We start from the raw sequence: 62,218 nt of genomic DNA, 5'->3' as shown, positions 1-62,218 counted from the left end.
CACACACACAGACAGACACACACGCTCTTTCTGAACAGAAACACAAGATGAAGGTAGACTGATTCCATCCCATAATGACCTTGTGCTCTGTCTTCCCCTGACACTGATCAGGCGTCATCAGAGTGAATGAGTGAGTGACAGCAAACAGGAAACACCAGGTGATGAAGCAAACAAAGACCACCTGTTTCCTCCTCCTACACGCTGCTTGTTGAGGCATCCAGCAGCTCCTTAGTGCCGCCTCAGCTTTAATAAGCAGTTTCTCTGGGGTTCCATGGCAACGCACGGCAGCAGGATGTGCAGCGCCCCCTGTGTGTGGTGAGAGGAACATAACTCATGAATCCAGCAGATGTTTGTTTGGAGAATGAAGCCTGTCAGAGGGTCATGTGATCACCTCAGCTCTGTGACCATGACGAGGTCAGTGACAGCTGAGTTGACCTCCTCGCTCATTAAAGCCAAACGTTTATTAAGCTTTTCTTTGTTTTCATTTGGTCTGGATTCTCTCAGAGGAGCTGTGACATCATCAGATCACATGGAGCTACAGGAACATGAACACAGAGAGGAGAACGTCCTGAGGAGCACACAGGAACACGCTGACCAGCCTCTGATGCTGAGCTGTTAACAGCTGTTTCCTCTGCCTGTCCACAGATCCCTTCACCTCAGGCAGGCCGATGCTTATTGATCCGCCTCTTTGTTTGGTTTGCCAAGGATCAGATCAAATGTCTGCCCAAATTTGTCTCGTGTCACTGACCACACTCACTTCCAAAGCAATTACAAATCCATGCGACCATTGAGCCCAGAAGAGGAGGAGGAGGAGGAGGAGGAGGAGGAGGAGGAGGAGAAGCAGAGCCTCTGTGCTGACAATAGAGCAGCAGAGGCTCTGGCTCATTATCTGAAGCCTCCAGAGCTTCCAGGTCTGACTGAACATGAACCTGATCTGCTTAATGACCAGAGGAGCAGATGAAGAGCAGATGAAGAGCAGATGAGCCTCTAAATGTCACAGCACAGAAGTCCACATACAGAAAAGTGACAAAGCCTTCACAGCAATAATGAAATGTGTGTGTGTGTGTGTGTGTGTGTGTGTGTGTGTGTGTGTGTGTGTGTGTGTGTGTGTGTGTGTGTTTATGAAGAATGAAACACTGGACATACAAAACACATGACATCATGATATACAGTACCCTGTGTGTGTGTGTGTGTGTGTGTGTGTGTGTGTGTGTGTGTGTGTGTGTGTGTGTGTGTGTGTGTATGTGTGTGTGTGTGTCCAGTTGCATTTTTTATCTCTCAGCCTCTATAGAAATGTCCTCACCGTGAAGGTCTGAAACTTTCTCACTCTCACTCTCACACACTGTGTCTCTCTCTCTCACACACACACACACACACACACACACACCTCACCTTGGTGTCACCTCCGTACGGCAGCCGTAGCTCTGAACCCTTATGATGGCCTTGTAATTGGTTTCCATTAATGCAGCGCCTCATCCTTCCCATCATGCCGTGCAGGAAGGGGGCGTGCCCTCAATTCTCTGCAACCTGGACACACACACACACACGCTGGTGGTCAGGTGACCTCTCACAAAGAAGAGGGCAGACAGATAATGAAGAGCAAGAGCATCGGTCATGGAGAGAGGACGCCGAGCTCGTTCTGCTTCAGTGCTGCTCTGAAACCTGAGACTGGAGCTACAGAGAGCAGGGACAACTCAGCCCTCTATGAGCCCCTCTATGAGCCCACCTGAGCCCCTCTATGAGCTCACCTGAGCCCCTCTATGAGCCCACCTGATCCCTAATGCCCAAATGAGAGAAATGAGAGATGAACACAGAAAAAGTTTACAGCAAAAATCCTCCATCACAGAGAGAGAGAGAGAGTTGTCATTCAGCAGAAAGAGAGAGAGAGAGAGTGTGTGTGTGTGTGTGTGTGTGTGTGTGGTGTGTGTGGTATGTGTGTGTGTGTGTGTGTGTGTGTGTGTGTGTGTGTGTGTGTGTGTGTGTGTGTGTGTGTGTAGATCAAACTGTGGACGTGGTGAATAGCAGGATATCCTGGACTGTAAATAAGATTCACTCTGTGCTGTCTGTGTCTTCCTGAATCAATCTGCTCACTCATGACTTTCAGACACTGATAACACACACACACACACACACACACACACACACACACACACACACACACACACACACACACAGTAAATGTGCTGACAGTGGTATTCGCTGTGGGACAAAGAATTGTGTGAAGTTCTGTTAAAAGTTTATATTTTTCATTGTTTTATGGAAACAGGAGAACATATTCTGTAATCTCTATAATAATTTGTGTGTTTTAACAGTCAAATATTTATGAACAAATTAAACCAGTCAGAAATTAAGATTGGAATTTGAGTATTTTCCAGCTTTACTAAGCTGACAGAGCAGCAGAACAGTGACTGACGTGTGAAGGAAACAGAGAGACGGCTTCACTTTGATTCATTTGTTAGACATTTCTTATATCAGATAAGAGAATTTTGTAGAAATTAGTATTTTTCAGAGTTTTTAATTTAAAGGTTGTTCTACAAGTGGAGACTGAAAAGCGTGTTGTGGTTTGTGCTTTCATGTTTAAAAGAGAGATTTGATCTGAGGAAGCCTGATGGTTCAATCAAAACAAGAAAAGACAAAGTGTGTGACGTTTTGTGGAGTTTAATTAGAGGAAGAGGGACATTTGAGAGGCGGGCAGAGCAACAGATAAGAGGAGGAGTGAGGGTGAGGAGAGGGAGAGAACCGGAGCGAGCCTCTCCACTCATCTGCTGAGGAGAAGAAGACAGGACACATGGAGGGTTTGGCTGTGGTCACTGTGTGCTCACTGTGGCTGCTGCAGAGCTCAGCCTGGGCCACCGCAGAGCAGGTCAGACTCTCACTCACTCACTCACTCACTCACTCACTCACTCACTCACACTCACACTCTCACTAACTCTAACTTTCACTCACTCACTCACTCACTCACTCACTCACTCACTCACTCACTCACTCACTCACTCACTCACTCACTCACTCACTCACTCACTCACTCACTCACACTCTCACACTAACTCTAACTCTCACTCACTCACTCACTCACTCACTCTCACACTCTCACACTCTCACTCACTCTCACTCACTCTCACTCACTCTCACTCACTCTCACTCACTCACTCTCACTCACTCTCACTCACTCACTCACTCACACTCTCACACTCTCACACTCACTCTCACTCACTCACTCACTCACTCACTCTCACACTCTCACACTCACTGACACTCACTGACACTCACTGACACTCACTCTCACTCACTCACTCACTCACTCACTCACTCACTCTCACTCAGTGTCACTCAGCTGGCAAAGTGACCTGCTACATTCATGGACACTCTAACTACAAACTAACATTGTGGCGTTCAGGAAGTGGCTGCAGCCTTCAGCATTTCCTGCTGTCATGATTCATCCTGAAGGTGTGAAGCGTTGTGAAGCTGAGGGAGCAGAACACTTTGAACATTTTGAAATCTGCACTTTGTTTGTTTTGATGCTCGTTCCACCTCTGTGTCGTTCCACACCAAGAACTGCATTGTGGGTAAAACAGCACCCACAATGCTGTTTTCTGTCCCATTGCCTTTTCCTGTTTCCCAGTTTTCCAGGTGTGTGTGTGTGTGTGTGTGTGTGTGTGTGTGTGTGTGTGTGTGTGTGTGTGTGAGATTAGTGGGTGTGGAGCTGAGATGGAGCAGATAGAGCAGCCATTACAGCCACTTCCTGCCACTTCCTGCCACTTCCTGCCACTCTGAATCAACAAAACATTTTGCTGCATCATCTTCTGTGATTGTAAACAAACTGTGTGTGTGGAGCAGCGTTACTCTGACCAACACAAACGGGTTCATGTTTGGTGTCACTGTGTCTTTACCTGACAGAACTTCTGCTCCAACATGACGACGCTCCGGACCCGGACGGCGTGTCACTCCTGCAGCATCAGCCAGCTGATCCCGTGTCCGTCCACCTTCAAGCAGAGCCCAGGGTCCAACGCAAAGGACTGCAAGTGAGGAGAGAGCTCTGATCACACACACACACACACACACACACACCAGTGTCCATGATCACAGACAGCGTGTGTGTGTGTGTGTGTGTGTGTAGGTACTACATCAGGACAGCCACGCTGCAGCTCGCCATTGGCGGCTGCTCCTTCGAGTGCTACAAGGAGGTGGAGGAGAGAAGGTGCTGTCCAGGTTACTGGGGTCCAGACTGCATGGGTGAGACACACACACACACACACACACACAGACACACAACTTATCAGTCATCCCAGTGCAGCAGTGAGGAGTGAAAGAAGAGCTGAAGATGAAAGGGTGTGGGGGTGTAACGTGGGTCAGGAGAGTGTGTGTGTGTGTGTGTGTGTGTGTGTGTGTGTGTGTGTGTGTGTGTGTGTGGACCTCGCAGGGTCCAGGATGCAGCAGGGTCCTGCAGGACTTCCAAACTTCCTTCCTGTGTGTGTTTGTGTGTGTGTGTGTGTGTGTGTGTGTGTGTGTGTGTGTGTGTGTGTGTGGGTGGGTGGGTGGGTGGGTGGGGGGATATTTTATTATTATTTATTCAGGGAGAGTTACAGAGACACAGAATCACACCGTCTGAATTTTCTGAATGGAAAAATACAATAAAATGTTCAAAACATCAACAAACTTTCACATCGTTTTAAAATAACATTTATTTATTTTGTGCCTGAAAAGTGCAAACTTCAGCGTCCAATCACATTCAGTCCTTCTGTCACATGACACACACACATCTTTATGAGGCCACAGGAGGGGCGGAGCTTCAGTCACTAAGACTTTAAAGGGTCTCAGGGAAGCAATTATGGATTATTGATTAAAACTGTGTTCAGATGCTGTCGCTCTCATTTCCCTTTGAGTGTGTGTGTGTGTGTGTGTGTGTGTGTGTGCGTGCGTGCGTGCATGTGCGCGTGTGTGTGCGTGTGTGCGTGTGTATGTTTGCGTGTGTGTGTGTGTGAGAGGCTTCATAAACAAACACACACATGCTTTGCTGTCACTGACTGAGTTGAAAATGATGGAAAGGTCCTTCAAAGTGAAGTGATGACACAGCAGTTTGTGAGATAAGAGGGAGAGAGGAAGAGGACAGATAAGGGGGGAGGAAGGAAGTCAAAGGTTGTGTTTGTGTGTGTGTGTGTGTGCGTGAATACTCACATCCTCTGAGAGGCCCAACAACAGAACCAAACGTCCCTCTGTTCTCCAGACTGTCCAGAGCATCCAAACACCCCGTGCAGCAGCAACGGAGTGTGTTCAGACGGACTGGGAGGGAACGGAACCTGCAGCTGTAAGGTAACAGACTCCAGCGTCACACACAGAGTGACACACAGCATCACACACAGAGTGACACACAGCATCAGAAATGTAGAAAAAATGTAGAATAATACAAAAGTACAACTTCACAAAACTGTGTGTGTGTGTTTGTGTGTGTGTGTGTGTGTGTGAAGGTGGGCTTTGCAGGAACAGCATGCGAGGACTGTGAGCCAAACAGATTTGGCTCCACCTGCAGCTCAGGTGAGATCAGGCTCAGCTCTCAGGCTCAGCGCTGAGTCCTACAGCATCAGAAGAACCTCACTAAGTGTTACCCCCCCCCCTCTCTCCCCCTCAGTGTGTTCCTGTGTGCACGGTGTGTGTAACGCAGGGTTACATGGTGACGGCAGATGTACCTGCTTCTCTGGATATAAAGGACCAAACTGTGATCAGGGTGGGCGACCGTCTTCAGCCAAACTCTGACACTCGGCTATTCATTTTGTTTCTCAAGTCTAAAACAACTTCAAATATCTAAATGATCACAATGGCAGGGAATGACCGCTGCAAATAGGAAACATGGAGTGACTTTGTGACACAGAGCTCCTTATCAACATAAACCTCATTATCTAATCACTATTTGTACCGATCAATACCTCATAAACGTGTCAAAGGGCTTTACAGTCCCAGAGCAGCAGAAGGTTCCTCTGGAGGTTCTGAGGTCTGAGGTGATCCCATGGAGCAGGAGGCTGTGGTCCTGTCTGTCTGCGTGGATGTGACTTCTTCCTGCTCTGACCTTTGCTGTGGTCCTCAGAGATGCCAGAGTGCGCCGCCCTGGGCTGCCAGCAGAACGCTCGCTGTATGGAGGAAGCTCTCACGGGCCAGCTGGTGTGCAGATGTCTGCCCGGTTACCAAAGCTCCGGCTCACAATGCACCTGTGAGTGTCATCGCAACAACCACACCGTACATGGAGGGTCAGACCTCCACCCTCAGCCCAGCGCTGCTCTGGTCTCTCCTACTGACCGCTCTCCCTCTCCTCAGCGAGGAACCCCTGTCTGCAGCAGGTGTGCCACGCCCACGCCACCTGCATCCACACGGGCCCCGACAAACACCTGTGCGTCTGTGGCGAGGGCTACAGTGGAGACGGGCTGGTCTGCATGGCCGTCGATCCCTGCCAGAGCAAAGGAGGCGGCTGCTCTCCGCTCACCGCCCGCTGTGTGTACGACGGGCCTGGGAAGGTTGGTTTACACACTGCAGGGACACTCACACCCTCACACACTCTTACACACTCTTACACACTTACACAGTCACTGAATACTAATACAATAATAATAATACAATTTTTCACTCTCATCTGTGTGTGTATGTGTGTGCGTGCGTGCGTGTGTCTTTGTGCGCATGTGTGTGTGTGCCCTTGCATGTGTGTGTGTGTGCTTGCACGTGCGTGTCTATGTGTGTGTGTGTGTGTGTGTGTGTGTGTGTGTGTGTGTGTGTGTGTGTGTGTGTGTGTGTGTGTCTGCAGGCTCACTGTGAGTGTCTCCCTGGGTTGGATCATCTGCAGAAGGATGGAAGCTGCAGCCTGAAGGATTCCTGTAAACCAGATTCCTGCCACAGGAACGCCAACTGTTCCACTGTGGGACCTGGAGCGGTGGAGTCAGTCCTTAACTTTACAAAGAAACACAATGCTGTCTTCTTTCTCTTGTATATTACTCTCTTAAAGTTTACACACATACTCGATGCTCAAATAGTTTCATTTTGGTTTTAACATTTTTATTCTTTTTGTTTTTATGTACCTGCACCAACCTTTCATTTCTTTATTTGACCTTTTTAGTATTTTTGTTTATCTCTCATTTATTTCCTTTCTCTCTCCTGTTGTGTAGTTGTAGTTGTAGTGTTTGTGTGCGTCAGTGTTGTGCACATTCACACAGACTCTCCTCTCGATCTTTCTCCAGGTGCACATGTCACCAGGGTTACCTCGGCAACGGTAAAGTCTGCTATGGCAACATCATGCAGCGCCTGAACGATCTGAACACGGAGCCCGGCGGCCAGTGGACGGGTCAGCTCAGCAACGCCATCGCTCTGTTCGGTACGATGACGCAATCTTTCTTCTGTTTACCTTCAGAGAGGTTCTGTTCCTCGTGTGGCGTTCTGCTTCCATGTCCATAACATCTGGCAACAACAGCCTTCACTCTGATCCACATGTATGTAACGTGTCTCTGTAAGGACGACTCCTCTCTGTGTCTTTCAGGTTCTCTTTCTTGGCCTTTGAGCAACCTGGGCCCCTTCACTGTGTTTGTCCCGATCAACAAAGGCTTCAGAGGAACCTCAGTGAGAAGAACCTTCATATGAGACCTGAGGCTGTCTGCATGTTAACCTGTGGGACTAAAGGCAGACAATATGGGGCAATAGAATACTAATAAATATGATTGATGGTTGTAGAGGTGGGGGTGTTTACAGCACCACCATCAGGCAGAGAGGGAGCAGCGTGTGATTACAGGTCCAACGGCTTCATACTGAGGCATGAAATGTGTTTCTGCTCGTTTTCCAGGTAAAGACTCTGACGGCAGACGCCTCCAAGGCCAGATACCTCTGTAAGCTGCACATGGTTGCCGGGGTGATGCCCTTTGACACGCTGAAGAAAACGGACATCTATTACACTCTGAGCGGAAAATCTGGAGAGACAGACACGTCAGAGGTGGTGAGACACGTCTCTGTGGTGAACATCTCTCTTACCCTCTGAGGACGGAGACTCTGTTACATTTGTGTTTTTAATTGTTGATGTGGAAACAATAAGTTCTATGATGATGTCACTCCAAATACAAAATGTATCATGTTTCCCTTCTTTCATGGCCGCTCTCTGGAGCCCCTCATGCTGCTTTGTTGTTTCTCTGATCCTGTTAATGAGCTTCACCCTGCGCTACCCCCGTGCTGCTGACCGTGTGTGTGTGTGTGTGTGTGTGTGTGTGTGTGTGTGTGTGTGTGTGTGTGTGTGTGTGTGTGCAGGAAACACATGGCTGTGTGTGTCCCCACACTCCCCCGTTTCCTCTCCCAGCTCCACTCTTTGTGCGTTTGTCTGAGGAAGGTCACTCGGAGGTTTTGGGCTTTTCAGCAGTCGTCGTCTTGAGGACGGTCGTCCTGGTGACGCTGGCCCTCAGGCGACTGACAGTTTGGGAAACATGCTCATCGTATTCTTTCAAAACCGCTCTGGAGTTAGTGGAAAGTGTGTTTTTCAAACGTTCAGCTGTGAGCCTCACAGTTTCTCTCTGACTCCATAGGGAACCAAACCGTGCAGCTTCTATCATCTATGTGTGTGTTGTGTGTTGTGTGGGTGTGTGTGTGTGTGTGTGTGTTGTGCTGTAGCAGGTTGGATCCACAGCATGCCACTGATGTTTGACGCTGATATGAGCATCATTACTTTCTTCTGGAACGCTTCTGCCGTATGACATCAGTGTGGCATTTGGCATTTACAAGAGAGAAATAAGCCGGGGGTCAAAGGGCAAAATGGCTCCTTTAGTCTGAAGTAAAAACTGAAATCAGGGGCAAAAGACGTAAAAATGTTTATGATGTTACAATTTAAAGTGAACGAATGACCCAAGCTGATTCATATCTCAGATGATGACTGTGTGTGTCAGTGCTTCGATATGCCCCATAAACTAGATGACTTCCTGTGCATCATGTCAGAATGAAGAGCGTCTCAGAGGCGCTAATGAAAGCAGAGAGCGGCTCTGTCGTGTTTATGACCTCATCAGGACCGTTCTCCTGCTCTTCATGGTGGAACACATGAGCTTCTCGTTTTGTGAATTTCCCCGTTGTGGGACGAATAAAGGTTTATCTTATCTTCATTGCATGTCTGTGTTTTTACCTTGTAGGACGCGCAGATAAAAATCCGTATCCATGGCAGCAGGAAAAAGGGTGCAATCATCCAGTCTGATGTCATCGCATCCAATGGGATGATCCACATCCTCAACAAGCTGATGGACAGCGTCTCTCCCACTGTGGAAAGTGACAAACAGGTCAGACCATCATTTATGAACAATCATTCACTTACTGATTCATTTAACTGTTAAACTATTCAGCCCAGTTTGATTTATTGACCTTTTTTACACAGGAAAACCTGATGAAGATCATTTCTGAATACGGAAAATTTGACACCTTCAAGTCTTTACTAGAGGTATTTATGTTTTAGATATGGGTCTACCCTCTGGGGAGCAGGAATGTGACACTGAGCAGTTTGGGCTCAGAAATCTCATTATGGATCAAATTACCAGAGGATACACTTTGCTGACACCTTCACCTTCCTCTAGTGAAGCTTTAGTGTCCTTGGTTTGAGAATAAAGTGACATGAATAGAAGGTGGATTGTGGGAAATTGAGCAGAAAGGTGAAATGAAGAAGGTGGTGTGTGTGTGAGGTCTGAGACACACACACACACACACACACACACACACACACACACACACACACACACACACACACACACACACACACACACACTGTAGTGCTGCAGCCTCTAAGGGGCACTGTTGTGTATTTCCCTGATCTTTTGGTGACCTTCAGAAAACCGACCTGGCCTCGGTGATGGACATGCCTGGTCCCTACACCGTCTTCGCTCCTACCAGTTCAGCCTTTGACGTCATGAAGGAAGGACACCTGCAGTACCTGAGCAGCCTTGAGGTGAGAGCCTCAAACTAGAGCAGCATGAAGCCAGGACCTGGTTACCAGACCCCTCAGGAGACTTCAGACTCTGGTCCGGCTGCAGACCCTGGAACAGACACATTCAGAGATGTATCACTGCTTGATGTATGTGACGCCTCTTCTGAATCCTCAGGGCAGCAGCAAACTGGTGGGGTTTCTCAGGAACCACATAGTTCCGTCCATTGCAGTGAGTACGAGTGTGTGCTGAGTGTGTGTGAGAGCTCAAACTGCTTTAGTGGTGCCGTGATCTGATGATGATTTACTTTCCTGAAGCTGGAGGCCGTGAACGCAGCGTCCAGCCCCAGACTTGTGACCATGGCCAATCAGGTTTTAACATTTAACGTGACAGAGAAAGTAAGTGTGGACCTCCAAGAGCAGCTGAGTCTCAGTAACATGTCTTAGTCTGACTATTTTACTATAGTAGCATGATTTCAATGTCCAACACAACTGCTGAATGCAACTCAGGGTCAGATTCTGGTGAATGGAATGGCGGTTCTGGAGACGGAGGTGGAAGCAATGAATGGACGTCTCTACCTGATGGAGGGAGTATTGACTCCAGCTTCCATCGAGCCGATGCTGCCCCACAGGTGTGACCTCACTGAGACCAGGACGGTGAAGGTGAGACGTGTGGGAGTGCAGTGAGGAACATCCTGCCCCCTGAACCCTTCACAAGATCTCCATGTGGAACATTCACGGCACAAAATATACTTTACCTGTTCAATATCATTCAGAAAAATCATTTAATCATTTACAATTCATGAAATTTAAAGGAGAAGTACAGCAGGTAAGATGTTTGAGAAAGAACAGCAGCACATCATGAAACTAAAACGGATCAAACAAATCAGACACAGTAGAGAGACAAAGAGCAGAGAGACAGGCAAACAGAGAGAGCAGACAGACGGAGAGAGCAGACAGACAGAGCAGACACCCGCCCCATAGAGACAGACAAACTCCAAAATGCAACGTTTAAGTTAATGAGCAGATAAAGTCCTAACTGCTGCCGCTCTGTCGCTCTCTTCTTCTGCAGGGCGACTGTGTCAGCTGCTCCAAAACTAAACTCTACAAATGTCAGTCTGGAGTTTTCACAGTAAGAATGATTCTACCTTTCCACATATTCCATCTCCCTGCTTGGTGTTGGTTTGTGCTGAGCGGTCCCCTCTGGCTCCGTGTCCAACAGGGCGTGTCCATATTCGGCTGCGTGTACAGGCTCTCCGTCAGCCTCCCTGCTGTCAGCGTCCCGGCCGCCGGCTGCTCCCCTATGTGCAACACGACCGTCACGGTACAGTCGCTCCTTAGGAACAGGATTCAAACACTGAGCACATAAATATAACGTATATGTTCCTGTTCCTGTTCTCAGACTCCAGGCTGCTGTAGAGGCTTCTACGGTCCAGACTGCATGCCCTGCCCAGGGGGATTCACTGACCCCTGCCTGGGCCACGGCCAGGTCAGAGCTTCACACTGACTTAGATCACCTATAGACTCGTTTAACAAGGCCCCTTCCACTGGAGTACAGCTTTAAAAACTGCTCTCACATTTGTGGGGGATTAAAGCCTCATGTGGTTTAAAGGGCGGTGGAGATGATGCTAATGGTTATGTGTCTGTGACTCAGTGTGTGGACGGGATTGAAGGAAACGGAACTTGTATCTGTGAGCCAAACTTCAGAGGCTCTCGGTGCCAATACTGCTCCAGCCCCAACAAGCACGGAGCCGACTGTGACCAAGGCAAGTTACATTTCAAGCTGCTTGTGAAAATAAGCGGTATAAGGTTAAGGTCGCTGCTCACAGCCGTGTGCTCGTCTGTCCCCAGCCTGCGCCTGCATCCATGGCCAATGCGACAACCGTCCAGACTCAGACGGACGCTGCAAAGTGGACTCCTGCCTCCTGGGTTACACGGGACGATACTGCGAGCGGCACACGCAGGCCTGCGGAGTCCAGCCTCATTTCTGTCACGCAAACGCAGACTGTGACTTCAACCAAGGAACCACAATGTGAGTCCTGCTGCTGGCGTCTGCCCCACTTCCTCTTCACGAGTCCTATTCGCCCTCTGAATTCCACTTCCTTCCATATCAACATATGACATCACTCAACGTAACTCTGCTCAACTCTGTCTGCTTTTAAAGTCACAACACAGATCTATTGATGACTCAGTGTTCCTGCGGTGTGTTTAGGTGTGTATGTAAGCCTGGATACCAAGGTGATGGCATCACCTGCGTGGAGACAGACCCCTGTGCTCCGCCACATCGGGGCGGCTGCAGTGTAAATGTAAGTCTCATATGAATGCTTGAGCTCACATGAGCTGATGGGCTGAGGATGATGAGTGTGTGTATTCTGCCACCTGCAGGCCAAGTGTATAAAGACAGGACCGGGCACACACTCCTGTCAGTGTCTGGCAGGCTGGAGGGAGGACGGGGACGAGTGTCAGCCCATCAACAACTGTAACAGTGCTGGCCGCGGGGGCTGCCAACCCAACGCCACCTGCGTCTACATAGGACCGGGACAGGTACAGACCAGCAGTGAGGGGGGTTAGGGTGAGCAGGGGCCAGCAGCAGGGGACCATCGGAGGCAAACACACATCTGCTAGAAACGGGCCAGAAGCATCGTGCTCTGTTTTTCCAATAGGATCAGTCGAAAAACTTGAGAATCCAGGATCTTTAGCAGTTTGAGAAGACTCAAGACAATCCTTTTGGGACATACTCACCAAGTTTGGGATGTTGGCATGAGCTTTCTAGTAAAGTTCAGCGCTGACCAGATGCCAAATTCCCCAATGTCCCTGTGGTTCTTTAACAAAGACGAACCTAAACACGTCGTAACGTTTTTTTGTTTCACCAACAGAGTGTCTGTGTGTGTAAAATCGGCTACACAGGTAACGGGAGAGACTGTGACCCTGTTAACCAGTGTGTGGCCCAGAGCAGAGGCTGCCACTACATGGTGAGTAGGTTCACCAACTGATACCTTCAACCACTCTTTGTTAAAGTCATATACTATAACTATAGAAACGTGCTGTGGAAGAAAGAACAACATGGCTCAAAGACCTACAGACCTGAAGAGAAGCACACACAGAGTTCAAACATGAAGCAGCCGTTGTCCTCCTCAGAACCTTATATGAGTCGTGCCACAATAACGACACACACATTGTGTTGTTCTGTTGCCACAGGCCAGATGCCGGTTGCTGTCTGGTCAGTGGACGTGTGTGTGTGAGGAGGGATATGCAGGAGATGGTAAAGTGTGTTACGGCACAGTTGAACAGGTGAGTGTCTTTGTGTTTCCATGTTTCTGCCTCTACCAAAGTCAGTGTGTGTGTAAGTCGACTTTGTGTCTGCAGGAGCTGATGGCGCTGCCCCAGGCCACAGACTTCCTCACCTGGGTCACTGTGAGTAACAAGACCTGAACCATCTGTAGATCCAGTGTTCTCGTCTCATTTGATTGCTGCTGACGAGGAGGCTAGTCAGTCCTTCTTGCTCCGGCTTGGTCTTTACTCTGTGTGCATGCATGTTGTTGTTTAGGATTCGGGATTGTCTGGATTTCTATCGGAGCAGAACGTCACGCTGCTGGTGCCGTCAGCAGATGCCATCGCTCAAATGTCTGCAGAAGACAAGACCTTCTGGACCACGAAGGGCAACCTGCCCAGCATCGTGAGGTTAACATCAGCAAGACCGGAACTACTCCCTCATTTTAATGTGGCGTTTGCATCAATTAGTAGTAAAACCAGTCCAAACATTTTCACTACATAAAGAAATCCATTTTACCAAATTATTTCATCTCAGATTTGAAAAGATTTACTTTCCAAAACAATTTAAAGTGAAAGACTCAAGCATTATTTGATGCTAGCAGTGAGTCGTTCTTAACTAGATGACTTGTTAAGATGGATCTTGAGTTGTTTTCACATGTCAGAATAACCAAAGGTTTCTGCACCTGACAGGAATCACCTGATCCAGGGCAGCTATCCTCTCTCTGTCCTGCGCACCGTCTCCTCCGTCACCTCTCTGCTCAAGACAACATTTCCTGTCTCCACCACCAACGAGGTAAAGTTTGGTTTGGAATGTGAACCTTTTTGGGCCACGAGTGCTCAGTGGATATCTGATTCTGAGAAGAATTAAGTAATCAGTAAATCAGCACAATGGTTTTGTTTTGGGAGGATGGTTTTACTGACATCAAAGTGTTGGAGAACCTTTGTACGAACCCGGCTTCAATAACCCAGAAATACAATCTAGTTCAGACAAAATGGCACTGGAGGAAGGGTTGGTCCTGCCCTGTCCTGTCCGTCCTGTAAAGGACAAACGGCATCATATCCTATTGCGTTGACAAGTTTATGAAATGGGTCTTGTTTATCATTGAAGAATGTTAGTTTCAGAGTCAGAGATCCAGAAGCTAAACGGGCCTCAGCTTAACAAGTAGGGACACAATATGTTGTTTTCTATGAATGACCAGAGCGACGATGTGTTGTTCCCTCAGTCCACAGTGATCGGGGGGGCGACCAGCATCAGACCAAACATAGCTGCAACCAACGGACTGATACACATCATCGATAAGGTACAACGCCAAGGGGGCTGCAAACACACCTACAGTGATCTATACGTGTGCCAAGGTCATGATTCCACAACTCTGTGTGTGTGTGTATGTTTGCAAGATAATCGCAAGATAACTGAAAAGGTTATTGATGGTTTTTCAAACAATTGTACGCTACGGATCAGGGAACATCATAGCAGGACAAGCTGTTAAATTCTTTAGTTCATAGACAACCATTCAGACTGCAGCAATCACTACCTTTGGATCTGGATCTGGATCAGTAGGATCTGGGTCAGTAGGATCTAGATCTGGATCAGTAGGATCTGAATCAGTAGGACCTGGATCAGCAGGATCTGGGTCAGTAGGATCTAGATCTGGATCAGTAGGATCTGAATCAGTAGGACCTGGATCAGCAGGATCTGGGTCAGTAGGATCTGGATCTGGCTCAGTGGGATCTGAATCAGTAGGACCTGGATCTGCAGGATCTGAATCTGGATCAGTAGGATCTGGTTCAGTGGGATCTGGATCTGGTGGTCATCTTCAGATAGGAGCTCTAGCCTACCATCATCATCATGTAGCTGAGATGGATCTGATTGTGTGTCTCCATCTTCAGGTTCTGGTTCCTGAGAGGAAGCTGAGTGAGGGTCTGCTGGCGTCGCTCACTCTGAGGCCGGAGTTTTCTCTGTTCAGATCGTACCTCATCGTACGTATAGACAGTGATCAAGAGTTATCACTTCACTAACAACAAAGAAATCCTCTCCTTTCTGTGTAGATTGTGGCAGTTCAGCATTTTGGACTTTGCGTTCATCTCCTTGCTTTTTCCCAGGAATACAACCTGGCAGATGAGATCGAACAGGCAGAAGAATACACAGTGTTTGCTCCAACTGACAGCGCCGTCAGTGATTACATCCAGAAAACATCTGCCGCTGCAATGGTACGTTTCCTTGGTTACAAGAGGGGAACCCAGAATAATGCACACTCCTGAAGTGGAATGATGACAAAAGGAGAAGTGAAGTGCTCCATGTCTGCTCTCATGTCACCAAATGAAGCCTTCAACAGCTCAACTTTGCTTTGACAGGATGTGAACACGACACGCTACCATGTGGTCCTGTCAGAGCGTCTCCTGAAGACCGACCTGCAGGTTGGAGGCTATAAGGAGACCATGCTGGGCTTCTCCTACCAGCTAGGGGTTTTCCCCAGAGATGGAAAGGTAAAGGAACGTTTCCCCATCAAAATGTCGTTTGGATGTTAATTATACATGTACAACAATGCTCATTTAAACCAAACAGGTTTGTTTTTGGTTATGAAGAGTCCAAAACATGTTCACATGTTTCTGCTCCAACTCATTGCTGCAGAACATTTTGGCTGTGGTTTAATATGACTACCGATGATGCAGATGTTTTCAAACGTTGTCCTCTCCAGCTGTTTGTGAACGAGGCTCAGATAAACGTCTCTAACATCATGAGCGGTAAAGGAGTGATCCACGGCCTCTCAGCCGTCCTGCCCATCAACAGAAACCGCTGTGATGGAGCAGAACATGAGAAAGTTCTGGTAAAGTAGCAAAACCTCCCCAAATACAAACGTACTTAAACTAACATGGCGTTAAATGATGAAATCTTCTCCTCTGTCCACAGGGAAGCTGTCAGGATTGCATCTTCCCACGTGGAAAGATTTGCCCCAATGGGACGACCCCAGAGGTTAGTACACTCAGAGAAGCTGAGCTGAAGCAAAGGGGATGGAGGTTTTGTTGTCGGTCCGCTTCAATGCTTTGTGTTTCTGCAGAAATCCGTCAGGAAGAGGAAATGTATGTTCACTCAGATGTACGACGGGGAACGACTGCTCACCATTGGCTGCAAGGCTTCCTGTCGCAAAACCAAAATAGTACGTGAAAGCAGTGACACGGAAACAAAACGGGACAATCTGCTTCCATATGACTGAAAATGAATCTTCTTCCAGTTTCGCAGATGCTGCAGCGGGTTCTTTGGGGAGCACTGTGAGCCGTGTCCCGGGCCACAGGGCCAGGCCTGCTCTGGGAACGGAGCCTGCGCCGACGGGGTCAACGGGACCGGAGTCTGCCAGTGCAACCAGTGCTTCAATGGAACGGCCTGTGAAACCTGCCAGAGCGGGAGATACGGCGTCCACTGTGACCAAGGTAACCACCCAGTCTCACACTTACCTCAGTGTAGAGAGATGAGAAGAGAAATCTCCAGGGCAATGTAGTGAACTTTGACCCCAAAGTGGACACCTCCAGCAAAAAGTTAGAGGATGAGGCTCAATGAGTTTATTAAGAGAACATCTTTGATTTGACTCTTTGTTCTCCGTAGCGTGTTTGTGTAGAAACGGTCAATGTAACGACGGCCTGAAGGGCGACGGGACGTGCCAGTGTGACGTGGGCTGGAAAGGCATCCTGTGTGACGAAGGTATGTCCTACACTTGGCTCAGAACACATCAATCAACCCCAGCACTGACAGGCAGACTGAGCTGTGTTTGTTTCTCCTCACGCAGAGATCCAATCCACAGCTGATGAACTGTGTGGCTCTGTGAAATGCCACACCAGTGCAAAGTAAGTCACCTGTGTGTGTGTGTGTGTGTGTGTGTGTGAGGTGTGTGTGAGTAGCAGACATGATGGGTGTGTGTGTGTGTGTGTCTTTACCTGTTGGTGTTCTTCCTCCTGCACAGCTGCGTCATTCAGCCGTCCGGCCTGCAGTGTCTCTGTGCATCCGGCTTTGAGGGAAACGGCACCGACTGCAGCGGTGAGAGCAGGACACAGATGTGGAGCTGTGATGTGATGAAGATGAAGATGTAGTCATGTTTCTGTACTGTGTGTGTGTGTGTGTGTGTGTGTTTGCAGCTAAAGACCCGTGCACAGTGGATCATGGAGGCTGTAGTGTCCATGCAGTGTGTAAGAGGACGCGGCCCGGCCGGCGTGAGTGTGTGTGTGACCGCGGCTATGCTGGTGACGGCCTGGTGTGTGTGGGTAGGTGCACCTTTACTCCTTTAGTTACTTTTAAGAAAGTTACATTTAAAATGAATAGAATACAAATCATCTATTCTGTGTACATATTATACCATAATTACTTATTTGAAGTAATCAATATTCCATTGATCGGATTCTGCAAAAAATCAGAAAGATAAACTCTGAATATTGAGACAAAAGTCTAAAAGTTATAAATGAGCATAAAGGGTTAATGCTCATACCTGCTGCACATTTGATTATAGCTTAGATCTGCTAGCAGCGCCTCCACATCCTCTACCCACAATGCACTGCTCTCAACACATTCAGACTCTCCTCTCCAGCTCATCCAGATGTTCTTTCTCAATTAGAGAAGTGGAAACTCTTCTTCTATAGATTCATAAACTGGAGGACTTTTTCCCCGCAGAGATAAATCCCTGTCTCCATGGAAACGGAGGCTGCCATGCCAACGCAGACTGCATCCATGTTGGACCCAACAAAGTAAACCTGGTTTGACTAGGCAGCACGAAGTGACTCCATACAAACAAACATGTGGTGAGACGCTCTTCTTCTTCTTCTTCTACTTCTTCTCTCTGCAGACTTCCTGCTCCTGCGCTCAAGGCTACACAGGAGACGGACAGAACTGCAAAATGATGGACATGTGTCGCCTGGTAAGATTGACCTGAAACCACTTTAAAGCTAAGAATCAAACATTTAGGAACACACACACACACACACACACACACACACACACTGGTGTCATGAATGTAACTGGGGTGTGATGTGGTCAGAAAAACGGGGAGTGTCACAGGTTTGCCAAGTGCAACATGACGGGCCCGGGCGTCCGGAGCTGCACGTGTCTGAAGGACTACATAGGCGACGGGCTGACCTGCAGAGGCACCGTGTGGAAGGTGAGGAGCCGCTCACACACTCGCTCACACACTCGCTCACACACTCGCTCACACACTCACCTCATTCTGTATCGCCCAACTGCTCTTTGCTCCCCACAGGAACTGCTCACCAGGAAGTTACACGACTTCTACCTCATCTTGATGGTAAGCGATCTTCGTCACAGTCGCACCAGGGTCAGTCTGGAAAACCGACTCGCTGAGCTGGGTTCTCGTTTCAGATGGCAGAGATCCCCCTGAAAGGCAGAGGACCCTTCACCGTCTTTGCGCCAACTGCAGAAGCGTTTGCCAAAGAAAAAAATGCAAGGGTGAACAACTGAACGCACACACACACAAACACACACACACACATACAGTAAGCTGCCCTTGATCCTGATTGGCTGTTAGAGTTACAGCTTTATTGTGTTTGTTGCAGATCAGAGGGTCCCAGAACAAAGACAGATACATCAGCGTCGTGCGTAACCACATCGTGATGTGTCACACTCTGCTGCCCGGCGACCTGGGCCGACCCCGGAACCTCACCAGCCTGACCGGAGAGGTCCTGACCACATCCTTCTCTCAGGTGACCAGAGTCAGAGCCTAAGGAGTTGGGGTTTAATTCTTTTTAAAACTGTTTAGAAGATCATCTGACCAACCCTGACAAAGTAAGTTCAGGTCCAAACAAGCTCACTTTGTAACTTTGTGAAGTGAAAGGTGTAAATCCAGAGAATGAAGTCGTCTGCCCTCCCTGTGATTCCTGCGAAACTGTGATGGTCTGACCGTCGTCCTCTGTGCCGATCCTTTCAGGGCCACATCCTCATCAACCAGGCCAACGTGACGTACAGCGGCGACGTCAGCGTCAACGGGATCATCCACGAGATCGACACCATTCTGTTCCCAGCCAACATGGAGAGGTTGAAGGAGCAAGACAGACCTGTGAGTGCAGAGTTCATATGTTAGTCTGTGCAGTCTTTACATGTGAAGAGGAAAGAGCCTTGAACACCGTCACATCATGTCACCATGTCATGTCTGCCCTCTGCTGGACAGGCCTGCTCACTGCACCCTGCTCCCAACCCAAAGCTGTCAAAGCACAATAATAGATGAAGAGCATCATTACACTCTGTCAACTGATTAATCAATCAAGTGTTTCCTGATGCATCACAGCTCAACCTGACAGACATCGCAGCTCTTCATGGCTATAAGACGTTCTTCAAACTGCTGGAGGTAAAACCATCAGCTCCACTCTGAGACCACCACATCTCCATCCATTCATCTGGATAAAGGAGTGATGACCCTGTGTGTGTGTGTGTGTGTGTGTGTGTGTGTGTGTGTGTGTGTGTGTGTCAGGACACGGGTGTGATGGACCTGATGAATGACAGGATGAACCAGCCGGTGACGGTGTTCCTGCCCTCAGATGGCGCCATGGCATCTCTCCCACAGGAGCAGAAGGACTTCCTGTACCAGAAGCAGAACAGAGCCCAGCTGGTTGAGTACCTCAAGTACCACATCATGCACGGCCAGAAGGTGAGGAGGCACAAACACGGCCAGCACAGAAATAACTGAAACATCTCTGAACTTTGTGAAACTTTGAATGTTACACACTTAAAGCTTTTAAACAGAAGTTAGAGGTTTAGATGTAACCTACAGTTCGGATTGTGTTCTGGTCTCTGCGCAGGCTCAGGCTTCAGAGTTGATCCATCTGGACACAGGGAAGACTCTGCAGGGCTCTCTGCTCTCATTCAGCTGTGGGGGGATGAACAACATCGTGAGTACAGAACACAGCTGGAATCCTTCGCTCTTTTATTTGGTTGACATTTTTTCAGAAATAGCCAAGCAGTGTGTGTGTGTGTGTGTGTGTGTGTGTGCATGATACACACACAGTGAACATACACACACTCACAAACATGTTGCATGACCTCATCATTCAACTCTCTATCAGTGCACGCTTATGACCACTTACTACCACATGGTGTCGCCAAATCCAACAAGTCATGCAGTCTTGGACTGGAGGGGAAGAGAACCACAAGTATCTACACACACACAGACACACAAATAGAGTTCAGACCTGAAGCAGCTGAGGAGCGTTAGATTTAATAACATTGCTGTAAAGAATCAAACTCTTGTTGGCTCCATCGTTCCGCCTGTACAGGGAGAAATATACGTTAACGGTGGAACCTGTCGGATCGTCCAGAGACACCTCACATTCAACGGGGGCGTGGCCTACGGGATCGACTGCCTGCTGACTCCGCCCAGCCTCGGCGGGCGATGTGATGAGCAGTCCAGCTTCTCCCTTCAGGTGATTCATTCAAAGCTTTAAGTAAACACAGAGGTTTCCTGTGATCACTGACCTGACCCAGAGCAGGATGTAGAGCAGCTGGGTCAGGTTGCAGAGCAGCTCAGCCATAAAATGTGTTGAAGATTTGGACGCTCATCTTTCTTATCTTCTCTCTTGGGTGTAAGATGACTTGTGGAATCTGCGGCACCTCAGCGACTCGCTGTCCAGGCAGCTCCAAACTAAAGGTTGGTATCATTGCATCAGTGCCTTGCTCAAGGGTACGGCTGTTGGAGGGGGTAACACTCATTGTCCTGGCTCTTCACTTCCTGCTCTGTGCTCTACAGGAGGTCCAGAAGTGCGACCTTCCCTCATTGTTTGTGGCTGAAGACTCCGGCTGCCGCAGCGTTTGCACCTTCAGCTTCCGGCAGCCAAAGTGCTGCGGCAGCTACTTTGGACGAGACTGTCTGGGTGAGAAGAACGACGTCACAGCTCCACTGACAGCTGTGGGTCACTGCACCCCAGAGCCTCTCATTGGGCTTCAGTCTTTTTCTCATGTAAATCCTTGGCTTCCCTCCAGCTTGTCCTGGCGGCGTGCAGTCGCCCTGCAATAACCGCGGAAAATGTGACGACGGTCACCTTGGTAACGGCACCTGTAAGTGCGACGCAGGTTTTCAGGGCGCGGCCTGTGAGCGGTGCAGTTACGGACACCACGGACCGACCTGCAAGGGTGAGGAAGCGTTTGGTAACAGAGTGACTTGTATGAAGTTCTATCCCACGTGTCGTCAAACTTGTTCCCTTCACGTTAGCCTGTAACTGCACGGAGCACGGGTCATGTGACGACGGGTACAAAGGGACCGGCTCCTGTTTCTGTGAGCCAGGCTGGACAGGAGAGCGATGTGAGACTCAGCAGGGTGCGTGTGCGGCCAAAACATCTTCATCCACACAACTCCTTGCTTATTGTTGCCATGGTGTTCTGGCAATTCATGATTTTAATGACTTTGTATGTACACTTTGTATTCACCAGCTGAGCAGTTAGTTTGCTCTCCGTCCTGCTCTCCAAAGGCAGTGTGTCAGGAGAACAACACCTGTGTGTGTCGGCCATTCTATGAAGGCGATGGCTTCACCTGTACAGGTACACACACACTGGGACTATGTTGTTTTCAGATGTGTTGGTATATGAATCATATGAGAGGAGACGCACATCAAATGGTGGTCCGTCTCCCGTAGAGACACACACACTAGTCCGTCCTGTTAGAAGGCCCAACGTCACTTTGTAACAGGATGTGCTGGTCTTTTCTGCAGTGGTGGACATGTGTGAGATCTGGAACGGTGGCTGTGCTAAAGGAGCCAGATGCTCTCAGAGCGGAGAGAAGGTCAGCTGTGTGTGTCCTAAAGGTCACTCTGGAGACGGCTTCTCCTGTCAGCCCATCGACCCCTGTGTCTCTGCAGACAACGGGGGCTGCCATGAACACGCCAGCTGCACCATGACAGGACCGGTAAGGCCCAAGAACAGAACCAGCACCAAGCAACACTGTCAGGATCAATGCCTCAAACCATCACAATGTGAAAGGGAGAGAACTGACAACAGTCCGAGCCAACATGTGCGCGACGTGTTCCAGCTCGTAAAGCTTAAAGATCTCATTCATGTTTCCATAGAAACATCTTGACATCTCATTCCTCAGTCCCTCTGCATTTCTTTATTCACCTCCTCACATATTCAGCCTGAGGGCTCTAAGATCCCCTGGTCAGGGTCTGGTCCCCATCTCTCAGTCCAACTTAAAGACCAGGGGTCATTTCCTGTTGTTGTTGTTGTTGTTATGGCAACTGTGGTTGTGGTCACCAGGGTAAGAAAAGGTGCAACTGCAACGCCAACTACGTGGGTGATGGTGTGACCTGTGAGGTCAAGGAGCTGTCAATCAATCGCTGTCTCCAGGACAACGGGTTGTGTCATCAAGACGCCAAATGCACCGACCTCCACTTTGAAGGTATTTAGACAAAAGACACATTTATTTGTAAAACAATATCACAAAGTCTGCAAGTGGCATTACAGCAATGTTCTCAAACTAACACACACACCTGTTGTTCTGAGTCCAGATGCTACACTGGGCGTCTTCCATGTCCGTTCGGATAAAGGCCAGTACAAGCTGAACTACACTGCTGCCCAGGGCGCCTGTGGGCATGAGGGAGCCAGCGTGGCGTCGTACACGCAACTGTCCTACGCACAGCAGGTCAGGAAACACTTAAGACTCCACAGCTCCTCATCATCAACACATCCGATCAATACCAAGGACATCATGTCCTGAGTGTCCTACAGGACTTAAAGGACACTCAGGACATATGTCATATGACATGACATCACACACATATCACACACAATACACACAGGATGTGTTGAAGGAGCCAAAGATGAAGTAAAATGTGAAAAATTGTACAGAAAACAAATGTTGCTATGGAGACATGAAGATGCATAACAAGCTGCTGTGCTGTGCAGGGGGGCTTGAACATGTGTGCTGCAGGCTGGCTGGACCAGGCCCGGGTCGCCTACCCCACCACCTACGCCAACCCAAACTGTGGCTTTGGACACGTGGGCATTGTGGACTACGGCACTCGCAAGAACCTCAGCGAGACGTGGGACGCCTTCTGCTACCGCATGAAAGGTACACACACACACACACACACACAATGGAACATCTGACTGGCAAAAACACCAATCAGGAAGTGAAGCCGTCTTTTGTCAATAATCCAATCATAAAAGGTCTTGTAGGATTGTGATGTACAAATGATGGGCAGACTTGAAGTGTGTGTGTGTCCTTGCACTCTGTCAGATGCGTAATTCTGTGTGTTTGTGTGTGTAGAGGTGATGTGTGAGTGTAAGCATGGCTACATTGGAGATGGTTACAGCTGCACAGGAAACCTCCTGCAGGTCCTCAGCTCCAGACCGACCCTCTCCAACTTCCTCACCGTAAGAGCAAACACATGATACACAGACACACAACACAGGAAGCTACATCTGTACCGTCATCAGTCACATCTGTACATTGTTCCTACTACAGCAAATCCTCAACTACTCCCAGAACTCGGAACCCGGAAAGGAGTTTGTAAGACGCCTCACTAACCTGACAGTGCGGTCCACTCTGTTTGTACCGGACAACACGGGCCTGTCGGAGAACCAGGTGAGGAAAAGGAATCATGGAAACATCTATATACACACACACACACACACACACACACACACCACAGAGATGGTATGAAAACACGAGAGGAGAAGGCTCCACCCACTGTGTTACACCAAAGTCACTTTGCTCACCTCTGGTTTCAGACTCTGACTCAGCGGGACTTGGAGTACCACCTGTCAGAAGGTCAGGCTCTGGCTCTGAGCAGCCTGAAGAATGGCAGTCGGATCAGAACCCGCCAAGGCAGCCTGACCGTCCTGGGCGTGGCAGACCTGCTCAACCCCACAGCTCTGGTCAGAACACTCAAGCAACAAACAACACACGGCTTCTGTCCTTCATTCTTCACCTTAGTTTCTGATTAACTAGATAAACATTCACCGCCTTTCTGGTTCCACTTCATCAGGATTCTTTCATTTTAACGTTGCAGCTTTGTTTTGCCTCAGAGATGTCAATGTGTTTGAATGAAGACAAGAAGCTGCTTCAGGACAAATGTGACGCAATGATCCGAACATCCCAGCGGTTCTGTTCTGCCTTTGATACAAGATCACACTCTTTAAATGGAGAGAACGTGTACATATAACATACAGTGTTAGATCATATTGAGACAGTGTGTATAAACATGTGTGTACATTTCTGAGTGTGTTGTGATGCGTGTACAATGACTCATCAGTTGTGTCTGCTTGGTGTCTGCAGTCTTCCTGTTACATTAACGACCGCTTCGTGGTGGATTCCAACATTCTGTCATCAAACGGCATCATCCACGTTCTGCAGGGACCCTTGAAGGCTCCGCCCCCTCGCCATGCTGTGAGTGACTTTGCAGTAGATAATTATCACGGACAACCTGCCGCTTACCAAAGACAAAAAATATAAGGTTAGATGTGTTTGACCCCTGACCTATTGCTTGATCTCTCCACAGATGCATGTGGCCAACAAAGCGGGCATGGGAGTCGGCGTGCTGCTGCTGATCTTACTGGTGGCAGGAGTCGCTTTTGTGGGCTATCACTTCTACAAACACAACACCAAACCCTTCCAGTTCCACTATTTCAAGGTAGTGTGTGTGTGTGTGTGTGTGTACCAGCAGGATTATTCAATTCTACATTTTTGTACACTTCAACCAGGTTTAATACTGCTATTATGTGAGCAAAGTAAGTACTGACCTCTGCTCTACAGGATGAAGGGGAGGAAGAGGCCTCACAGGCAGACTGCAGCCCCAGCATCTGTAACCCAGTGTACGAAGCAGCACCAGAACCTGCAGAACCCGGCACACCACAGGGCCCTGTAAGTAAAGCACAAACACTCCAGCACCAGAACCTTTAAACCCCTGAGTAGCTCTACTGACTGGGCCTTAGGGTTGTGCTTCTGTGTCTGCACATTATGTGTGTGTGTGTGTGTGTGTGTGTGTGTGTGTGTGTGTGTGTAGGATTACACACAGAGACATAGAGACACACAGACACAGGGAGAGACAGAGAGAGATAGACATACAGACACAGATAGCGAGACAGACAGAAATGTTGGACTGAACTGCAGTAACAGTGCTGCTGTTTGCAGGCCGAGGACAAACAGGAAGTGGCAAATGGGGGCTTGTCCGACCTGCTTCAGGACAGCTGAGAGGGACACAGCCCGTCACCCGTCTTACCTCTGTGGAGGGGACAGCTTCACCATCGTCAGCCTGTGAGGAAGCTGCTCAGACTTCTCTTCCTCTCCATCCATGTTTCCGTCGTGATACTGAATGTACAGACGGGAATGTTTCTGAATATTAAGTATCATGAGTTCCTGCAGGTGAAGCAGGCAGTTTGCATTCAGAGCCGCATGTTGACCCGACGCTGTGTTTGATTGTTTCTCTTTTGAAGGATTTTTAGTTGAGATGCGTCTGAAGCAGCTGTAAAACCTCACAAGCTCCATCAATGTTTCTCCTCAGACAATCTTTAAGTGCCTATGAAAATAAAAATGTTTAAGAATACTACAACTGCTTTCTTCTGCTCCATTTTCCATCCTAGCCCGTCAACATTTACAAGTTAGTTCTGATCCACACGCCTCATTCTGTAGACTTACAAACATTTGTTGTGAACCTGAGATGTTGTTCCCCAGCCAGAAACAGGAAACAGTTGGACCTGAGGTTGTAACTGAGACACAACCAGAGTCCTGCAAAGGGTCATCAACAAACTATAGGCCTGAAATCACTTGGAACCTAAAACGTTCTGGTCTGATGTGAAGAGAACCGATGCTGCTTTTCCATCGAAAATTTTATTTTTGGGGGCAGGGGTTCCCCGAGGTTCATGAACCAGAACAGAACGGGCTCCGCGTGGATCGAGGCCTCTGGAGAACGTTCACCTCCTGCAGCACTTTGGGGGGGAAAACGGTACAAGAGTCTCTGACATTGTCTGAATAAAAGTAACAGGATGAATTCAATTCTGTTTATTCTATGAGATGATAGAGACGAGGCAGTCAGACGTCCTCAGTGACCTCAGTGATCCATGAGTGGTACGCTGAGATCCTGGAGAAGATGGCAGGCTTCTCTGGGTCACAGTTCACGCTGCCCCATGTGACCAGGCCAAACAGGAAGTAGGGGCCACGCTTCCGGCAGAGCAGAGGAGCCCCAAAGTCGCCCTGTGGAAATCAGACAGAGCGGCTCTTTAAACATCCTCCTAGAGCAGCAGATGAATATTAAATAGGAAAAATAAGGAAACTGCAAAGCTGTTACACAACAAAAGCTACAAATGATTAAAAATGTTGTCAGGTCAGCAAAGTTCCACCCAGATTGAATGAAAATGCTGGACAGCGTCTTTCCATGATAAAAAGCACTAAAGGTCATGAACTTCACATCACAGCAGCTCTACGTGTGATATGACTGAGCCTGAGCAGGAATCACACAGACGGTCTGATGTCTGAGCCTCTGTGAGCGTCGGTCACCATGCAGGAGACGGAGGCCGCAGGGTGCGAGCAGATGTGCGTCTCTCCGATGAGACCCCGTCCCCACTGCTGCCTGCAGGCCGTCTGGTTGACCAGACTCAGCCTGGTGTGGTGCAGCCTGTCCAGGTTCACGTTCGCTAAGGGTGCACACACACACACACAACGTTCAAAGGTCAAACACGCCACAAAGCCCAGAATGCTTCACCCGGCTGAGCCCGTGGCCCTGCAGTCACAGTCACTCAGTCACACTCCATTTGGTCAATGACTCAATAGCAGAGGTGAATAAAGCTAATTTGGGCTACGTGCTAAAATGTAAACACAGCATTCAAACATCTCATCTAAACCCTGACTCCAAAGGGCTCAGGAGGTTCCTGCTCAGGTCGAGAAGAAGGTGAAGGTCACCTGTGGCTTTAGTCGCACCCCAGCCTGTAGTCACACAAGACCAGCTGTCATTAAGCTCTTCATCCTCATCTTCATCAGGGATGCAGACTGGGACCACATTGGAGTCTGGAGGCAGAACAGAATTTGATTTGGCTACAAGCTCAACTCTCTCTGACACAACACGGACACCAATTCAGTGTTAATCAGGGAAATGCATGATGGGAGTGTGAATAAAGGAGTTTGGGAGGTGATGATGGGATGAGATGATGATGTGATGATGCAGCTGTTCAGTACTGAATCTGGCCGGGGCGCTGAGGCGGAGCAGCGTCAGGTCACTTTTCGGGGGGAAGCTGCTGTCCTGTGGCAGCTTGAACACTTTGTCCACTGGGATGGTCTGAGACGAGAAGAATTTCAGGTCATGGACTCCCAGCACCACCGTGTCCTCTGTAGCTCTAGAGTAGAGACGGAGAGGACATGGTTTTTATTTCAGCACTTTCAGCCTCAAATGTGCAGACATTTTATCATAACGCTGAAATAAAAACACTTGTATTTAGACTTACTGCACACCGACTTCAAACATCAACACGTAGCAAAGAAAGCACACATGCAAGTGACAGAGCGACTCTGTGCCTCCTGGGAGAGACGGACACGCTCTATCCGGCAGACCCACCTGACGTAGCAGTGCTGCGGGACCAGAACCCAGCGTCTGTGGATCAGGGTCCCACTGCAGTAATGCCTGCCGCCGGACTGCAGGCTGACCTGCCAGGGCCACTGGCCCGGGCACGACTCGGTCACGTTCCCCACCACTGGCTTGTCGTTCTCAGACATGTAGAGACTAACAGGATGTGGATCCAACAGACAGGAGCCTTCCTCCTTCCTGCCACACTCGTCCTCTGCCAACAAGGAAGGAAACAGGAGGTCACAAAGGAGCCGGAGAGGGAAAAGAATTCCATCCTGAGTGTGAATGAGGTCATGGGGGTCAACGTTCAGGTCACACGTACCGTCTGTGGTCCGGCCAGAGTCGTCACTCATGGCACTCTGATCACCTTTCAATGAAAACAAACGCAAATTATGCAAATGAACGAAACGCGAGCATGAAGCCCAAAGCTGCTCCGGACAGAAACCTGTTGTGAATTCAGTGTCGACCCACTCCACGTACTTGTGCAGTGAGAGATCCAGCTCGTGTACTGCTGGACCTTGGTGTAGACGCCGGGTTTGCTGGCACGGCCACAGCCGACCCCCCAGCTCACCACGCCCGCCAGCTCGTACCTGCTGCCCGTGTAGCAGGCCAGAGGACCTCCAGAGTCTCCCTGAGGGGCAAGAGACGGGCGGCGGCCCGGTTCAGGTCCACTCGGTGCCGACCCACTGTGACTCTGCACACTTTGACATTGTTTGAGAGCTTAACAATGAATCAAATACTCGTCTCTTAGGTGATCTCACTGAAAAACGGTTTGATTCTAAAGAGAATCTGAACACTTTTGTCTCCAAATATTACAAATTCACTCTCTTAATACTTCACCTTGTTCCGTCATCGTTCTATGGCAGCTTGTAAGATGTTCTGCGTCGTACCTGGCAGGCGTCTGCTCCTCCTCCCGCCTTCCCAGCACAAAACATGGCGGCCCGGAGACGCCCGCTGTAGTACTTGTTACACATGCTCCAGGGGAGGATGGTCACGTTCACCTCCTGCAGCCTGTGGACACGGGGGCCATCTGCAACGAGAAGGACAAGGAGGAGGAGGAAGAGCAGGAGGGGGAAGAGCAGTGGGTGATCAAGATTTAATGATTGGGCTGAATTTAAACCGAACAAATCAGTCGATTCCAAATCACAGTTCAGCCACATGTGATGAATGAATGAAACGCAGTAATGTAATTATGTAACGGGGGTGTGTGTGTGTGTGTGTGTGTGTGTGTGTGTGTGTGTGTGTGTGTGTGTGAACATGACCACAGACTGAACTGGAGGTGAATAACTGCGTTCCACATCATCATCACATGCATCTGAACCATGGTGCGGCTCTAATGACAACAGTCTTCCTCACTCTCTCTGGTGGAGCCCCAGCCGGTGATGGTGCAGTTCTTCAAGACGGGCAGAGGCATCAGCCAGACGTCGATTGGCCTGACGTGCTGGTTGAACACCAGCGGTTCCTCCAGCCTCAGCAGGGCCACGTCCGACTCCTTCGTCCAGGCGTTGTAGTGCTGATGGATGACGATGGATTTGACTCCCACCAGCTGGACAGAGGTTCAGTCACACAGGTGTGTTTACGCTTCATCTCTCTGTAGCCCCACACACTTTCTATACCACAAGTTGTTTTTATGACAAAATCAAAACTACAGAATGAGCTACATGTGTCGTAAAGCCTGCAGAGATTTGGTGGCGCTCACTTCAAATATGAAAGTGATGTCGGGTGGAATGAGGGACTCGAGGGGTTAACTTTGTGAGTGTGTGACTGAACATGCTGCTTACCTGTTGACTCTGTTCATGAACATTATCCAGGTCGTGTTTCCCAGCCATCACAGTCCAGAATGAGGCTTTACGATACCTGCAAAACAATAAAGAGGACCAAGAGGCAGAAATACAGATCAGACATGAAACAAAAACAAGGAAAACAAAACAAACTCAAGAGAGGAATGACCGAATCGTATCCGTCCATCAAGTCTGTCAGCTATGCAAACCTTCTAGTCTTTGAAGAAGAAGAAGAAGAAGAAGAAGAAGAAGAAGAAGACTTTATTTTGATCCCCGAAGGAAAATTCTTCTCCCTTCTTTGACCGTCTTCTTACATTCAGACTGAAATATCTCTGGCCTCACACGTCCACTCACCGCCTGAAGCAGTGGGCAGCAGAGATCACCCACATGGGGGCGATGATGGCTCCACCACAGGCCGGCATGGAGGCGAAGCGCAGAGAAACCTGCCAGGGCCACGAGTGAGCCCAGGCCTCCTGACCGCCGATGATCCGGTTCTCCATTTCCTGCTCCGGATTGAAGACGCGGATCCCCGCCAGCTCTATGTGACGCATTCGGGCTCGGTCAGGACATTTCAGGGTTTACGCTCAAAACAATACATTTCATTTTTAATCATGATGTATTCAGGTGCTTGAAAAAAATGTAAAAGTACGTCCATAAATTTTAAAACATTTACTTCTTTAAAGATTCAGCCAAAAAGATTATAAAGTATCTAATTCAAAACGTCACTCAGTTTGCAAACTTCAATCAAAAACCAAATCATAGACAAATTGATTGAGAAGTTAATTCAGTAGAGTACAAACCCTTAAAGTGGCTGGAGGGAATGAGATCATCCGTTTGATTGACAGTCCCATTCTGCTGCTCCAGGGACATTTGTGTGTGGTTGACAATTACATCTACATGAATAAAAGAGGAAAAACTAACTATGTACAAACAAACCTGTGTTTAAACGGGAGTCCACCAAGCTAAAATGATCCTGTTAACATGCGTCCATTTAACAAGATAAGACTTTATTTATACCGTTTAAACACACAGTCTACTGTTTAGATGACTGTTGCTAGTTCTATAAGCAGGTGAAGTTGTGTTCATCTGTTTGTAGGCTAAATGTCATCCAAAGTATTAATAACTAGAGAGAAAGAAGGAGAATTCACAGACGGGGTGAAGTTTAACACAAAAGGTTTGGCCCCAAGCTGCTCAGTTCATTTCTACGAGTTAAAAATCAGGCTCATGTGGAAGAGTTAACTAGCTACAGAAGCTAAGCCTGTTAGCCTGTTAGCCGCACACAGACCGAACCTGGGGCGCTGTTGTCCAATGGCGTCTGTCCCACCCTCTTCACCCTCTTCACCCTCCTCTCCTACCTGCACGGAACCCCCGCAGGCACACGGAACAGGTGAAGAGCAGCAGCCGCAGCAACGCATCACTCATCTCGGCTCGGCTCGGAAATGGACCGAACTTCTCTTGGGAGCTTCTCACGAACCCGTCTGGAGTGAAACGAAAAGACTTTGAGCGGGACAGGAGACCAGCTGTCAATCAGGACTGTAAAATTGGCGGCAACATGTCGGCACTTCCGGTCAAAAGACAAAAACAACGAACCTCCGTGTACTTTCCAAATGTTGTGCCACATATGTGAAATTAAATCTACCTCTGGTTTCATCACTTTATTAACTTTATTGAGTTATCAGTCATCAGTCGGTTCATCAAATGTGATGCAGTTGCACAGATACAGAGAACAAACATGAGTCGAACCAAACAGGATGAATCTTCCTCCTTCTTTAAATGAATGCTCACTGGTGTGTGATGAAGATGAGCTGAGTCTGGTCATGAGTCCCTCATGTGCATCCACCAGGTTACATTCAGTGTTGCTCAGATGAGCTTCATGATGATGAAGATGAAACCTGCTGTGACCATTGCAAAGTGACTGATCCTGACTCACTGTCAGCATGTATGTTTTGTTCAGGCTGCCTCTCTGTCTACTTCTTTGTTTGCCTGTCTGCCTCTCTGTCTGTCTGTCTACCTCTCTATCTGTCTCTCTTCCTGTCTCACTGTCTGCCTGTCTCCCTCCTCTAAAAGCCACAGGTATGATAGTGACTCACCTAGTGGTTCTTTGGATTGTTCAGATTCACCAAACTCCCTAACGTGGAAAATACATAGTTTTAAAACTATTTCTGCCCTTCTCATGAACCTTTATAACTGTTGAAGTCACAAGTTCTTCATTTCTTGCCTCTAAAAGTGCTGTATCTCATGAATGAATTACTGTCTGTGTGTGTTCGTGTGCGTGTGTGTGCGCGCTTGCGTGTGCGTGTGTAAGTGAAGGCACATTGTTCTTCCAAAAGCTTTATTAAAATGCACAATATGACAAGAAGCATAAATGAAATAAAAAGGTGAAGGTGTGTGGCTCATGAGCATGTAGGAGGAACATGCAGACCACACTGACACATTGTATATGGTGCCTTCTTAAATCACTTCTGTACCATCTGGTGCTGGACTACAAATGCAAACTGGCCTCTGTAGCACCATGACGTTCATGTTTACTAGTGAGCGCCGTCCCTGATAAACAAACCAACAAAGTCTACATACAGAAAGAAACACCATCAGACTACACAAGAGACCAACTTTGACTCAATTCACTCAAATCATTAAATTAAATTTAATAATTAATTCTCTAATAATGGGCCTAATCTGGTAACAGAACTTTCTAACTACACTGGGCCTCATATTCACTGTGAGTCTAGGCCATCTTGCTGCACAGGAAGTTTTTCTTCTCCATACAGTCCCTGACCTCCCAGGACCGCCTGCCATCAGTAGGAAGGGAGCCGCAGCCATGCCCAGTGGCCGGACAGACGGGCAAGTCCCGGTACTGCAGCTGCTCCCCGCTCATCCACAGCCAGCTTCCAGCCAAGAAGTGCAGGCCCGTCCACACCTGGAGGACCAACAGGCACATCCAGCACATATCTACTCCATTCTTATCTATGCTGTTACACTGAACTTGACACAGACACAAACCTCATCAGTGGTGGCTGCCAAGATCTTCCTCGCTGCATCCTGGTGGACATCATCAGACGCCAGGCTGGCCAGGTCATACCTGTGGGCAGGATACCCACTGAAAGTCCTGCAGAACTCCAGGGCCTCCTCCCAGGTTTTATTCTCCTTCACCAGCCTCGGTGTCTCCTCATGACAGACAAAGTCACGTACCTTTTTACACTTGTCCCTGTGCCACTTGAGGTCATCATCTGAGATTGTGCCACAGTTTCGATCGATTGGATGCTGTTGAGCCCAGTTTCTGAGGTCTGACGGACTCACCATCCGTGATATTTATGTTTGAGGATGAAGTCTTCCTTTGTATTTAAAGTATTATTCGGGTGATTTAACTTTTCATCACCATAATGAGAAAACTGTTCTTCATTACTGCTACCAAAAGCTGGTTGACCACGTTAAGTGTATGCACACGCAGACATGACGGGTATCCTGCATGTGCATGTGTACCCAGGTGTTGGCTGTGATGTACTAAGCTGCTTCATTGTGATTAATGGGTAGAACTTAGTTAAGGATTTAACTGGATTGTTTAAATATTGGTATGCATGGAATGCAGGTTATAAAATGTAATAGTAGGAAAGAAGAAATATTGGAGCTCTGACTTACAGAAACATCCAGCAAATACAAGGGTGGGTATGTTTGGGTATCACTCATCACTTTGCATTCTTTCTAACTAACAGAGTGAACCCAGAGCTGTACAGTGCTGCTGTCAATAAATGCCACATAAACGGTGCAATGCCCTGCACTGTCTACTGCAGAGCAACTGATTTCATAGGCAGTGAGAAAAAGAAAGAACAGATACCGAAACAGTCCGATCCAGAGACAAGCGCTGATGGTTTCTGTTACACTGTTTGGATCTGTGATGGTGGCCAGGCTTTGATCATTGTTCTTACAGACCTGCTGAGCCTCCTCCCAGGTCAGTGATTGTTTCACCAATAAGAATGTTCCATCAATGTTGCCGCACAAGGCGTAGCGTTTCTGCAAACACTGAACTGACCTCCACTTATAATTTGCTACATATGCGAGTTGTATACAGGCACAATTTCTGGGCAGAGGCTCTTCAGGACCAAACCAGTTTGTGTATTCAGAGCTGGTTACTAGGGCTTCATCCATGCTTTCACTCCACCTCCAGGCTGCACTGTGGTGGACCCGCCTCAGCCCAAAGTAAACAACGGCATGATGGGGTAGAGTGGCCAGGAGTTGTTGCTGCTCCTCCTCGCTCCTAAGGAAATCAGAGAGCAAAGAAACTGATCAGTGAATGAATTCCATGAATGACCTGGAATGTCCGGCCTCATGTCTCCAGTCTGCAGTCTGAGGGAGGCGATCCCAAAACATGCTGGAAAGAAATAAGTTGTCCCACTTTGCAAAGCTCACTGCAAATTTCTCAGCTTCATTTGTCAAAAACAAATGTTGGGAGCGCCTCGTGTGTCTGAGTAAAGTAAGGCCCTTTGACGTGTCGAAGTAATATTGGGAGATACAGATACATTTGATTGTATTTATCGAGTATTTGAACGATGGGGCGGAAAAATAAGTTGAAGACAAACTGACCTCACGGTTGCCAGATCTGTGTGGTGCATCCTGCAATGATCTCTGGTTCCAGCCCAGGATTTATGACGACCAACATAAATGAACTGCTTTCCTAATCCCAGCACACACTCAGCAGCAGTCAAGATGACAAAGAAGGTGAAAAGGGGTCCAACCTGGTTGTTCTTCATACTTCAAACGTCCCTTGTTCTTTTTTGCTGGTCTGTCCTGTTTGTTCAGATCAGTTCCATCCCAGGTTAGTTTGGTCAGGTCCTGCTCCTCAAATCTGTCTCCAGGTGACCCCTATGTGTCAACAGAAGCTGATGACGAGGAGCAGTGTTGAGCTAAACTCAAACCAAGGCGAGTCCAATGGCACGAGAAGACATGAGTACACAAAGCTTAAAAGAAAACTGGACCTTTCATCTGCAAGAGTCTCACAGAAACATCATTAGACAAACAAGGACGATTTGGCAAACAGCAAGGAGGAGAAGCATGAGTAATGACTGATTGGCTGGAGAGTGAAATGTGAAAAAGACGCGTGCGCGCGCGTGCACGCGCGTGCGCGCGCGTGTGCGCACGTGCGTGTGAGAGAAAACCAGTCAGCTCGTCCTGAGCTAAAGTCTTTCAATCTATAATGTGGTTGTCACATTGACTGTATTCTCTTTAACTCAGCCGGTCTGATGAGCTCATGCTTTTAGAAGAGGTCAGAAACACAAAACTTTTTGAAAAGATCTTACAATTTTCCAATCTGCAAAAATATTTCATATTTCATATTTCATGTTAATGTTCAAGAACAGAAGTTGTGAGCCTCAACTTGACCTCAAACTACAGCAAATTGTTTTGTTTTTACAGTTTTTGGTCAATTGTCACAAAAGAGCATTAGTGTTTACATTACAATCATTTAGCAGACAAATTTATCCAAAGCGACTTACATTACATTACCACCCATTACAGAGGGGGGAGCAATTGAGGGTTCGGTGGCTTGCTCAGGGGCACCTCGGCAGGGACTCGAACCGGCGACCCTCCGGTTCCCAAGCAGAAGCTCTACCGACTGAGCTACTGCCTCCCTTTACTGTTGTATTTTAGGTAGCGTAAGAAGTTGATTCAGCAAACATTTTCATTTTCATGCTTGACCATTGTTGACCATCCACAGTTCGCTCGTAAAATTTGACTTTTGACTTGACCTTGGTTACAATTTGCACTGAAGCATGCAGAATTAGATCCATTTGAATATGGAATACAAACACAATCTCATTTCCATCTGACACAGGATGAGTCTGAGGAACATGTGCCAGTGGCTGTGTCAGGGTCACTTCGCTGCCTGGGGAGTAGACACCGGTGGTTGCCATGGCGCTGCAGTTAAAGCTGGATGCTCATCAGCAAACTTTGGTTGAGATTTACGTCTCAGTCATGCATGATTAGATGAGAGCTTAAATGATGCTGGGAGGAGTAAGGTCAAGGCTGAACGTGCCCGTCTGCGGCTCGAGACATTTCCCAGTTATGATGAACAATTCTTCAATCAACCAACATACATTACAAATGGAAACTACAAAGTTGTTACAGTTTTGAGTTTTATTCTTATGTCAATAAAGTGTACCAGTTAGGGCCTAACTGACGTGTCATGGCTGCTTCCCACACAAATCAATCGTTTCACACAATCATCATATTGACAAGCTTTAGCTCAGAAGCCTGTCATTTTAAATATACACATTATATAAACATATTAGGGTCCCATTGCCATTACTTTTCTAAAACTTTGTCCTCTTATGTGTGTCAGATCTCCTGGTTGTCACGGTTATTATGGATGATAGATCCAAACAAAGCACCATATGTACACCAGGTTCATGTGAACTATAAATCTCTAACCTCTGAGCTACTTTGGAGCACCTGAGGCCTCATGGGAAAACTTTGTACCAGTACCAGAAAAGATCAGTCAAAGAGTTTCATTGAAGGTTATTGATGTCAAACTATAAAAGCATGTGATTATTTGTTTGTATTTTCTTTTAAATTAATACAATTTATGACTCAAGGTGTTAAATGTGATGGTACAAGTGTCATCCTTAGGCTGCATTAACAGGGGTGAAAATATGATCTTCAAATGATCATATATGTATTATAGTGGATAAGACCAATTCTTTTTTCAAATTTGGTGAGTCCAAATCAAAGGTAATGAAGATGGGTTTAGTGTCTGCCAGAGACCTGCAGTGCTTTCTACTGAACAAACATGACAGCGTGCTGCTTTCAGGCTGAACCTGTGTGACCCTGAGCTGCAGGCCAGCCAAAGTCAAGTACATTGTATCTGTATAATCCAATATCACATACAATGTCACAAATAGATTTACAGGCCCACAATCAGGAAAATTCCCAACCCCGCCAACAGCTTTCTAGGAAGACCAGGAAAATCTACAGAAAAAACCTTAATGTAGAAGGAAAGAAGAAAGAAACCAATTGCAAGAGAAATTCCCTCTCCACGAATGGCTTGGTGTGCAGTAGGGACTTCCAGTGGGAGAGAGATTCTCTATTATACAGAATTCTACAATAATGGGCCTCATCTGGTCACAAAACTTCCCTCTGATTACACTGGACCTCATTTTCACCGTGAGTCTAGGCCATCTTGCTGCACAGGAAGTTCTTCTTCTCCATACAGTCCCTGACCTCCCAGGACCGCCTGCCGTCAGTAGGAAGGGAGCCACAGCCATGCCCAGTGGCCGGACAGACGGGCAGGTCCTGGTACTGCAGCTGCTCCCCGCTCATCCACAGCCAGCTTCCAGCCAAGAAGTGCAGGCCCGTCCACACCTGGAGGACCAAAAGCACATCCAGCACATATCAACTCCATTCTTATCTATGCTGATACACTGAACTTGACACAGACACAAACCTCATCAGTGGTGGCTGCTAAGATCTTCCTCACTGCATCCTGGTGGACCTCATCAGACGCCAGGCTGGCCAGGTTGGCAGGATGTCCACTGTGAGTTCTGCAGAACTCCAGGGCCTCCTCCCAGGTTTTATTCTCCTTCACCAGCCTTGGCGTCTCCTCATGACAGACAAAGTTACGAGTACTTTCACAGCCGTCACTGTGCCACTTCAGATCCTCCGTTGAGATTGTGCCACAGTTGGGGTAGTTTGGATGCCCCGGAGCCCAGTTACTGAGGTCTGACTGCTTCTCTCCAACCCACTTCCACTCATCATCCGTGTCCCTGTGCAGAGCAGGTAGAACAACAAGACACTTTTTTAACAAGATTTTATTGTGCTGCTGTGTTTTCAGAAAGTTATTCTACATATCTGGCTAACTTTGTCATTTGAATAGCATCACAATCCCAATCCACATACATGCTAAATGCCCTGCACTGTTCACCGCAGAGCAACTGATTCTATAGGCAGTGAGAAAAAGAAAGAACAGATACCGAAACAGTCCGATCCAGGGACAACCGCTGCCATTGGTTTCTGGTACAGTGTTTGGATCTGTGATGGTGGCCAGGCTTTGCCCAGCGATCTGACAGGCCAGCTGAGCCGTCTCCCAGGTCATTGATAGTTTCATCCATAAGAATGTTCCATTGACGTTGCCACACAGGGGGTACCGTGTCTTCATGCAACTCACTGAGATGAACTTCATATAACTTTGTGAATCTGTCTTGAGTTGTAAACAGGTGCAATTTCTAGGCAGAGGCTCTTCAGGATTGATCCAGTTTGTGTATTCAGAGCTGGTTATTGAAGCTTCATCCAGGCCTTCACTCCACCTCCAGGCTGCAAAGTTATTGTCGTCCTGGCGCAGCCCAAAGTAAACCCTTGGGGAACGTTCGGGTAGAGTGGACATGAGTTGTTCGTGTTCCTCCTGGTTCCTGAGGAAACCAAAGTGTAAAGAAACTGATCAGTGAATGAAACTCCCACACAGCACGTGTGACAGCTCCTAAAACTGATTTAGCATTTAGCATTTGTCATCCATTACATCAGAGTTGTAATACTTTTTTTTCACCCGCCAACTTCTGGACTTTAAGATAAAGGTCCAACTTATTTCCCCCTTGCAGCAGGAAAGAAGGAGTAATTCTCCACCTGTTAGTCGATAAAGACTGTCCTCATTCTTCATCTACATAAAGTGCACTTCAGATGGATTTTCAGATTGATTGAGTCTTTGCACTCCTGAGTTACAAAACAGGCACTGCACCACTCAAAGCACTTATCACACTTATTATCACACCTATGAGCAAGCTTATTAGCACGCTTATTAGCACACTTATAAGTACATATGAAAGGGGCAGTACAAACAAAGTATCTTTAATGAAGACAAACTAACCTGATGCTTGCCAGGTCTGTGTGGTTTGTCTTGCAGTATTCTCTCGCGTCGCTCCAGGTTTTTGCTTCACGGACATAATGAAACTGCTTTCCTAATCCCAGCACACACTCAGCAGTCATGGTGATGAAGATGATGAAAATAGGCTCAAGCTGGTTGTTCTTCATAATTCCCTTGAACTTGTCCAGATGTGTTCTGTGCTGATGAGATCAGGTCTGATTTGATGTGAGACATGCAGGTGAGTCAGAGCCTTTATAAGTCTCCAGTCTTCCCTTCAAGCAGAACAATTTACAACCCAAATGCACCTCTGGAAGATCATTATGGTTGGCTGAGCACCTAAAGCACCATCATTTCCCCAGCAACTTGCACGTTTAATCTTATTCAATTAAGTTAATTTATTTGATTTCGTGTGTGTTTTTTTATTTATTAATTTCTTTGCATAGTTGTTGTCTTGTTGTCTTGTTGTCTTATGTCTTGTGTTTTATATCGCACCAATAACCACAAATAATCTATTCTTATTCTGGTTCTAAAGCTTCTGTCGCTGTATGCCATGGATGACCTTTACTGTATAGGCCACAATTTTCAAGTATTCACTGTTCTATTGGGGGAAGAACTTTGGAATCAGACGGCTGTTCTCTTTCTCATCTGCATGATGTTTTCAGTGAAATGCACCTGGTCTCCAGACTGTCCTGTTTATTTTGGGCAATTTATCGAGTTTTGAAATAAACATTTTGAAGAGTGAATGTTTCCCATGAACACATTAAGTTTGACCTGGACTTCCCCTTTAATCTCAATAGCTTGGGGTTGGACGATCTCAGGATCAAGTTGACATGTACATTTTCAGGCCTTCTGCCTGCCAACTTTACTGCGCTCATCACAACACTGAAGTCAGACTTTCTCTCAAGTATAAAAACTTCTCCAAACATTCCACATGTGTAAACATCCTCAAACTTTCTCATTCAACATCATCAAAATCCTAATAACACCATTTCAATCTTTCTTTACTCCTACCAAAAACTTCATGTCTCCCCATATAGCAAGCACATTATTATTAATTATCATTATTTCTCTCCTGTATTGTTGTCAGTGAAAGCAAACTGTCCAGGCAGAGTTCTACGACTCTTTGTTCCTCCAAGACTTTTTTGGAGTTATCCACAGATAGTGAGTCCATTCAGTTCACATTTCTACACAGATGTGGATGTACATTAAAAATCATACAAGTTGTTATATATGTACCTTATTGTTATTATTGTTTATTGTTGAAATTGAAATTTTTATCCACAGAAAGGGGGCCCTTCACAAAAAGTTTGGGAACCACTGACTTAAGAAATTCAGGTTGTTCATAATATGTTTTGTAAAAAGATAGTAATAAAAGTAAACATTTGCTATATGAACCTGTACTACAACTAAAACAAAGGGAAAACTTGGAGTTGTCCATTTACACCCATTAATAGGTTATTAACTACTGAACTAGTGTGGGAGGACCTTCTTATGTTCAGGACACCACTAAGATGGACCATTTCTGAGATTTATTACATTACATTACGAGAATTTGGCAGACGCTTTTATCCAAAGCGACTTACATTACATTACCATCCTTCGCAGAGGGGGGAGCAATTGAGGGTTCGGTGCCTTGCTCAGGGGCACCTCGGCAGGGGCTTGAACCGGCGACCCTCCGGTTCCCAAGCGGAAGCTCTACCCACTGAGCTGCCTCCTATCAACTCATCCTGGACCTAGGGGACCAATCTAACTCTAGAATTATGGCTTCCTGGGAGGATGAGCTTGGACTCCAATTAGACACGAACTGGTGGGAGGAAGTCACACACAAACTACACCATGTCTTGTCTTGTGCTCGTCTCGCACTCATTCAGTTTAAGGTTGTACACATGGTCCACATCAAACTTCTCATCTTCGGGACTCCACTTGACTAATGTTATCTAAACATTACACAAAAAGAAATCAATTTCCCATCAACAGACGGCGTCTGCTCTTGCAATCGCTGAGGGACACCATGTTGTTTGTTAAACTCTGATGGAATGGAAACCATTTCTATCTTACTTCACAGATCTACAGGTTATGCCCGACTGATGAATGAATGATACTTGAACTCTCTCTCCTTTATGTGTTTCTTTATTGCAGGAGGGCCAGGATATGGATGTGTAAATGTGGGCTTGTGTGGCTGTCAGTGTGGGGGGTTGGTGTCAGAGTTTCTCCAATTTTTCTTTTTCATTGTCTTCCCCCTTTTCTCTTGACACAGCCCAGGATAGGATTTTGAAACTGCTTGTATGGTGAATTGATGTCATCCTGTGAAAAAAAAAACTGCACCTATGAGATCATCATATCATCATTATGCATCTACACAGTTACACTGTCATATTGTTCCATCATATCTTTGCTGGCTGTGCTTAGTTGCTGTCGCTCTGTTATCTCTTTGCCTTAGTTCACAGGTACATCTCACATTCTTGTTCTCTTCATTGTTTTCGGTCTCTCAGTTTTTCCCTCTATGTACGAAAACAATCTCCAAAACTGTCCCAAAATTGGATGCTCATTGTTAAGTCAGATTCTTTTTTCAGTAAAAAATGTTCATGAATGGATGAATGAAATTAGACCATCCTAAATTGGTGGCCCTTCCTGCTTGAATCTAAACAGATGTTAAATGCCAGAGAGTCTTCTGGCACACAGTTCATATGTGTGTGGATGGATTAAAGCCCTTTGCATGCTGAACGTGTGACCTGTGACCTGCATGAAACCTCTCTGCAGCCAAATCATACAGCAACACCTTCCTAAAACACTCTCCCATCCAGCAATGGGAGAATAAACTATAGATGTGAGCAGTTGCTACTGGGTGGGTTGACAACATGAACAATCTTCAAAAATGTCCCAAAATTGGATGCTCATTGTGATGTCAGATGCTTTGTTCAATAAAAGTATTCTGATTTAAAAAAAAGGCTGACAAGGAGTCTGAGCTGAAAGTGCTAAAGTGTTGTTAAAATGAAATTAGACCAACCTTAGTTTATGATACTTCCTCCTTGAATTTGCACAGATGTGAAATGCCAAAATGTCTGCTGGCACACAGTTTGTATGCGTGTGGGTGGATTGAAGCTCTTTGCATGCTGAAAGTCTCCCTGTGACCTTTGAGATGGTTTACAGTTCTATCTCAAGCGTGTCCTATGAGAGACATTTGAATAGACAACATTGGAATGTGACCTGCATGAAAACCCTCTACGGATGTGAGCAGTTCCTACAGGGTGGGTTGACCGGGTTTCTGTGGACTGAACAGATTTCAGGTACAGTTGAGTCCTGGTCACTGCTCCTGAACGTATGTTTACTCATTTACTTCATTTAAGTCAATATGTATTGATGATTATATATTATTAGTATTGATTTTTATATTTTGTGGAATTTTATTTTTCACATTAGGCCAAAGAACAAATTCAAACCAACATTTTATGTTTAATTGGAACACCACACAGGTCTGAGAGAGCAGGTGTGGCTCTGTGTCATGAACACCAAGGTTTTTCAGACCAAAATCACGACTTTCAATCACGGTTTTTGCTTACGTTACAACTACGTTACAAATGGCTTCCAAACTCCTCCTCATTCAGCATTTAGATGTAAATGAGCTGAGAATCATCACGTTTGATGACTTAACAGAGACACAGAAGGAAGTTTGCCTTTACTCACTACATTCACTTCCTTACATTTTTAAATGCAGTGACATTCACGTTAGACCCTGACAGGCCACCTTCATTACGCACTACAGAACAATCAAAGCTTAAGCTGTTTGCTCTTTAACTGATCCTACTGCTTTAATTATGGAAGTATTCAATATTATCAATCTATAAACTGTGTTTTTGAGTAGCCAATATCTGATCCTGTAACAAGTGACTTTCCAAAAACAGTCAGTAAAACATCAGGGATAATCTGTGCTTGTGAATAATTTCCACTTGCTTTGGTGCAAATGAAAGTGACAGCAGGTGTAATAGAGAGGCTAAAGCAGAGGTGTCAAACTCAGGCCCACGGGCCATATCTGGCCCGCAGTGTAATTATATTTGGCCTGCGAGATAATATCAGATGTCTATTAGAGCTGGCCCGCTGGTATAAAGCGTATGCACCGGCGTTTTGCCGACTTTGAAGCCCAGAAATGTAGGTTTGGACTGCTTAGTCATCCATTTGCAGTTGACGTGGAACGCGCACCAACCAACCTCCAAATGGAGCTGATTGAACTCCAGTGTAGTGACACGCTCAAGTCGAAGTATGTCAAGTCCTTGTTTCATCCCCGACATAATGCCCCAACTCCCCAAGCTGTTCAAAGGCTCTGTATGTTCAACAGCACATATCTATGTGAACAACTATTCTCTTTGATGAAGATGAACAATACATCACACAGGAGTCGTCTCACTGATGATACCTTCACTCAATCCTGAGGATGTCCTCAGCTCAGAGCCTGAGCCCAAACATGGACGAACCAGCATCGAAGAAGAGATGACAGGTATCTGGCTTGGACCAATGTGCATCAGATTAAATCAGAGTGTAGAAGACGCCGGAATTAATGCTTTCTTCATGCACTTTGTTCTTGCTACTCCAAGGCATGGACTGTTAACAGTTGAATTGTTGGATTTTCATTGAAGGAAATTATCTTATTTGGGTTGTTCTATAGTTCTGTGAAAAAAAGGTTTTCAGTGAAAATGAACTTAAAAGGTTACAGATAGAGAGAGGCATATACATTCTTTAAATAAGAAAAAAAAAAGAGGGAAAAAAAAGAAAGGAATGCCACTGATGACTCCTTATTTAAAAATCCATTTCTCATGTGTTTATAATATTAAGCTTTACTTGTTCCAGATTTAATGTTCAAGCAAAACTTAAGTATGTTTCCATATGAAAATGTTGATGATTATATATCTGGAGAGAAGGGAAACATGCACAATTTTAAATATGGCCTGTGACTTAGTCCCAGTTTTTTATTTTTGCCCACTATGTATTTGAGTTTGACACCCCTGGGCTAAAGTAAGACTACCCCCAAAAAGGGAATGGTTTTGACCTGTGCTGGCCCCAGACGACATCAAATTTGATGCAGTTTCACAGATTTCACTGATTTTCACGCATTAACATTTCATGTAAATGTTTAAGAACAGAAGTCGTCCGGCTCCACTTGACCTCAATCTACGACAAATGTAGATTATTATTTTTTCAGTTTTTAGTCAATTGTCTCAAAATCGTCACCACAGAGAGAAGGGGCCATAATGAGAGCTTCATTACTTACTGTTGTATTTTGGGAAGCATAAGAAGTTGAATCAGCAAACATTTTCATTTTCATGCCTGCATGTTGACCATCCCACAGTTTGCTCGAAAATTTGACTTATGACTTGACTTTGGTTACATTTTGAGCTGAAGCATACAGAATTAGATCCATTTGAATATGGAACACAAACACAATCTCATTTCCATTACAGAGGATGAGTCTGAGGAACATGTGCCAGCGGCTGTGTGAGGGTCACTTCTCTGCCCGGGGAGTGGACAGTGGTGGTTGCCATGGCGCTGCAGTTAAAGTTGGATGCTCATCAGCAAACAAGAATTTTACAAAAAGTCTTATGTGCGTGTGTGAGGTGCAGTAAAAATAGTTTTTTCATCCACAACTGCTTCATTGTGCAAAGTAGAAAAGAGCAAAAAATTAGCAAAAAGTTAATAGTTAATAGAAAATGTGTGAGGAATGTTTGAATATGTTTAATCAAATGTGCCGACAACAAAACCTATGAATCTGTCATGTAAGTGTTTGTACTGCATTAGAGTTCCATATGTAACTGACTCTTGAGCGCCCTCTGCCAGTGGGCCAATGCCACACGCACCGTTTACTCAGATATCACAAACAGTAAGATGATGATCACAGGCCTTCATCAAGAGAAGCTCTAAGGAGGAGATGTTGCCCACATTATTCAGGTTGTAACCGGGTTTGTGCTTCTCACACCAAACCATAAAAATGATCAATAATTAGAAGCATTTTGATAAGGATGTCCATGTTAAAGTAGCTTTGAGCTTCTCTTTGGTTGGGAGATATATCAGTCAGTCATGCATGATGAGATGAGAGCTTAGATGTTGCTGGGGAGAATAAAGTCAAGGCTGAACACTCGGGACATTTCCCAGTTATGATGAACAATGCTTCACCTTTGCTCATCTGCCATGACGCACGTTATCACTACATTAGTAACATGAGGACAGAATCAACCAACTTACTTTACAAATGGAAACTTCAAATGTGTTACAGTTTGGAGTTTTATTCTGCATTTTCATGAACAGGGTCATTCCACTTTTATGTCATCAAAACAATATTCAAGGTAATATGCAGATGTAAGAGGGAAGTGAAGATGCCAGTGAGAAATGGAATAAAGATTGTGGGGTCAACATTAGGTTTGCATTTAGAAGAAGAAGAAGAAGAATCCCTATATTATTATATTATACATTTTGGACTATCTTAATTATCAATTAAAATATTCTAATTAATTAATTAATTAATTAATTAATTAAATGGGGAATAATTCAGGATTAGTTTATACACTCAAAATCAGTCTGGAAGGAGTGAGGGGGGAGTTTTAGTAAACAGCAGAGAGAGAGACAGAAAGAGAGCATGCAGCATGAAGGGTCTGTGCTGATAGGCACAGTCAGAAAACTTAAAGAACACAATAGCAGAAGTACTAATCATAGAAAACACAGCATTCATACAATGTATTCATCTAGATTGAGATCTGAATCTGCCCAGACATCCAAGCCTTACTTGGTAGAATCACGTCCTTTTGCTATTCACTGTAGAATCAGACCGAGCAGACTGCTGTACTGAGGGTCCGGTGTCGGTCTTCCTGGTGGTGCTAGGTGGGTCCGTGCCGATGTGTTGGTGAACCAGTCACTTCTTGGTCCACAATTTAAGTCACGGTCAGACAAATAAATGAAAGCAACGGATATAGAGGTCTTGGAGGTTCTGTGTTCACTGGCACAAAAGCCCAGGGCAAAGGATCTTGTCCCCTATTTGCTTCAGTCAATCAGCACGGAGAGGAAGAAGTCAGAGACTTAGGGGCTTTTATACCATAAAGGACCTCACAGGCAAAGGTTAACATTTGACCAATGCTGTGACAGGGAGGTCAGTGACATTTTCACATCAAAACCAGAAGTGGCTCAAGAAACAGACCCTCACAGTATTCAATGCCAAATTAATGATCAAATAATCCTGGGTTCCCGTACTAAAACAAAGAATAGAAACTTAAAATTCTTCTTCTAAACATAGAATCGACGATTCATCTGAATCTGGATCAACCAATTGGAATCGAAATTATCATTGAATGAATGGAGTCAGATGAACGAGGAGTCAGATGAACGAGGATGGTGAAATTTGAATGATAATAATTTCCCATTAGAGCTTGTTGGAATATAGCAGATTATGTCAAACATTTAGAGGTAAATGCAGGAGCTGAGATTAATATAGAAACAGTAACCAAATGGCTGGCTCAATGGTGGAGCAATAAAACAAAGAGATCCACAGCTTCTCTCTCCAGGAGGGCTAGATAACACATATCTGCCAATAGGTGAAGAAGTCACTGTATCACTTTATCAAAGTCTCAAACATCTGTGGACAGGAAGAAGGAAGAGAGGGGGCTCGCATTGACGGGCAGTCAGGGTGAGTTTCTTCAGATCAAAGGAGGTTACCGAGGGTTTATCACAGCGTACTGTTGTTTAATTTACACAAAGAGTATTCCACTTTCCCCCGCAGACAGCTGTTCATCCCTCAGATTTGAATCTTAGCGCTGCCCCCCTTGAAGCTGGCTGACCAATAGAAAACAGTTAAACTACATTGTCATCAGTGAATTAGAATATTATGTAAACGCCCTGTATAAGCGGGATAAATAGGGAAGCACGGGAATATTTGATTGTCCTTCTTTGATGGAACCAGTGCTGTACAAAGTCTTATTCCAGTAAAGCTCATCTAAAGATTCCAGTTCATCTTTGCCTCATCTTTTCCTCTTGATTCACCACCAACGAACACGCAGAAGAATATCAGAACGATTCTTCAATATGCTGGAGTGAGACCTGCCTGCCTTCGCTGTGTGAGTGGTTTCCATCATTGATGAGTTCTGGTTTACACAGATACAATAAGGTCTAACTGTAAGGGCTGGCCTGTTGTCAGGTCCTCCTGTCAGGGTCTATGAGAGTTTACAGATGAGGGTGCCGTTGCCATTACTTTTCAAAAACTTTGATATCTTCCGATGTGCTGTCAGATCTCCAGGTTGTCACGGTTACGATGGTTATTTCCATAGAATGTGACAGGGTCAGATTACTGCAATGGATTCGATCAGTTCTCCAAAATGAAGAAAATGTTTGATTAACCCTTTTGGGAATTTCATGCCGGTTCTGATGTCAGCCACTTGGTGTTGGGGTTTCCTCTTTTGACCAATCACAATCAAGAACACAGACAGGAGGTGTGCTACAGTATAACATAGCACATATGTTACTTTACATTGCCGCTTTGCCCCGCCCACACAAACAACACACAAAGGACTCAGGAAGAACAAATAGATCCAAACAAAGCACCATATGTACACCAGGTTCATGTGAACTATAAAGCACCTCTGAGCTACTTTGGAGCACCTGAGGCCTCGTGGGAAAACTTTGTACCAGTATCAGACAAGATCAGTCAAAGAGTTTAATTGAATTTTATTGACGTCAAACTATAAAAGTATGTGCACATTTATTTGTATTTTCATTTAAATTAATACATTTAATGGCTCAAGTTGTAAAATGCGATGGTACACGTGTCATCTTTAGGCTGCATTAAAGGAATGAAAATATGATCTTCAAATGATCATATATGTATTAAAGTGGATAAGACCAATTCTTTTTTCAAATTTGGTGAGTCCAAATCAAAGGTAATGAAGATAGGTTTAGTGTCTGCCTGAGACCTGCAGTGCTTTCTACTGAACAAACATGACAGCGTGCTGCTTTAAGGCTGAACCTGTGTGACCCTGAGCTGCAGGTCAGCCAAGATCCAATGCCAAGTCAAGTCAAGTCAATTTATTGGTATAAACCAATATCACATACAATGTCTGGAATAGATTTACAGGCCCACAATATCAAGAACAATTCCCAACCTCGCCCGAAGCTCTCTAGGAAGACCAGGAAAAACTCCCGAAAAAACCTTAATGTATAAGGAAATAAGTAAGAAACCAATTGCAAGAGAAATTCCCGCTCCACGAATGGCTTGGTGTGCAGTAGGGACTTCCAGTGGGAGAGAGATTCTCTATTATACAGAATTCTACAATTATTTCATCTGGTCACAAAACTCCCCTCTGATCACACTGGACCTCATTTTCATGGTGATTCTAGGCCATCTTGGCCTAGACTCTTGCTGCACAGGAAGTTCTTCTTCTCCATACAGTCCCCGACCTCCCAGGACCGCCTGCCGTCAGTAGGAAGGGAGCCACAGCCATGCCCAGTGGCCGGACAGACGGGCAGGTCCTGGTACTGCAGCTGCTCCCCACTCATCCACAGCCAGCTTCCAGCCAAGAAGCGCAGGCCCGTCCACACCTGGAGGACCAACAAGCACATCCAGCACATATCTACTCCATTCTTATCTATGCTGATACACTGAACTTAACACAGACACAAACCTCATCAGTTGTGGCTGCTAAGATCTTCCTCACTGCATCCTGGTGGACCTCATCAGACGCCAGGCTGGCCAGGGTGGCAGGATGTCCACTCTGAGTCCTACAGAACTCCAGGGCCTCCTCCCAGGTTTTATTCTCCTTCACCAGCCTTGGCGTCTCCTCTTGACAGACAAAGTTACGACCACCTAGACAGCCGTCACTGTGCCACTTCAGGTCCGTCTTTGAGATTGTGCCACAGTTGGGGTAGCCTGGATTCCATGGAGCCCAGTTTCTGAAGTCTGACTGCTTCTCTCCAACCCACTTCCACTCATCATCCCTGTCCCTGTTTAGAGCAGTTAGAACAACAACCCCTTAAAGATTATATTTTGCTGCTGTGTTTTCAGAAAGTTATTCTACATATCTGGCTAACTTGCAGACCAACTGATTCTATAGGCAGTAAGAAAAAGGAAGAACAGATACCGAAACAGTCCGATCCAGGGACAACCGCTGCCATAGGTTTCTGGTACAATTGTTTGATCTGTGATGGTGGCCAGGCTTTGACTATAGATCTGACAGAACTGCTGAGCCTTCTCAAAGGTCAGCGCTTCCCTCGTCACTAAGAATGTTCCATCGATGTTGCCGCACAGGCCGAACCGTGTCCTCAAACACTTCACTGAGTTGAACTTCATATAACTTTGTGAATCTGTCTTGAGTTGTAAACAGGTGCAATTTCTAGGCTGAGGCTCTTCAGGGCTGATCCAGTTTGTGTATTCAGAGCTGGTTATTGGGGCTTCATCCAGGCCTTCACTCCACCTCCAGGCTGCAAAGTTATTGTCGTCCTGGCGCAGCCCAAAGAAAACCCTTGGGGAAAGTTCGGGTAGAGTGGACATGAGTTGTTCATGTTCCTCCTGGTTCCTAAGGAAACCAAAGAGCAAAGAAATTGATCAGTGAATCAAACTCCCACACAGCACGTGTGACAGCTCCTAAAACTGATTTAGCATTTAGCATTTGTCATCCATTACATCAGAGTTGTAATCTTTCTTATTCCACCTGCCAACTTCTGGACTTTAAGATAAAGGCCCAACTTCTTTCCCCCTTGCAGCGGGAAAGAAGGAGTAATTCTCCACCTGTTAGTCGATAAAGACTGTCCTCATTCCTCATCTACATAAAGTGCCCATCAGATTGATTTTCAGATTGGTTGAGTCTTTGCACTCCTGAGTTACAAAACAGACACAGCACCACTCAAAGCACTTATCACACTTATTATCACACTTATAAGCACATATGAAAAGTACAAACAAAGTATCTTTAATGAAGACAAACTAACCTGATGCTTGCCAGGTCTGTGTGGTGTGTCCTGCAGTATTCTCTCGCGTCGCTCCAGGATTTTGCTTCACCGACATGATGAAACTGCTTTCCTAATCCCAGCACACACTCAGCAGTCATGGTGATGATAAAGATGATGAAAATAGGCTCAAGCTGGTTGTTCTTCATACTTCCCTTGAACGTTCAGATGTGTTCTGGCCTGATGAGATCAGGTCTGATTTGATGTGAGACATTCAGGTGAGTTACTTTATAAGGCTCCAGTCTTCCCTTCAGGCAAGCAGAAGAATTTACAATCCAAATGCATCTCTGGAAGAACATTATGGTTGACTGAGCACCTAAAGCTTCTGTCGCTGTATGCCATGTCTGACCTGTACTGTGGAGGTCACAATGTTGAAGTATTCACTGTGTATTTGGGGAAGAACTTTGGAATCAGACTGCTGTTCTCTTTCTCATCTTGTTTCTTCTCATCTGCATGATGTTTTCAGTGAAATGCACCTGGTCTCCAGGCTGTCCTGTCTGTTGCCTGTTGCCTGTCTGAGTGAATGTTTCCCATAAACACGTTAAGTTTGACCTGGACTTCCCCTTTAATCTCAATAGCTTGGGGTTGGACTATCTGTGACTATATGTGAAATGTACAAATGCCTTTTGCCTTCCAACTTCACTGCGCTCATCACGACACTGAAGTCGAACTTTCTGAGATGGAACAACTATTTTCTTGGAAAGATCAATCATCAAAATGAATGAGCAAATTCACCACGTAGTCTCACTGAGATAGAATTATCAGTTTATTACAGCGCTCGTTCAATCTGTTAGAGTTTGTGACACCATAGCTAAGATCCCTGGAGGTCCATATACAGTAAAGAGAGAAAGGGGAAAATGCGTTCATCCTCATCATTCAAGACCCTCTCAAGCATAGACACTTCTCCAAACATCCCACATGTAGAAACATCCTCAAATTCCGGCTGTGTGTCTCCAACACACAGAAAATGGCCAAAAAAAGGTGAGCAAATTTGCTTTTTCAACTTACATAGCATTCTGTGTGAAGGGGGGCGGCCTAGAGGTCTTTCAGAGGTACTTTATGAATCACGTTTTATTAATCACTTTGCTAACACATCTACCCCAGGTCCAAGTCGCAACAACCACCTTTACCCTTCCTCATTCTCGGATTCTTCCTTATAAGTATGGTTTCATAATGGCATACACCGTTTCCTTGATTTGTATTGTATTGCATGTTTTCACAGTTTTTCTAGTTTCTCAACACAACAATGATTGCCTGCAAACCAATTATTTAAGTACTTCGAAATCAGACACCTGTCCTCTAAAGAGCCCTTTCCCCTCCTACTGAACTAATGTGGGAGGACCTTCTTATGTTCAGGACACCACTGAGATGGACCATTTCTGAGATTTATCATCTCATCCTGGACCTAGGGGACCAATCTAACTCTAGAATAGTGGGAGGATGAGCTTGGACTCCAATTAGACACAAACTGGTGGGAGGACATCACACACAAACTACACTGTGTCTCGTCTTGTGCTCTATCTCACTCATTCAGTTTAAGGTTATGTACACGGTCCACTTCTCCAAATCAGGATTATCTGAAATGTACCCAGAGGTTGAGGACAAATGTCATAGATGTTTGAACCCATGCTACAATCTAAGCCACATTTTTTTCTTCTGCCCCAGGTTACACATTACTGGTCTGATTACTTTAATACAGTATAATGTCCACCATATTGAGAACGCAGTATCAACCTTCTCATCTTCGGGACTCCACTCGACCAATGTTATGTCAACATTACACAAAAAGAAATCAATTTCCCATCAACACTTACCAGACGGCGTCTGCTCTTGCTGTGGAAATCCCCCACCCCTCCCTCCGTCTCACAATGGCTGAAGGACAGCATGTTGTTTCTTAAACTCCGATAGAATGGAAACCATTTCTATCTTACTTCACAGATCTACATCTTATGCCAGACTAATAACTGATGAATGAATGATACTTGAACTCTCTCTCCGTGTTTCTTTATTGCAGGAGGGCCAGGATATGGATGTGTAAATGTGGGCTTGTGTGGCTGTCAGTGTGGGGGGTTCGTGTCAGGGTTTCTCCACTTTTTCTTTTTCATTTGTCTTCCCTCTTTTCTCTTGCCACAGCCCAGGATAGGATGCGTTTTGTAACTGTTTGTACGGTGAAATGATGTCATCCTGTAAAAAAACTGCACCTATGAGATCATATCATCATTATGCACCTATCATACTGGCAACACTCATTTGATTCAGTGTTTGATTCTACACAGTTACACTGTCATATTGTTCCATCATATCTTTGCTAGCTGTGCTTAGTTGCTATCGCTCTGTTATCCCTTCGCCTTAGTTCACAGGTCAACTCACATTCTTGTTCTCTTCATTGTTTTCAGTCTCTCAGTTTTTCTTTTCTTCCCCTCTATGTCCGAAAACAATCTCCAAAACTGTCCCAAAATTGGATGCTCATTGTTAAGTCAGATTCTTTTTTCAATAAAAAATATTCATGAATGGATGAATGAAATTAGACCATCCTAAGTTGGTGTGCCTTCCTGCTCAAATCTAAACAGATGTTAAATGCCAGAATGTCTTCTGGCACACAGTTCATATGTGTGTGGATGGATCGAAGCCCTTTGCATGCTGAACGTCCCCCTGTGACCTCTGATTTTGTCTCTCAAGCGTGTCCTATGAGAGACATTTGAATAGATGTGATTGGAATGTGACCTGCATGAAACCTCTCTGCAACAACAACTTCCTAAAACACTCTCCCATCAAGCAATGGGAAAATAAACTATGGATGTGAGCAGTTCCTACTGGGTGGGTCGACAACAACAATCTTCAAAAATGTCCTAAAATTGGATGCTCATTGTTATGTCAGATGCTCTCTTCAATTAAAATATTCAGATTCAAAAAATAGCCTGATAAGGTGTTTGAGCTAAAAGTGCCAAGGTGTTATAAAAATGAAATTTAACCAAACTAAGTTTATGATACTTCCTCATTGAATTTGCACAGATGCCAGAATGTCTGCTGGCACACAGTTTAATGCGTGTGGATGGATTGAAGCTCTTTGCATGCTGAAAGTCCTTAAGTTTTTTAGATCTTAGAGTTTGTTTACAGTTCTATCTCAAGCGTGTCCTATGAGAGACATTTGAATAGACAATATTGGAATGTGACCTGCATGAAAACCCTCTGCACAAACACTCTCCCATCCAGCAATGGGAACATAAACTACGGATGTGAGCAGTTCCTACAGGGTGGGTTGACCGGGTTTCTGTGGACTGGACAGATTTCAGTTGAGTCCTGGTCACTGCTCCTGAACGTATGTTTACTCATTCACTTCATTTAAGTCAATATGTATAGATGGTTATATATTATAAGTATTGATTTATATATTTTGTGGAATTTTATTTTTCACATTAGGCCAAAGAACAAATTCAAAACAACATTTCATGTTTAATTGGAACACCACACAGGTCTGAGAGAGCAGGTGTGGCTCTGTGTCATGAACACCAAGGTTTTTCAGACAAAAATCACAACAGTTTGTATTTATACAGATATTTTTGCATATGTACAACTCTGGTTGTCAGTTGTGGGATTTTACTAAATCTAATGATTTTTAGGGAAATGGCTTCCGAACTCCACCCCATTCAGCATTTAGATGTATGATCACGTTTGATGACTTAACAGAGACACAGAAGGAAGTTTGCTTTCACTTACTACTTTCACTATTACTTCCCTACATTTTGGAATGCAGTGACATTCACGTTAGACCCTGACAGGCCACCTTAATTACGCAGTACAGAACAATCAGAGGTTAAGCTGTTTGCTCTTTAACTGATCCTTCTGCTTTAATTATGGAAGTATTCAATATTACCAATCTATAAACTATAAACGATGACTTTGATGAGCCAATATCTGATCCTGTAACCAGTGACTTTCCAAAGTTTAACATCAAGGGATAATCTCTGCTAGTGAATAATTTCCACTTGCTTTGGTGCAAATGAAAGTGACAGCAGGTGCAATAGAGAGGCTAAAGCAGAGTTGTCAAACTCAGGCCCACGGGCCATATCTGGCCTGCAGTGTAATTATATTTGGCCTATGAGATAATATCACATGTCTATTAGAGCTGGCCCGCTGGTATAAAGCGTATGCACCGCTAATACTACACATCCCAAAATGCTCTGCTAGTTGTGCCTGTGGGAGACTCGGATGCTGCAAGGAAACTTGGGCCATTTTCCGTGCTGCCAAACCATGCAGCCGAGTTTTCCCGGCGATTTGCCGACTTTGAAACCCAGAAATGTAGGTCTGGACTGCTTAGTCATCTGTTTGCAGTTGACGTGGAACGCGCACCAACCAACCTCCAAATGGAGCTGATTGAACTCCAGTGTAGTGACACGCTCAAGTCAAAGTATGTCCTTGTTTCATCCCCGACATAATGCCTCTTAGGGAAATTCTTTCAGACTCAGAGACGTCAGGCCACTTGGTTGAAGACAGCTTTATTCTTGCTGCAGCAAGGAGTTGACTGATCTTCGATAGCAACTACATAGATACTTATAGGGAAAATGCCCCTCCTCATATGTATGCCAATCAGTACTTTTCCATTCCAGTAGCATTTCTCTATCTAACAGAACATAGAGAGCCTTTGAACAACTCCCCAAGCTGTTCAAAGGCTCTGTATGTGCGACAGCACATATCTATGTGAACAACTATTCTCTTTGATGAAGATGAACAAAACATCACACAGGAGTCGTCTCACTGATGAACACCTTCACTCAATCCTGAGGATGTCCTCGGCTCAGAGCCTGAGCCCAAACATGGACGAACCAGCAACTTTCCTTGAAGATCTTCGAAATTTTCCAATAACCAAGATTTTTTATATTTCATGTTAATGTTTAAGAACAGAAGGCGTGATTTTGCACTTGACCTCAAACTACAGCAAATGTCAAATTTTCTTTTACAGTTTTTGGTCAATTGTCACAAAATCATCACCACAGAAAGAAGGAGCCATAATGAGAGCTTCAGTGTTTACTGTTGTATTTTAGGAAGCTGAATCAGCAAACATTTTAATTTTCATGCCTGCATGTTGACCATACTCGAAAATTTGACTTTTGACTTGACTTTGGTTACAATTTGAGCTGAAGCATCAGAATTAGATCCATTTCAATATGGAATACAAACACTATCTCCTTTCCTTCACACAGGATGAGTCTGTGGAACATGTGCCAGTGGCTGTGTGAGGGTCACTTCAATGCCCGGGGAGTGGACAGCGGTGGTTGCCAAGGGCGCTGCAGTTAAAGCTGCTAATCAGCAAGAACAACAAGAATTTTACAAAAACTCAAAGTCATGTGTGCATGTGTGAGGTGCAAAATAGAAAAGACTATTCAAGAAAGTAAAGCAAGAATATGTGTGAGGAATGTTTTAATATGTATAAACAAACAAAACCTATGAATCAGTCATGTAAGTGTCTATACTGCAAGTTCCATATGTAACTGACTCTTGAGCGCCCTCTGCCAGTGGGCCAATACCACAGGCACTGTTTACTCACACAGCAACAGTGTGATATCACAAACAGTATGATGATGATCGCAGGCACGGAGACGTGTGATGCATCTCTCATGTGTGACTGAATAAAGAAGAAGAAACCTCAACCGTCTCTGCAAATTGATATAGAATTATATTATATAATTGGCGTCACGAACAGGATTGGCAAGCAAAAACCTCATTTAGAATTTAGATGAATACATTGTATCAAGGCTTGGATTCTACCAAGTAAGCCTTGGTAGAATCACGTCCTGGATCCATCATCGGCGAGGAAGCGACATTGTGTCTTGCCAGGTCACCGTGACATGGTTACTAAGGTAGCCAGGGCCAACAATAGAACAATTGAAAGGCCCCCCTTGTAACTTAGATATAAAATGATATGGGCTCTAGGATGAGCCCAGTGCCTATATTCACTATGACGTGTAAGATAGCACTCATGTGTGAATGATGATTAACTAAACGAAGATACGCAGCCTCAACTGTCTCTGCAAATTGATATATAGAATTAAACTATATATTTGGCGTCACTTACACGGGATTGGCAAGAGAAAACCTGCTGGACTGCCACACCGGGGGATGGAACTCGGGTGCGTCTCCCCACACAGACATGGCCATAAAGAGGTGAACAGATTTGCTTTTTAACTAGTATAGTATTCTGTGTGAGGGGGCTGCCTGGAGGTCCGTCGTCTGGTTGGTAAGTTCAGTAGAGTTAAAACTCACAACAAAGAATCTGATTAGAGAAGAGGGAGAATCGAGGCTGATCGTGTGTGTGTGTGAAAGAGAAGAGAAGAGATTGCGCAACAAAATGCTAAGAAGTCCCAGTCGGCACCGAACCCTCAATTGCTCCCCCCTCTGCGAAGGGTGTTAATGTAATGTAAGTCGCTTTGGATAAAAGCGTCTGCCAACTGATCGTAATGTAATGTAATGAGCTCGGGGGTACTGAACGACTATATAAGAGATTTTTCTAGAAAAACTATATGAGCATTCTGTGGCTCACTAGGAGAGTAAGAGCAGATTAGCTGGCTCACAGGAAGACCACGAGAGAAACGGGTCTCCTGTGAAAAGGTTGGTTTGCATCTTCGAAAATACATTGCAGTTTCCATATAAGCAGGTCCGATTAATCTATAGCAGTATTAAATATTTAACAACAACATAACTGGAGGTTGAGGAGAAGTTCTGTAGGTAAAATCAATCAAAAGAGAATTCAACAGAAGTAAAACATATAAGTGTACTTACAGAATTACAACTGGAGCATTTTAGAAGTGGTATTTGCTGTATTTCTGCATAATTGAAATTGACTTTTTAAATGCACTAAAGTAATTTTCAATAATCGAAAAGGTGATGTTAAAAGTCAAAAGTCGATGGATTAGAGGTCAATAAGAGGAGATAACTGATATTTGCATGCATAAGAGGTCCCGTTAAAGTACTTGAGCTTGGGTGTTGTCTCCCGAGATTCCGAGAAACAGAGAGACACGCACCAGGACAATCACACCTTGCCCACTTCTTAATGAGACCTAACCAAAGTTATAAATTCAGAGAAACATAGATCAGAGATAGATAGATCAGAGTAAACAAATAATTTGGACAAATAGAGAGAACAAAAGAACAGAAATCTTAGAAATCTTAGAATTGCCATACAAGCTTTTGTTAATTACATTACATTACATTACATTACGGTCATTTAGCAGACGCTTTTATCCAAAGCGACTTACAATAAGTGTGTTTAACAAAGGTAGATAAAAGAACTTCAGGTCACAAGAAATCGTAAGCGCATTTCCTTCCTAAACCAACAGCTAAGAGCATAACTAGAGCTAGAGTAGAAGTGCAATAAGTTAGGTACTATGATGAATGAGAAAAAAGGACACATTTTTTACATTACGCTAAATGATCGTAATGTAATGTAATGTAATGTAATGTAATGTGATGTCCTAAGAGGGAGGATCTGGGTAGTGTTTCTTGAAGAGATGGGTCTTCAGCCTGCAGCGAAAGATGGGCAGCGACTCCGCTGTCCTGACATCAGTCGGGAGATCATTCCACCACTGAGGTGCCAGAACAGAGAAAAGCCGTGACCGCATCGATCGGGCGCAGGTGCCGCTGAGCGCCGGGGCAGCCAGCCGCCTGGAGGCAGCAGAGCGAAGTGGTCAGTCGGGGGTGTAGGGCTTGACCGTAGCCTGGAGGTATGAAGGAGCTGTTCCTTTCACTGCCCTGTAGGCTAGCATCAGAGTCTTAAACTGGATGCGAGCAGCTACAGGGAGTAATTGTTACAATTGCTGTCCTTTCAATATTTAGGTTAAAAGCAGTGTGTGTGTGTTTGTGGGTGTGTTTGTGCACAAGTATGGTCAGCGCTGACAGAATGAATTTGTTTGAAGTTTGAATGCATGTGTGCCGTGAGGCAGGATGTGTGTCCTGTGTGTGTGACTGCAAGAACAAAAGGGAGCCGTGTGTGTGTCCAGTTTGGGCTCCATTGCAAATATGAAGTATATTAAACTCTGAAATTTGAAGCTGAAAATTGTAGAAGAAGTACAACTAGTAAAAACTTTTACCATAAAGTAGTGGTCAAAATTGATGGTTGAAGGTTCCTTCTGGCAATATAATCAGTTAAAAACCTGTTGAAGTGTTGTTTTGTTGTGTGCTGCGGGAGCACTGCTGTTGCTGGATTGAAAATGGCTGAAACTAAACTGTTGCTATATTCTGTGCTGTATTGCTATATTCACCCAGTGTGTTGAGACAGATGTGTACGCAGCGCTGTCCTGTGCCCGACTGAAGCATAGGAGGGGCGTATACCACCGAGTGGGCGTGCCTAGACCTCACACACTCGGGCCTGCTCAACAGGAAGAAAGGAGAGAGGCTGACTTCCCTCCTCCCCATCTGAGACTCTCTGGAGTCAGGTCTGACCACTTAATATTATTTGGCTTACACCACATTTTCTGTACATAAACTGAGAGCTGCAATACAGTATTGGCATATATTGTTGCATTGTTTGATTTAAATGTATTACCAGATGCTGAATTCAGAATAAGTGCTTAAGAAGAGGTGACGTAGGACATAAAACAACTATAACTTGTGCTTGAAACATGTATGTTGCTTAACTTAGTGAACAAGACCAAATTGTAATTATTGCCATTCTAAAACTACGCAATTGAGCCTATCCAGGTATAAAAACATCAAAAGACAATATTTAAATTGTTGATACGCACAGCAGAAATGGACGGAATACCGGTAACCCTCTTGGGAATTAAATATACCCTGAGCAAAAAAGACATAGAGAAAACATCTGAAAAAAGGGAGCAGCGAACGAAAAACCTATGCGGTCCCTGGCCAGCTGGAGGCACATTTGACGTCAATGCATGCGAAGAGATGCAACTCAGAATAAAAGACTACAAACCGTCGGACAAAGGCAAGAAAAGACAACAGAAGAGAGAGAAAGAGGAAGAGATAATTAAATTGTTCAAAGATGAAGGCACAAATACTAGGAACAGGTTGAGAGAAATCCGAGAGAATTTAAGAGCTAAAAAGGTGCAAACGGAGAAAAAGCAGACAGAGAAACAGCTAGTGTCAACAGATACTGCAGGAATATATCCAAATCTGGCAGGTGTCGTTCAAATTTCAGGAGACATTGATTTTGATCCTTACAGAGCATCTCCTGTCCAATATAAAGAGTCGACTCCAAAAGTTTACAGCAGAGAAAGGAACAAGGAAGTTACAAAGGACAAACCAAAAGTGATAGAGAGATATTGTGGCAGGAAGTCTTACATTTGCTGCAGGAAGCCAACAGGGGGCCAAAAGCAAGGAGAAAGATTATGATCTTAGATACAGACCTGCAATAAGGCCTCCAGACAGATATGACCCTGGGCAGTATCCAATATGGAACTGAATTCAATCCTTTTGAGCTGGCTTATGGGGGGCCCTGAGCAAAGACTATCCGGTCAAGATTGACCCCAAGGCACTGAAGGGTGAGCTTCTTACTGATACAGAGAATCCAGCTGCCTACATCAGTCGTCAACTGAAAAGATGGAGGCAGGAAACTGAGGAGGAAGCTGAGAGAAGCCCTCTACTAACCACACTGTTCAGGACATCAGTGATAGAGGCCATGCCGAGCCCAGTAAAAAGCAGATTGGAGGACGTTGTGGGACTCAACGTCCCACATCAAAGTCGCGCAGAGAATTCTGTGACCATGTGGTACATGCCATAGAAAAATACAGAAAGGACGAGGAGAGAATGAGGGCGCAGGAGAAAGACATTCAAAGGAAAGTTACTCAGCTACAACTTAGTGAACTGACTAACAAATATAAGACAATCAGTCAGGTGAAGAGACACCTGTCACTCAACCCTCTGCTCCACCTCCTGTCCAACCCCCTCCCATCATCAATGTCTATTCCCAATAGCAACGAATACAACAACAGGCTCCAAAGATGAGGAGACCACCTGCATCGCACCGCAGAGGAGGCAAGGGGGGAAGACCTCCAAAACGAGGACCTCCAAGACTCTGCTGGGGATGCGGGCAGCCCGGACACAATCGCCAAAGTTGCCCATCAAACCTGTGGCCAGCTCCCAATTGGACCAAACGGGGTTCTGGTGATCAGCCACCCCAACGAGACTAACGGTAGACAAACTGTTCTAAAATTTAGTAAATTTAAAGTAAAAAGCTGGTGTTCACCACAAGGTCTGGACATTGACAATTCTGGAATCAATCTTCAAATGAGCGTAACATAAAAAGAACAAATGTTTATTGGCTGGGGGATATAACTGAACAAATGACAAAATTCTACAGAAGTGGGAACATTTTAAATTTAATCTAATACATAATAATAGGAAACCGGGAGCAGCCATAAATATTGACCCCAATCCTTTCATTTTCAGTGCCTATATTCACTATGACGTGTAAGATAGCACTCATGTGTGAATGATGATTGATTAAACGAAGATACGCAGCCTCAACTGTCTCCGCAAATTGATATATAGAATTATACTATAGGATCTGTTGTTTCCTGTCTGTTTGTGAACAAAGGGAGTACATGCATTTTGGATTGAAATGTATATGGCCTTTGGATTGGAATGTCCCTGTAGGCCCAATATGTGTTTGGGGTGGACACACTTTATAAGGCAGAGCAACAGAGACTCTGGCTTGATTTTCTGTAGACGGAGCTCCCATGTACACTGTGTGTGCTATACACATAGTTTCACACTCGGTTCACACTAACCTCAAACCACTCCAGGACATGTCCATGGAAGCTGTAAATATATAATCCGGCCATTATAAAGTCTGAACGAATAATCTAGCCTTAGTTTAAAATAAGAGTGTGTATTCGTCACGGTTTGTGGAACAGAGGACCCGAGCATGATTCACAGAGACAAAGTATTTATTCACACCGGTTAGAGATATCCAGAGGAGTGGGAAAGAGGCGGTGTCGGGGACAGGCAGGGTAGATCCGAAGGCTGGCGGCCAGAGACGAGGTTGAGGGCAGGCGTAAGTCCGAGGGCTGGAGACGGGAGAAGAGCTAAGGTACAGGCGTGGGTCGATGGACATGGATGGGAGACAGATGATGTGGTCGGGTTCAGGCGGAGGTCCAAGGTCGGGTGCAGGGGAAAACACTGGGAATCAAGAGGGAGAGTCTGCCACGGAGGACACGAGAAACCAGGGAGCGGGTATAGGAACAGTAGCATAGGTAACGATCGGACCAGAAACACATGGAACACGGGGGTATATGTACACAACAGACAGGGGAGGGGACAAAGAGACACAGGTGAATCACATTAGGGACGACAGGTAATCGTGGAAGCACATGAGGGTAGGAAGTAAAGACCCCGGAACATAGACAAAGTAAAACCGGAAGTGGCACAAGAAACAGACCCTCACAGTATTCAATGCCAAATTAATAATCAAATAATCCTGGGTTCCCGTACTAAAACAAAGAATAGAAAATCTTATCATATACATAGAATCGACGCTTCATCTCAATCTTGATCAACCAATTGGAATCGAAATTATCATTGAATGAAATGGTTAATATTTTGATGGAGTCAGATGAACGAGGATGGTGAATTGTGAATGATAATAATTTCCCATTAGAGCTGGAGTGAGATCTGCCTGCCTTCACTGTGTGATTAGTTTCCATCATTGACGAGTTCTGGTTTACACAGATACAATAAGGTCTAACTGTAAGGGCTGGCCTGTTGTCAGGTCCTCCTGTCAGGGTCTATGAGAGTTTACAGATGAGGGTGCCGCTGACATTACTTTTCCAAAATGTTGATGTCCTCCGTAGGCCGTCAGATCTCCTGGTTGTCACGGTCACCATGGTTATTTCCATAGAATGTGACAGGGTCAGATTACTGCAATGGATTCGATCAGTTCTCCAAAATGAAGAAAATGTTTGATTAACCCTTTTGGGAATTTCATGCCGGTTCTGATGTCAGCCACTTGGTGTTGGGGTTTCCTCTTTTGACCAATCACAATCAAGAACACAGACAGAAGGTGTGCTACAGTAAAACATAGCACATATGTTACTTTACATGGCCGCTTTGCCCCGCCCACACAAACAACACACAAAGGACACAAATAGATCCAAACAAAGCACCATATGTACACCAGGTTCATGTGAACTATAAAGCACCTCTGAGCTACTTTGGAGCACCTGAGGCCTCATGGGAAAACTTTGTACCAGTATCAGACAAGATCAGTCAAAGAGTTTAATTAAATTGTATTGACGTCAAACTATAAAAGTATGTGTTTATTTGTATTTTCATTTAAATTAATACATTTAATGGCTCAAGTTATAAAATGTGATGGTACACGTGTCATCTTTAGGCTGCATTAAAGGAATGAAAATATGATCTTCAAATGATCATATATGTATTATAGTGGATAAGACCAATTCTTTTTTCAAATTTGGTGAGTCCAAATCAAAGGTAATGAAGATGGGTTTAGTGTCTGCCAGAGACCTGCAGTGCTTTCTACTGAACAAACATGAGTCAAGTCAAGTCAAGTCAATTTATTGGTATAATCCAATATCACATACAATGTCTGGAATAGATTTACAGGCCCACAATATCAAGTAAATTCCCAACCTCGCCTGAAGCTCTCTAGGAAGACCAGGAAAAACTCCAGAAAAAACCTTGATGTATAAGGAAATAAGTAAGAAACCAATTGCAAGAGAAATTCCCTCTCCACGAATGGCTTGGTGTGCAGTAGGGACTTCCAGTGGGAGAGAGATTCTCTATTATACAGAATTCTACAATAATGGGCCTCATCTGGTCACAAAACTTCCCTCTGATTACACTGGACCTCATTTTCACCGTGAGTCTAGGCCATCTTGCTGCACAGGAAGTTCTTCTTCTCCATACAGTCCCTGACCTCCCAGGACC

At 45.5% G+C, this 62,218-nt stretch overlaps 2 protein-coding genes across 2 annotated transcripts; one reads left to right on the top strand and one right to left on the bottom strand.

Moving 5' to 3' along the window:
* Nucleotides 1–2,770: 2,770 nt before the first annotated feature.
* On the top strand, nt 2,771–25,909 carry stab2 (stabilin 2). Its single transcript, XM_076169455.1, is given in 70 exon segments — nt 2,771–2,863; nt 3,898–4,022; nt 4,118–4,233; nt 5,225–5,310; nt 5,466–5,532; nt 5,627–5,722; nt 6,080–6,202; nt 6,307–6,503; nt 6,788–6,918; nt 7,218–7,351; nt 7,514–7,593; nt 7,814–7,963; nt 9,135–9,278; nt 9,374–9,436; nt 9,821–9,937; nt 10,092–10,145; nt 10,232–10,312; nt 10,424–10,576; nt 10,986–11,045; nt 11,136–11,237; nt 11,316–11,402; nt 11,568–11,679; nt 11,765–11,945; nt 12,126–12,219; nt 12,299–12,457; nt 12,790–12,885; nt 13,112–13,204; nt 13,280–13,327; nt 13,461–13,594; nt 13,877–13,979; nt 14,410–14,487; nt 15,077–15,166; nt 15,290–15,397; nt 15,542–15,673; nt 15,886–16,014; nt 16,098–16,160; nt 16,246–16,344; nt 16,420–16,615; nt 16,788–16,883; nt 16,969–17,026; nt 17,143–17,216; nt 17,315–17,440; nt 17,844–17,917; nt 18,016–18,087; nt 18,208–18,327; nt 18,427–18,471; nt 18,546–18,632; nt 18,740–18,886; nt 19,111–19,239; nt 19,468–19,527; nt 19,651–19,827; nt 19,979–20,068; nt 20,453–20,599; nt 20,764–20,823; nt 20,923–21,046; nt 21,156–21,305; nt 21,385–21,489; nt 21,603–21,710; nt 21,881–22,074; nt 22,422–22,563; nt 22,673–22,806; nt 23,070–23,235; nt 23,434–23,540; nt 23,632–23,751; nt 23,898–24,044; nt 24,445–24,555; nt 24,668–24,772; nt 24,775–24,804; nt 24,922–25,029; nt 25,300–25,909. Coding segments are annotated over 70 exon segments (7,629 nt in total). The 5' UTR covers nt 2,771–2,788; the 3' UTR covers nt 25,360–25,909.
* Nucleotides 25,910–26,196: 287 nt separating this feature from the next.
* ovch1 (ovochymase 1) lies at nt 26,197–30,053 on the bottom strand. The gene is made up of 11 exons (XM_076169454.1): nt 29,857–30,053; nt 29,503–29,578; nt 29,078–29,267; nt 28,612–28,751; nt 28,202–28,352; nt 28,044–28,088; nt 27,713–27,935; nt 27,337–27,494; nt 27,064–27,213; nt 26,623–26,798; nt 26,197–26,358 (listed from the first exon to the last, which is right to left on the bottom strand). The coding sequence occupies exons 1-11, from the start codon at nt 30,051–30,053 to the stop codon at nt 26,197–26,199; spliced, it is 1,668 nt and encodes a 555-aa protein (XP_076025569.1).
* Nucleotides 30,054–62,218: the final 32,165 nt, after the last annotated feature.

The sequence above is a fragment of the Genypterus blacodes genome, unplaced genomic scaffold, assembly GCF_046128005.1.
Source record: "Genypterus blacodes isolate CSIRO-AG114 ecotype Tasmania unplaced genomic scaffold, CSIRO-AGI_Gbla_v1 ptg000202l_1, whole genome shotgun sequence".
Lineage (NCBI taxonomy): Eukaryota > Metazoa > Chordata > Actinopteri > Ophidiiformes > Ophidiidae > Genypterus > Genypterus blacodes.
This window is presented reverse-complemented; position numbering and strand designations above follow the sequence as displayed.

Bases quoted from the DNA above. Each gene is read 5' to 3' on its own strand.
- ovch1 (XM_076169454.1), bottom strand. From the start codon at position 30,053: ATGCGTCACATAGAGCTGGCGGGGATCCGCGTCTTCAATCCGGAGCAG. The intron at 28,353-28,611 runs GTACGACGCAGA...CTTGCCCCTCAG, and splicing joins GAGGAGCAGACGCCTGCCAG to GGAGACTCTGGAGGTCCTCT. The intron at 28,089-28,201 runs GTACGTGGAGTG...TTTCATTGAAAG, and splicing joins CTGGATCTCTCACTGCACAA to GTGATCAGAGTGCCATGAGT.